Source organism: Thermobia domestica, chromosome 2 (genome assembly GCF_964235325.1).
Source record: "Thermobia domestica chromosome 2, izTheDome1.hap1.1, whole genome shotgun sequence".
In the NCBI taxonomy this organism is placed as follows: Eukaryota; Metazoa; Arthropoda; class Insecta; order Zygentoma; family Lepismatidae; genus Thermobia; species Thermobia domestica.
In genome coordinates this window covers 59,877,508-59,949,596 of record NC_137455.1, presented here as the reverse complement: position 1 = coordinate 59,949,596, position 72,089 = coordinate 59,877,508, and positions in this window count along the sequence as shown.

The window sequence follows — 72,089 nt, the reverse complement described above, 5'->3', positions numbered from 1 at the left end:
TATTATTATTATTATTCGTTTAGTTTAGAATTTCAAAGGCGAAATTAATTCATAATACGTTTTTATTTCTGTATTTTTCCTGGATTCCATGTTGTTTCCTTTACTAGTGGGTACTACTTTCTCTCTAGGTCATCGAATAAATGAATTTCGTTGTGCACTTTGGGGCAAATAACCTTATAGTAAGAAGCTTGATCGTTCCAAAGATCAACGCTAGAGTAAGTAATATTTCGGTTGCATTTTCAGGTGGCATCGTAATGTAGCAGTAACGTAATGGAGTTACGATTAATAAAGCTGTTCTGGTATAGGTTCGATTCCTGTTCATGTCAAGCTTGAATTTTTTACAAAGTGATAGTGAGGAATAGATTTCTCATATTAGACGTGGAATGCTTACACATGAGGAAGCAAACACCTTTATCATGATAGAGACGATTTACGAATGTTGGTTGGGAAAGGGCAATGGATTTACCAGGATATTAGAAACACTTCTTTGATCTTCAGTAAAAACTTCTCGTGTTATCGTTCTGAGAAAGAAATATTACAGCGTTTGTTGGAGAAAGTATGGGTAAAGCAATCAGTGGTGTAGTGGTAAAGTCCCAGGCTTCCAAGCGGAAAATCTAAGTTTGATTCCTCGTCAGGTAATGTAAATTTTGCGCATAAAATAATGGCTGCAAACAGAGATTTATCTTCTGTTGGAGAACTTACAAAGCATCACTGGCGAAAATTCGAATAAACAATGTGTGTGTTCCTCATCATACACTGTAATCATAAGTATGTTTCATATTTATATTCGTTTCTCTCCCTCTTTCTTGACTTTTCCCTATCCTGTCTCTGCATCTTTCACTTCTCTCCCATCTTTCTCTCGTACCCACGCACTTCATGTGCGTGTGCCTGTCCAAAGTTAAAACGGAGCAAGAGACCGATATACCTGGTATAGAAAATGTAATTAACTGCCAACTTCAGCGTCGAGTTTTTGTGCTCCGGGGATAACATCTCCAGTCCTGGTCATCTCTGAAAGAAATACTGTCTAAACGCAAAGGTATAAGCAAAATATCTTTTTTTATCATATGGATTACCGAGTCTCAGTCGAATTACCGGGTCACTATGGCTTTGAATCCTCGACCAAGTGGTGATCCATAAGCTAACCAACATCATTCGACTGACACTATGATCCGTTTGAGCTCTAGCGTGTTCATTCTATCTGTCCAAATTGCAACGTTATATCCGCAAGAGATGAAAATGATACGGGATGTTCGGAACAGATAAAACTTCGGAAAAGACTAGAAAATGGCAACCTCTTCGGTTATTTGAAAACAAAATTTTATTTATACTAGTTCGATACAAATTTGTTTCCATCCTATAATTCAATGTGATTTATTCACGTTGAAATTTGAAACATGCAAGGTTTGCTACATGTATAAGGAACATCCAATTTTCCATTTGAACATTTCTAATTTTTCATAATGATACGGTTTGGACTTTTAGTATAGGATATTTCTGATAAAAAATTACCAGTAAAATAGCACTCATTCAATTTTATCTTTCTATCTTTCTTCTTTTTTCTTTTCTTCTTTCTTTTTTGTTCATTTTGCATTAGTAGTCTGGAATGGAAGATATGACCTACTCTACCTACTGGGTTTATTAGAATGTGGTTTGCGTCAGTACGTCCAATGAACACTACCGAATTTACTACTGAACAACGCGGAAATTGAGTATGCTATTCTTTTTGAAAGAGACTTAATGAATGTTTTAAGCATTCTATATATATTCGAATAGTCCTGAAAAATATATAAACAAACGTTATTTCTATATTACTCTTGGATTTCTGGTAACGGAACTTTATAATGTTAGGTTTTTTTTTCATACTAAGTTTAAAATTGCAACATTTTTATCTGTTCTTCCTTTTCTTTCTCTTCTTCTCTCGCCTCTCTTTCTCTCTCTCTCTCTCTCTCTCTCTCTCTTTCTTTCTTGCTCATTTCTGAACCTCTGTGTAGTATACATCTATTGGTTTCATTTTTTCATTGTGTGTGTTTCAGTTTCCCCTAAATCTACTTATTAATCTTCTTTCGTCTCTTTTTTGTTCTTTCATTTCATCGGTACTAATGCATGTGTAGTTTGAAATTAGAATTGCGTTCATGTTGTTAGCTAATTTTAGTTATGGAGAGAAGATTTTAGTTATTATTATTATTATTATTTTGCAAATTCGTTTTTAGTCTTACCCCTTTATCATATATTACATTGCTTAGAGCGGAACAGATTAATAAATCGAGTATATCGTTTGAGAGAAATTTGAAACTTTGCTATTATATTACTATTACAGTCCAAGGACTAGAAGTTAATTTTTGGAACGGGGACGGTGCGGCAAAGGTAAAACAAAACACATTGTTTTAAATTGAACCTGGTGATACTAAGTCCTGAATCAAGATTCATAACTCCCATTCTTTATCAAAAACAAGTTTGTTTCTCGCAACAAAAGATCAAGTGGCCACTACGCTGATTGCCTACAGGTATATATATACACACACGCATATATATATATATATATATATATATATATATATATATATATATATATATATATATATATATATATATATATATATAGATACATACATACATACATACATACATATACACTCTCACACAGAGAACAGTTCTGCTTGCTTAGTGACGTTTAAAATAGGGTTACAGGTATTCTCTTATTTCCAAATGTAATGTTTATGCCTGAACAACAGAGAACACTATCAACGTTTTTGCTAATAATCCTAATTTCCCTCTGGTTGAGGAAAATTGATTGCTAAACTTGGCATAAATACGTTCTTCTATCAAAGGTAATTCGAGATAGGAAAACTGAATGGAAAAATGAAATTTGAAATTTTCCGCATAACTGTACCGTTATATTGGTTCCAATTTCAGATAAAATAAGGAGAGGAAAGTTAAAATTTATGTTTATTTGTATTTTGTGACGTTCAGCACTTATTAAGTCTATGCTTTACCCGCTCATTAAGTTTATGCTTTAATACTGCAGCACGCTTAGCTCGTAACACTGCATGACAAGTGTGGCAGAGTGTTTTCCTCTTACATGTGGATTTAAAATATGTAATAACTTAACGTAGAGCTATTTCAAGAAAATATAAATTTATGTTTGACTGGCAACACTGCTAGTATGCCAAATAATGTTCCTATGCCGATATTTGCATGGTACAAAATATTTGAATGTTTGTGTTTATGTTTGTATGTGTGTGTATGTGTGTTGATAATTTTAGTCGTAGAGTAGGAAAGCAGCCTTGTTCAACCTGTGTAATTTCGATGCTAAGGCAAACATGTTAGTTAGAGGATTTAGTGTGATGGTCAGTTTTGTCCTTATTAGTAACAGAACATGTCAGAATTCATTTTGGATCTCCTATCTTTGTCTGGTTGGTTGTTTATTTTCGCATTTAGTGGCAATTTTCAGAGACGTGGACTTAAAAGCTTAGTGTGCGAATCAAACCACATGAATTCCCAATCAAACAGAGATCTCCCGAACAAATGCGATGACGCTAACCACACAGTCACTAGTTACTCTGTCTGGTTTCATTGTGTTAACATGAATCAACACTGATGACGCTTGTTTCGAGGCACTACTATATCTGTTCAGACGGTTAGATTTAATGTGTGTGTTTCAAAGCTATACATTTTCATCATTTTACACTATATTACTTTGAAACTTACAGAGGAAAATTGTGTGTACACAGAAAAAACACTTTTCAATTAATATATTTTACGTACCGATAACGCTTTCTTATCATTTGTTTCAGAAATAGGAAAATGTTGAGAAACATCGCCCAAGTTGAATGTTTTATTCTGCCAAATTAAGATTGTGTTAAAAAGCGTCCGCACAGGAAAAGGAAGATAGATGCTGTGGCAGATATAGATAATTCTAGATAGCTTGTTTTCTAGTAGCTTTATCATCCTCCATTATCAGCGAAAAGAACTGTGAAAAGGAAGTTCAGATACAGGGATACTCCTCTAAGTAAGTGCGTTCGTTTCGCCCATAACAGAGGATGGTCAAACATTGATATTTAGATAGAGCCATACTACACAGTAAAAATGGTTGTGTTAATTCAACTGAATTTTAACACAGGGCATTGGTTCCAGCATGACTACCAATATACGGTGTTAGTTCAACACAGACTTCGCGGTGTTGGCGTTCAACACAGGGGGTGTGTTACCACTTTAACACCCAACGGATGTTGAGCGGTGTTAAATTTGGATCTGTGTTAGTATTTTCGGTGTTGATTCGACACCATGTCAGTGTCGGTAGTGAGGAGAAAAGTGTTGAGTGTTACTTGTGGCGGTGTTGAACCAACACGAAGAAACTAACACAGTGTGTAATCTGTTAATGATTTTATGTTAATATTATACCATGTCATGTATTAATATAACACAGTACCTGTGTTACTTCAACATCATTTTCTTATTATTTCAACACGTAATCTGTCTCATAATACAAGGTCAAAGCCGTAAAAGTAACACCGTTTTGGTGTTAATTCAACACTCCCTGTGTTAAAATTGAAGGTCAGACCACCAGATTAACACTGGTTTTGTGTTAGTTCGACTCCACTTCTGTGTTACTACGACACCTATTTCGATGTTGAAAACACTCCATGTGTGGTGTTAATGTAACTATTTTCCCGTGTTGGAAAAATATGTGGTGTGCATGCTTACTCTTACCGAAAATTCTAATTTTAAAATAAGAATAGTAAACTACAGCGCACTTCATATAAAAATATTCATAAACTTTTCGTCGTCCTCCTCAATATTTATAGTGAAGTATTTCTTGATGGTGCGAAACGCAACCTTCACCAACATCTTGTTCAAGAATCATAGGAAATTCTTTCCTATATCCTTATAATATGTTTGTCTCTTAATCGTGATTCTACTTGTTTTCCGCCATTTTTGAAACACAGTCCCCGCTGTTGACTGGTTAGCTCTAGTACAGTGTAGAAGTGACGTAGCAATACGATGTTGTTTCTCGCTAATGAACATTTATTCATAAACATTATGTAAAACAATTGAAAACAAATCGCGCGATTTGCATGTTGACATTTTTCGCATACCTGGATTTGTTTAAGTATTTCTTTCTACTGTGTTTTTCTGTAGATTCAATTCATAAGCCTTTACAATTAGATGCCCAACATGGTTGGCAATCACGCAGAAAACAACACCGAAGGTTCTACACTTGTGTTAATTTAATACCCAGGCTGTGTGTCATTTCAACTACCAGCATTTGACACACAACTCCAAATGGAGAGTGAGTTGTTCTAACCATCTGTTTGTGTTATATTATAATACAATCATATTAATACATAGGCATGTCGTTGAAATAACACAACGACTTTTTACAGTGTAGTTCCTGCGTAATTACTTAAACCGCTTGGGGCAGATCTTTTAGTTTCCAAGTTAGGGCGTATTGAAACGTGATTTTTCGAATTTTCGGTAGCTCATAACTCTGAAAGAAGACGTTTATCGACACATATTTATTAGAACTTTTTTTCTTTAATTTCGTATAAGGATTCGCCTCCCAAAGTTCTTCGGTGGTGTTAGCTACCACAAAAGGATACATTTCATTAGCTTTCAGAAGGGTGATAGATGATTACAAATACTGAAGCAATGTTCTCGAAAAAGTGTTTTTTTTTTATCAATTTAAAAATTAATGATGTATGACCACATCGCTACCAACCAGATGAAACTGATACCGAAGAATACCATCATGAAGCTTTCCATTTTGACACTAGCCAGATGACGATATTTACCAGTACTGTACTTAATGAGACACAGGCCATAAGTAACATTAAATACACACTTTAATTTGTATTTATATATATTACTGGAAAATATGTGTAAATCGATATACTACATCGAGCAGAACAAAGTCAGACGTTTTCAAATTGTCGTGTATAATTTTGATGAAAAATAAAAAAGGAACTTATTTTTGTAGTGTGCAATAGTATGTCGTCCGTTACCAATAAAAAGCTAATAGTATCAATTTTACTGGAACAAATTTAATATATATTTTCTAACTTTAAACTATGTAAAAAGAAGAAAAACACTCTTAAGTAGCAGACACGTCTAATGTTGTTTCTCTTGTTATAATGATTACACAGATACTTCTAAGAGTGATGCATAGTCTTTGTAATTCTACAAACATTATGGGAAACGAGCGGAAATATATATTCAAAGATTTTATATAAATTTATATCAATCGGTGAATTTCATTACGCTGAACAAGATGACGAGGTTAAGATAAAATCTATTGTTAGGACTTCGAGAAAAGTTAAGAAACAACAAATTGTTTGTAATCTTAAAACTTGATGTTGTACACTGAACGACAAAAGTTCTTTCTGTTAGATTAAATTTCTTTACCTAAATAACTTCAGAATGGAACGACAATTTGAATAGAGTTTTCAGTAAATAAGAAAGAATGAAACTTTCTGCAGGCTTCAGCCATACCGCCATGGTACGTTACACACCGACATATCGTTGTTAATTATTCCCAAAATAAATGTTACCACACAGGGATAATTTTTGTATAGTAATTACATCAGGTATTAAGATGATACTTACACTGAAGCTTTATAATACGGCCTTAGCATAAACATAGCAGATTGTGATCAGTGAGATATAGTGAAAAGTAATGATTAGCTATTTAATTTTAGCGTTTATTTAACTGAGACATTGTCGAAAGAAAAAAAAAACATTTGTTATCATCAAGTTAAATTGAGTTCGACAAAATGGCAAGATTGATTGTGAAATTTCGTCGGTAGTGTTCTACTTGTAATAATGATAATGGGTTCAAAATCCTGTTACTGAAACTGTCCTCTTCCAGTTGAACTTTAACGTACTGCTATGGTAGAGATTTGACCTTAATTTGTAGATCCTTGTCTCACAAACCAGATGTGATGGAAATGAATGCTAGGTTTCAATAAACAAACAAACAAAATGTTTCGGTGTACACAACATTCTTATATTTTGACAATTGTAATTAACCCTTTTAAATTATGATGGCACAACACCTGTGACAGTCTTTCAAACGATACCACTCGCATGTCTCTAGCATGGGGCCGCCCAGGGAGGCCCAAAATCGGGTAAAAAGGGATTTTTTGACAAAAAGTTCTCTTTTTGTCGACTTCTCTCCATTATGGTACAAGCTAGAGACAGGCGAATGTTACCGTTTAAAAGACTGATTTAGGACAAAAAAACGGCTTATCAATTATGTCTCTACGATAATTGTTGATGAGTCAGGAAATTATTATACGAAAATGGGTTATCCATTGCTCACATAGGGGAAAGGTGATACTGTTTGCACATGGGGCAATATTTTTTCCTCTCTTGTTTTTCAAGATATAACATTGAAACTCCGTACAGTTATTACACATAGGATGTAGTATGTTTGATTGTTTTGGGGCCTCTGTGGGTTGACACAGGGGCTGGCCAGAGGGGCCCAAAATCGGGGGAAAGGGATTTTTGACAAAGATTCCCCTGTTTTCCGAGTTTTCTCCACTATGGTACACGCTAGAGATATGTGAGTGATGCCGTTTGAAAGACTGGTCTATGGCAAAGGAACTGAAGTACAATTCATGTTCGCACAATGAAAAGTCTTGATGATCATAATGATAGTATAGAAATTCACTAAAAACGTATTATCAAGGGAAAATATGTAAATCACTGTAGGATCAAAACTATTCATTCCTGGGCTACTCTTTATATCTCATTCTCTTCACCATAAAGCAAAGTGTTTTTAGTAGCATTCGCATGATCGTATTCTATACCAAAGGGGAGATATTTGCGATAAAATGGACTTTATAAAAGAAAATAACTTTTTCCCACTTTAAGCGGACATTTCTATCATTTGCTACATTTTAGGGAAATTTTACGGACGCAGTTGGAAACACTGCTTTACTTGAAACACAACGGGGTGTGCCCATGATCCTACGATAAATAGTTTTGACGCAATAGATGATTGAGTGAAAGTCTACAAAATACCTCAAAAAAGCCATAAGTTTAAAGGTTTAAAGGTAGTTTATTCGAAAGCAATGACAATTTAATCTACCGACCACCAATATAATTCAAAATTAAAAGGGTAACTTAGAGAGTTTGTGGTCAAGTGACAGCTCACTTTTACTTTGTATTCGACCCGGAAATTAAGTGGAAAAGCGTATGATTAGTTTCTTTTCACTTTTTTCCAATCCATGCTAACAGAATGTAGTTGGTCATTGTAATACACTTTAATCAAGACTTCACATTAAACTGTGAACATATTGTTTACCCTTTTACTTGCAAAGCTCAGTACGCGGAATAAGTACGTTGGTACCGGGCAGCTCAGGTCAAAGTTGATCTAAATTCATGAAACATATATTACAGTGCTTATAAAAGAATAACGTTTCATAACATTTCGTACTTTCAGTGAACCATTTCCTTGGCGACGGAAGAAGAAAGGAAAATATCTCAACCAAGTATGTATAGTAAGTTAATGACTCTACCAAAGCATTACAATATTGTCCTACCCTACAATGTGTAATTAATTGGCCATTACTGGCTTAGATAATCATGTAGTTTTAGAAGAAGGACGTAATTGATATTTGTTTGTTTCGTGCTATTAGATCCCACGTTTAATTATGTTGCTGTACAAAATATTATTTATTCATTTCAAAAACAAAGAAGTGTACGAATGAGTGATAAGTGAGTACCATTGTTCAATCTTGTTAGATCTAGTCTTAATAGCCCATTTCATACAGTGGCACATCAAATAACATCAATATAGAAAAAATATGATAAAGTAAGAGAGTGATAGGGAAAGTATGGTAACTGAAAGGTGCAATATATGTAAATTTGTTTGAATTATCCGTAAGCCAACAGCAGTTAATCATCATTATAACATAGAACCGTAGGATGGGGTACATATCGTGTCAAACCTTCGTAATCTTAATGGGATTATTGCTGCTCTCACGGAAAAAAAAATATTATGAACTGTAGTATGATGTGGTTGCTGTGTCGAAATATCTTCTCAACATTTCCAACTTTTTGTTGAGTACGAATGCCATATTATTATTATTATTATTATTATTATTATTATTATTATTATTATTATTATTATTATTATTATTATTATTATTATTATTATTATTATTATTATGAAGTATTCTGCCTATTGACAGGTCTTGAGACTCATGAGGCTTTTTCTTCTTAATCTTCTTCTTCTTCTTCTTCTTCTTTCCTTCTTCTTAATTTTCAGTTTTGGTCTGCAAATGTTTCTTCCATGTTTCTCGATTTTCATCATCCTCTTTTAACTCTCAATACTTTATTCTAATTTTCAAGTCATCAATCAATTGTGTTCTTCGTCTCCCTACTCTTCGCTTTCCTTCTATCTTTCCTTCTATGGTGGTATGAAGAAGACAATTTCTTCGCAAGGTGTGTCTAATCCAATTGGCCTTTCTACGAAGGATGGTGGCTAAAAACGTCCTCTTGTTTCCTATCCATTTTAAAACGTCTTAGTTTGTTACTCTTTTTGTCCATTTTTTCTTCTCCATCTTCCTCCGACAACACATTTTGAAGCTCTCTAAATATTTCTTCTCTAGCTTCCGTTATGTTATTTATGTGATAACTTACATAACGTTAGCACATGCATATGCGCAATAAATATAAATCCTGATTACTTGGATGGGAAAGCATTATGATTATACTGAATGACACATATTGTGTATTAATGGCCTTCTATTGCGTTCATAGAACAAGTCTGACCAAAACATCATTCATACAATAATAATTTTTTGTAATAATTTTGGAGTGAATAGTCATTTAACCAAACGCTCGTTCAATTTCAAACGGGATCCAAGTGGAAGGAAAGCATTTTAAAATATTGGCAAGGAGAATAGAATGCCTCTTGAGACTACAGAAATTGTTACATAAGTTTTATTAATATATATTTGATGCGTTTGTCAATTTTATTTTATTCATAGTGTCAGTATTGCCAAAGCTATAATGAAACAGATACAAGAATTCTATTATGAAGAAATATAACTGTAAGTGAAATAAGTTGTTTTCATGAAAACTATTTGAACTTCCTGTATTACGCTCATGTTCCATCAACAGGAAACAGTGGGAACATCAATCAAATTCAGAAAATAATTTTAATTGCCTTTATGAAGGAGCATAATTGCTGTTTGTGAGAATTACCAGAGGGAGAAGGAGCTAATAGGAAATTGTTAATTAAACTGCTGTTTGCAACATACGTCCATATTGATTTTTCCTCATACTTTTTTTGCAACAGTGGAGATGAAAGAACGTATTCAGGTATCGCCAACCCATCCAATAAGATTAGAAAATTGCTTCTCCTTATTCTCAAATAGAAACTAATATAGTTTATAAATATTCATCTTAATACTACTTAATCCGTCGTTTTCGACACAAAAAATATATATTTTTCCAAGGTATGTGGAAAAAATGCTACGTTGAAACAAGTTTATACCTAGAGTTGCCAACCGCCTGGTATTTCACTGGAGAGGTTTTTTGATATCCTTGTCCGGTGACCGGTACGACATCAAAGTCGGACGTTAAATGCACGGTAATGTTTAGCCTTACTAGTTCTATTCCCTTTGCTATTTAGATGATTTTGGAGTGACGAAAGGAACCGTTTCTCGACGAACACTATTAAAGCAGAGCTTATATTTCGCTTTCATAACAAGTGTATACAAGCTTTTCATACATATTTATTCCGTCTATCAATACAAAACTTGGAACAGTGATTTCCTATCCCCTATAGTATTTAATGAAATACATTCCGACTGTGAGCTTTCACCCAGGGCCACTGCAGATGGGTCCAAATTTGATGGGAGGGGTTTCTGAACGGAATTTTTCAGACAGTCACTCAATTTCCCCTGTTCAATTACGTTATGGTCCACAATACATAGCACTTCTGGAAACCAAGTTTCATGCTGAAGACAATGAACTGTAAACCATGACTTTATAAGGAACAGTGTTGATACAATAGCTGTTTCACTGCATGTTTACGATTTTCTTTATACTAACAGGGTTTATGGCCCTCAATTAATTTCAGATGGCAGCTAATTTTTTGTGCATGAACATATCTTTGTTATGTTTACCGAATGGACAAGGTTTGCTTCGGGCGTTCTTATGACTGGAGTAGTTATGGTGCCATTTGACCTCATTTTGTGATGAGTTTTCCACTTTGCCCAGGTTCCTATTGATCCGAAGGACTCGATTTTCCAGTGTCGCACGATCTGCTGTGTCATGCGTATCGCTCAGCCATGGAAAATTGAACACCCCGAAAACTCGTTCTCTTTTATGAGGGTGTATTCGTTCCATTTTATGACCACTTTTTTCAAGCCTTATATAACATAGCAGTCATTGCACTTAGACTACGAACACAACTATGTAGCATAGCAGAGCTGATAAAATAGTATGGCATTTTTTAACCACTATTGAACACAGGCGCAGATTACATAAAACTGTGATCGTTCTCTTTTATGAGAGTGTATTCATTCTCCCGTATGACCACTTTTTCAAGACCCTATTTTAACATAGCAAAAGTACATAAGACTATGTAACATAGCAGAGCTAATGGAAGAGTATGGTTTATTTTTCCACCACTATTTTAACATAGCACAGAGACTACGAACGCATATTTTAGCAGCACTCCTATGTAACCTAGGAAAGACTACCACATAACAGAGAATAATGGGGAGAAGTACTCGTTCCCTGTTTTCAACATCTGTATAACATAACAAAAAGTGCACAGAGACTCAGAACACATATTATAAGGGCACTCCTATGTAACATAGCAGAGCTGATAAAAGAGTATGGCACTTTTTTTAACCCTTATGTAATATACTGAAGCTTACAAAAGAAAAACTATGACCCTATGTTACGTTTTGCGACATAGCAGATGTCCACTTTACAGCCCCTATTACTTAGGTCTTATGGTTTATGTGGGACACGCACTTTCTATGACAATTTTAGCCGAATTAGATGAAACTCGGTATAAAGAGGTTTTCGAACATGCTGATTACGTATGTAGTATACGACTACGAACACTTATTTTTGTAGCCCCGTATGTAACATAGCACAACTGATAAAAAGAATAACACGTTTTTAACCTCTACTTAACATTAGAGCAAAAATTAGATAAGAAAGACTACAAGCATAACATAGCCTATGAACTTATAACAGAGAATAATAGGGGCTGTACTCGTTCTATTTTTCAAATAGGTACGATAATAACTTGAGCGATTCCTATTTCGGCTGCAATCTCATTCAGTGATATTTTGGAAACCAAATTTAGCAACGATTTTTTCTCTTTCACGACCCTGAAGTGAGTAGCTCAATTAATACATTGATTAGAAAATAAACAAATCCTTTAGAGTACAATATACCATTAGCTTGGGAATACAATAAATAGACACATAAAGCAAAAGAAACGAATTGCAGCTTAATATCCTGCTTTGGATAAGTATAGCTTAAAAATTATTTTAGAATGCATACAATGAAACAATATGCCAATAAAGAGATTTTATAATTAAGTAAACATATGCTAATTTGGGCAGTGGAGAGATGCTGATTTGGGCATTCTTAAGAGAATTTCGACGGTATTACACTATACTTCGTTAACAATAATAGTGTATAGTAGTACAGTTAATTACCCGCTTGATAGTAGGTTTTACAAGAAGAGTAGCAGCGGTTTTAAATAGGTTAGATTGCGCAAGATTCTTCCAATTAATAGCAGGTTCTAACAGGATTTGTGCAGCATTACACTATACTTCGATAGAAATAACAGTCTATAGTAGTGCAATTAATTTTCCGATTAATAGTAGGTTTTATGAACACAATAGCAGCTGTTTTAAATAGGTTATATTAGGCAAGATTTTTCAATTAATAGCGAGTTTTACAATTCCAATAATATCACTTTTTAAAATAAAGTCCACTGCATAAGAGTCTCCAATTCTCTGTTTCTAAGGTTTTACATTGTTTATCATAGTGTACATTTTCTAGCCGCAAAATAAATGGCCGCTGAGATTTCTACATTTTATTCTCTTAGAGTTACTGGGCAAAGAAAAGACAATAGCAGATAGATGTAACCAATGGTTACTACTGGAAAACTTACACAATAACAATTTACTTACAAACATTGGAGATATTATATATGCTAGTACAGAACCAAGACTTCGATCTGTAGAACCAATTACGCCACCATTTTGTGATAATTTACTTATTTTTAAGGTAAGCTTCTGGGAACTATATTACGAGGGACAATAGAACTAATAATAAATTTCTAATTAAGAAGAATGCTTGTAGTTCTTTTAACACTTTCATGCGATCTAACTCCTCTGAGTTTTCTTTAGTTTTACATGGTGTTAAGGCTACGTTACCTTTCTTTCTAAATTATTGTACAGAAAGATCAAAAAGTGTACAGCAAATTGTAGAAAAATATTTGGCATATATAACTAAGAAATACAAGGATCCGATCATTATACCAGATAAGATGGAATTAGCAGATGTACACTCATGTCCAAAATTATTGTCACATGTCTGTAAATGTATTGTTCTAGAAATATAATTTGATAACCAATTCGCCTTGTATTTCTTATAATGTTAGTATGTGTATAATCGGCAAAGACATGGATGTGGCAAATATCATGTCAAAAGAGCAGCAAATAAGATCAATAAAACGAAAATAAAATTTTCTTGTTCATGTAGCAACAATGTATTTTACTCATTATAATTTTCGTGTTTATAATTCTTTTGCTATAAAATTTACCACAAATATACATTTACCTATTATACACATAGTATCAGTATTAAACGTACCCTGCAAAATCATTACCAAATTGTATTCTTACAAGAAGACAGTTATAGATATGCAACAATAATTTTGGACATGGGTGTACCTATAAAAAGGTTAATAGAGTGTTTACCAAAGATCCTAGAACGTTTACATACAGAATATTATTTTCTTCTAGATTTCGTTATTACAGAAGATTTTGCAGGTATTTTTACCAAGAGAGAGATGGAAGAGTATCTTATTAGTTTTAAGAGTATTTTAAGAGTGTCTTATATTAATTTTAGAATGGAAGCGTCTTCTATAAGTAAGTTCGAGAAGGATAAGCCTATTTTCACTATTTGTAATAACGATGATTCCGTAGGCTTAGATTGTCATAGATGGAATACAGGTAATTGTTCTACTAAAATTTACTACAAATTTGTTTGAAAGATTACTTCTCCAGGGGTATCTATAGTTTTGGGTAACCATCTAATTGATTTTATTCATTGTCAAGACAAGCGTTTAAAGATTACTTTCGAGAGTAACTTGTCACAACAAAATGGAATTACGAGATTAGAATCTACTATATTTAAGTTTTCTATTGATGAGTGGACAAATTTCAATAAGTGGGATCCGATACAAGACTAATTAGATCTAATTTTTCACATCAAAGAATATTTTACAGAAGCTCCATTTTATAAAGTTCCGATTTCTAAGATGTGGATAAAGCTAACCGATACTTTGTAGAATACTTGTTTAGTAGTTAATGAGACACAACATCTTTAAAGTTACGCTGATTGGGGTAATTTACATACTAACAAATTAACTTCCTTCCAAGCAAAGTTACCGGGCAAAAAGGAAGATCAGGAGAAGTTAATAGTATTTGTACTTTCTGGTTTTACTTTAAATGCATTCATAGTAATTATATTCTTCTAAGAGAGTGTAAGGTGAATAAAGTTTCTATAGAGCAGAAGTGTTATTTAAAAGAGGGAAATGCATATTTTACTAAGACAAATTCTCTTTTCTCTACTATTCCTAAAGACATTGATCAAGCAGCTCTTGGTTTAGTTGATACGAGTAGTGTTCTACCGGAAGTGTTTCGAAAAAGTTTTAATATTACCCATCGTTTGCATCCATTTATTGTTCGAGAAACAACTCCACCTATTAAGGTTAATTTCCAGTCTATTAAGAAGGGAACTACAGAATTGAAGGAGCTTAAAATACAAGAGATGCAACCACAGTATCGAAGTTTAAATAAGAAAGCCATAGAGGAAAGAAAGAGCAGATATCTAGAATTATTCGCCGTTATTAAAAAGAGGGAACAGCAAGAAGAAGAGCTTAAGTATTTGTCTTCTAATTTCTGTTGCGACCTCCATATTGAGTTCACTTATTTTATGTTTACTTTTACTGTTAGAGAGATTAAGTCTTTTAAATATGCAGGTGCATTGGTGGCTAAAAAGAGCCATCCAGAAAATAAGCTTGTTTGTTATTTAAAAGATGGTTACAAGAGTACGTTTCTAATTTATATTCCAATACAGATTACCTAAAGTAAGAAGGATTTTGTTTTTCTAAGCATAACGAGATAAAAATTGTTTATTTCCCAAAACATATTAGCTTTGCTACTTTGGTAATAGGTGATATAAGTTATTTTAATGCTTATTCTTTTACATGTATTAATAGTGTTACTGTAGACGATAAAGTTTTTAAATGCAGGAGTTTAATTGGAACCAGGATACTTTGGAGGAGATCAATATTCTATTAATGGAAATATACAAACTAATTTTAAAGCGCGGTCTTGCCAAAGATTAGAGGATTTGCAGGAAGGACAAGCATTGTTAATGGAGGCAATCCAGTTATTAGAATGTAGAGGTAAAACTCGATACCTTTTGAAGTTTGGAGGTATTTCCGAATTGTATGTTTCCAATTTGTTGGCTATAACGCGAGCTTAAAAATAAGCAACCATATTTAAATATTAAGTTTAAGATAAAGCTTGGTTCCCTTAAGACTGCCGCAAATAATCATAAGGAGGTAGTTGTATTTACTGTTATTTAATATATACATTTATCTGTGTATTTTATGGTACACTTTTGCCATAATGGTTTAATATGTATATATTTTAAACTGAGTTACTTAGTTTATACTTATCTAAAGAGAATATTATATTGCAATTTCTTTCTTTTGCTTAATGTGTCTTTTTAATGTATTCCCAAGCTAACGGTATATTTTACTATAAAGGATTTTTTAAATCAATGTAGGAGACAATTTACCTAAAAATAATTTTATAGGTGTATATGCTGCAAATGAGTTATCTCTGTTTCTTCACACATTTCCGGTAGCCATAATTATAAATACTCATTCCAGTAATAAGCCTGCTGAGCATTGGGTTGCAATTTACATATCTAATACGTGCGTGACAGAGTATTTAGATAGCTATGGTACCACCCTACATACAACACCATATAAGATTTTAAAACGACACTGTTTATATTATGCATGGAATAATAGACGTATTCAAGGTGACTTATCACAATTTTGTGTACATTACAGTTTTCTATATCTAGCATGTCGTGCATCTGGTTATTCACTACGTGATTTCTTAAGCAAATTCTCACTCACCGCTGTTGATGCTAATGATATGATTTATTCGTTTATGAGAATATGATAGTCAGTGGAGCGAGATTAAGTTCTCCGTAAAACTGTGTGTGTCGGTCACTGGAGCGAGATTAAGTTCTCCGTAATCCGTGTGTGTGCTCTTTTTTAATCTCTGGTCTACTATGTGATAGTCTATGTTTTTTGACTCTGACATTGCTGGTCCCAAGCAACAAATGGGAAAGGAGCAGGGTTGGGGGTATTTACCCCCGTAAAAGAAAACATGCTCTTCTATGTTCATAGTCTTACGTATTCTCTGCTATGTTCAGTAGGGATTGAAAAATGTACCATAAAAGAGAAGCAATACCCCCCACCTTATTCTCTGTTGTATCAAATAGGCTTGGGAAAATATGCCATACTTTTTTATCAGTTCTTCTACGTGTTCGTAGTCTTATGTAATTTCTGCTATGTTAAATAGGGTTTAAAATGGGCTCATAGTCTTATTCTTTTATCAGTTCTCCTATATGTTCGTAGTCTTAAGTAATTAAAATAGTGGTTCTGCTGTTAAAATAGTGGTTGAAAAAGGGAACGAGTACACCCCTAAAGTGGGGTCATAAAAGAGAACGAGTACACCCCTAAAGTGGGGTCATAAAAGAGAACGAGTACACCCCTAGAAAGGAGTCATAAAAGAGATCGAGTTTTCTGGGTGTTCCATTTTCCATAGTTGGGCGACACGAGTGGCATCACGTATCGTGCGACACTGGAAAATTGAGTCCTTGCTCTCAGCAGGCCCTGAAAAAGAGGGCGATTTTTCAGCTACCGGGTATCAGGTGCCACACATCTACTGACAGGTTCATGTCCATTCCTTGTTAGATTTTTCTGTCGATGCAAGCTTTAATATTTGAGCCCCCTTAAAAAAATTTGTTTGGGCCTTCTTGCAAAATTAGAATATAGGCCCCTTCTTTCCATCTTCCTCTACTGTTTTTGAGCCTCCGGTGCTGTGGCTCCTCCCGCAAGCCCCGTGTCCCGTTCCATACACGACATATTAATTAAGAGGACAATATTGACAAATCTCAAAGCCATACTAATAAATATTATTTCTAGAGTTCCTAATAGTAGACCTTTTCTTAATGAAATTGGCCCACGACTGATTCTTGTTTTATTTACCTTTTGTGTGATGTTTTTAAAGTATTGTTGTGAACCTGTTTGATGGTTCATTTATAAGTTCATGTTCGTTTCGTAAATGGAATAAGACAATTTTGTCTTAAAGTGACCCCCTCAAACGGCGAAAGTAGCTGTCCCCTTGTCCCCCACAAGCTACGGTTCTGATACCTAGATAACTGACAAAGGGCAATTTTAATAAAACTTAAAATGGTTTGATAATCAGTGTTTGGTGATGAATAATATCCACTTCGTGGCAGAAAGCGGGAAGGAAAATATTGAAATACTTAATTTGGCGTTTTGTTGTGGCTTTTAACACAAAGGAGCCTACTAATTATTAAAAAAAATTGTGGCATCAGATTGCGACAGGCAACAGGACAATCCCGAAAAAGACAGGGTTATAATGTCGTAGAAGAAAATACGTGTGGTATGTGGTCGAACCAAGAAACTCCAGCACGAAAAGTGAACCATCTAGCAATGATCCAACGTGCCTTCAAGATAACAAACGGCCTTCTTATTGTAAACTTATACTTCACTGTAAAATAAATAAATAAATAAATAAATAAAAAGAAAGAAAGAAAGCTTTTCACTTACTCATTACAATTTTTAATAATGAAGAAATTCAAATTCTTTGTAAACTATGATGTACTACCTCTTGATTATGTCAAATTCAAGACAAGCTTTGTAATTATTTTCTTTTTCATTGTGATGAGACGAGTTTTTATCTGCATGACGATTAGAATTCTCTTGTGAAAATGTGAGTGGAATTATTTTCTTTTGTGCTGGAGATTAGGGTTTGGTCATAGTTCGAAAATAAATCATTTAAATAGAAGTTTGAAGTGTAGGTCTATTGTGTTACATAATCATGGCAGTGAAACAAACGTTACACATTAAAACAACACAAGAGTCATTCTCTAACCAGTATGAATTAAACCCGAGCATATTTACACTATTTTCTACTATAAATAAGATAACCGGAAAAGGGAACTTTATTCTTACACACACAAATATGCTTACCAAACTGAGAGTTCTAAACTCAGAGTTTGATTTCGCATCGTGAGATAGTTCTTTTACTAAGTTAATTACTTTATACAGAACTTGAATTCAAGGTTACAATATCAGTTGTAAATTCTGTTTAGCATATTTGTAAGGAGTGTTCAAAAATGAAAAGGTACGTAGGAACCAAACCGGTTGAAATGGGAACACGCCACTTTAGCAGAATGTAGTGCGACATCCCGGGAAGAGAATGTTGTGTACGACGTGGTTATGTGCATTCCAGGAGCTGATCGTCTCTACTGACGGGAGCTGGTGCCATAACTTCGAGCCAAAGATAAAGTGACACGGCAATGCAATGGAAGCATTTGTCGTCATCTTCCCCTAAAATTAAGGCTGTGAACCCAGCAGGAGAGGTGATGCTCACCGTCTTTTTCGACGTTCGAGATCCGATATTAATTTAATTCCTCGAGCACGGAAAACCCATTAATACCGACATGTACTGTGAGATACTCCGTATCATACGCATGTCCATTAAGAGCAAACGGCCTTGGGCTCTTCACGGAGGGAGTAATTCTGCTGCACACACGTATCCAAGCACACAAAGTGTTATGGACAATTTGAAATAGGAGAAGCTTGAGCATCCACCTTCCAGCCCGGACAGCTAGCCTTGTGACTTTCATCTGTTTGGTCCGCTAGAAATACATCTGAAAAGGAATCACTTCAACTCGGACGACGAACTGAAGGACACAGTGAAGGACTGTCTGTTGTCACAGCCACAGGAATTCTGGGAACAAATAATCCTTCCGCTTGTGAAATAGTGGGATAGTTCTGCTCAGGCCTCTGGTGTGCACTTTTGAAGAAAGACTTCTATTAGTATCGTTTCGTACCTTTTCACTTGAACATCCCTTGTATAATTATCATTTAATTTTCATAATAAAATTGACATAATTTTCGGAAAAGACAGAAGATTTACCCTAATATATGCAAGTTTGTAACAAATGTGACTAACAGTTAGAAATTAAAGAAGGAAACAAGAAAACAAAAATGGACATTTTAGTATCAAATGTGCTGTCCTTTATTATGCTTACAATAGCTTCATTGTAACTCAAGATCATAAAGGACAGCCCCGCGGACCCCGCAACGCGGAGACACTAATTAATTACTGAACTTCCAAAAAGTTAATTCAGTTTAATAAATTTCTAGAAAATTATTTAGTAGAAAATACCAGCACCATCTGAAGCAGTTACTAAATATTTAAGATGAAATTAACTACACAAGGATGTTTTCTCTTAAATAGTTTGTTATTGGTTAGAGGTATAACTCGAAATTATGCAAACGTGTGCGTGCAACACTGTTTTAGAGGTATGTATATACCGTTTTAGACTGCACTCTTAGCATAGATACACTTTAGCCAGAATAATAATAGTTAAACAACAATATTACAGTGGAGCTTCACCTAAGATAAAGATTTCTATCTTTATCAATGAATCCGAAAATAAGATTATTAAAAAAAATGAATACTAAAAATTGGCAAATGAAGAGTACATATCATCGCATGAGAACCAGAGGAACATTAGTCCAAAAATGAGGTTTCCGTTTCCTTCATGTTTGGACATAATTTTGAAAGCCCCACTTGGTGTAAATGGAACGGAACGCCATCTCTTCTCTTTGTCGAGCATCTGTTGTATTATAGCTCAATTACCATTTTATTAAAAACACATCGTTCTAAGAAAATAATATTTTTGTCCTCTCGCCTGTAAACCTACGAAAATGGAGTTATATTCCTCTGGTTTTCATGCGAAGATGTAATTAAATTTAAAAGTAATTGCTTTGTCTATATAGATATTGGCTGCAATACTTTGCGTTCTTCTTTGTGAAAATGATGAATGTTTTTGGTCGTCAAACTGCATTTTCTTTTCTTTCCTTTCCTTTCTTGGTACAAACAAGTATGTCTTTATTCGTCACTCAATTTTCTCTATTTTACATTCTAGCCTCATTAGTACGTGATGTTTACCACTCACATTTCTTACTCCTCTGGTCGTTGTCTGAGCTACAAATAAAGTGGATCCTTTAACAGCAGGTCTCATTGAGCTTCGTAATTCTAAACATTCTTTACAGGAGATAAATTAATAAGGAAATATGATTTCCTTTATTGAATTGTACTATCTTTCCTTAAATTCACTTGTGGTAGAGATTTCTTCTCTTCATTTCCTTCTTATTATAAACGCTCATTATTCGCATTACAGCAGACTTCCCACTAATTGAGTCTCGAAGTGATGAATGAATAGTTCAATGAAAATCAGAAGATCACATTCTTCTGTTTTTTGTTCATTTTTGTTTGGAAAAAATTTGGAGACCGAAAAGATTTAATACCACTACAAAGATAAAGCCAATTCAATAAATTTGATTATATGATAGTGGCAGACTGCATTTAATAAGAACAACTCAGCACGTCAGTCATAGGCTAGGGTTAAGTCTAGTTGATTTAGAATTGATTTGAGTAATGATGATAAATGAGACGTGAAATGATACATGTGTTACCATTGGAGATTGAAAAGGCTGCCTTTAACTGGAGACTCAAATGTTGACCATATAATATCAGACTTCTTCTGCAGAGATGATTTAAAGAAACTATTGAATATAAATTGAACAAAATTGAATTTAGTAAAGAAAATTTCTTTACAAATAAAGTAAAAAAAAGCATTTCATCGCCATGGAAAATGAATCCTGCATTGGGATTCACCCAATTTGTAAAATCCATTTTGATGATCTATTTAATTAAATTCAATAAATAAATGTTATGGTAATTTGTCAATTGAAACGGTAAGAATGATTTATAATTACGGAAATGCATCTATACACATATTTAGTATTCTAAGTCGACAAATTATACTGTACTATATTAGGAAGGAAAAATGTGCGCAATATCATCTTATTATCTTTCCTTTTTTCTTTTTTTTTATTTTTTTAACATCCAGTACATATCCCAGGAACTTGTAGTGATGTCAGTGCAACCACGAAAGCTATGTTCTATTGATTTCATTTCAGTAGCAAGGATGAAGACTTAGCTAACCGTTTTATCAAGTACTCTTAACATAGTTATTAAAGTGGAGAATTGCTTCTAGTGCAAATAATAAAAATCTTACAACCTGCATGAATCGCTTTATTAATTTCTGATAAGATATTCAATCAACGAAAACTAGGCTAGCATATGAATTACGTTTTTCATTGATTGTTCATTTGCACATTGAATAATAGTGAAAGAAGTCACTCTCGCCCATATTGAGTTATATAAACATTATTATTTTATTATTATTATTATTATCATTATTATTATTATTATTATTATTATTATTATTATTATTATTATTATTATTATTATTATTATTATTATAACAATTTACTTGGAACTTTGTTTTGAGATTATATTCCAATGAATGAGTATTATGATATCATTTACTGTCTAATGATTTCAGTAATAAATATAAATTATTTTCCAATATAGGTTATTTTTTATATGTATACCTTGAGCATTGGGTTTTAGCTTGAATCACCGTGCTCCTTCAATTCATTTAATTTCTTTATATTTATACTCAATTAACTCTAATAATATGATCACACCACGTTTTATCCATGATGAGGCAGAAACAAATATCTTATTAAGTGGAAACAGTGATTTGAAAGAGAGTAAAATATATACTTTTTCAACTTCTGCAAGATGGTGAGGGTAGCCAATGTGATACAATGTTGTTGTCCGTAAGTAGATACTTCAACAAATCCAATATTTATTTTGTCCCTGAGACCATCTGTCTTGTCGTTAGCAACGATCTACACCAGATGGAATTGAGGGCATCATTTCATACCAGTCGTTGGAAAGTTAGGGGATTACAACCCAAGAAAAAACATACAAAAGCAACTGTAACTGGTATTCTGATTCTCAGAAATGAAAAAAAAATTACATTGTGCAGAAACAGATCGTTATGGAAGACCCTGAATCAATAGAGGATAAGACATCTCATATGTGATGTGTCATCCATACTCTTAAGCTCTCGTTGAAAGGCTAGTATCCAATGGGTCACAGCTGATACAAACCACAAACCACAATTTTACTTAATACCTGCATGAGAATTCACATATCTGTCAGGCACCACTTAATTCTTTATAATGTACGCTGTTTCAAGTTGCAAAATATAGAATTAAGGCGATCTAATTTTACTGTTGCTTCTTAACCATATTGGCACACTGCATGAGAACACTGCATTTACATCATATGTGCAAATAACAAAACACCATCGTGTGTTTATGTACAACACAGTTTCAGAACAATCTTGAAATCAGGTTTTAAATATTTATTGTACAATAACAATCTCTTTAATTATTATACATGTGATGCTAGAAACACGTTTCGTAAATTATAGTGCTAGTCACCTTATATAAATTTATTATAAAAACTATTGCACAACAAAATCGAGAATACAAGAAATATATCTTCTACGGCACATATAATGCAAAGTACTAAGTACGATTAACTCTTTTAAAAGCTTTTCGATATATAAAGGAATTAGCTGAAAACAAAATAGTATGTGGACAGTCACCTCATAAACGAATTGAATACTATTAGAATTTCAAACTTAAACTTAGAAATAAGATAATCTGTTTCGCAATTTATAAGAATAAATATATAAATAACAATAAAAGTTAATTGGAAAATACCAACATCTAGCACTTGAAAAGGATGTATATATAGCATTTGGAATATATATAGCATTCCAAATCATTCCGTGAGACAGGTATGTATGTCGGTTGATTTTTATATGGCAATAAAATACTATGACTTTTCGTAGTGAACTAGAAATTTTATTGTAAAATACTCGTCTGAAGAGCATAGAAGAAAAACTTCTGCGAGTTAAAAAGCATTCTTTAGCTCACTCCGCTTTTTCGTAGCTTCTTAAACGTGTTCTCAGAAGCTAACCTCACCTTAAATGACATAGAAATACAAAGGGAGTAGAACGTTACGACAAAAATTATTCATGAACACATAGGTGTAACTAGGGAAAATCAGGTAGTAAATTCTTGAACCTCATACAATACTATAAAACTGTATGTTATACCTGTGGTCGTTGTCACACAGTAATGAGTGAGCAATATTTCATCATTGCTATAGGCAAGAGATGAGGGTAGTGTACTGCTGAGTTGGTCTCCAATACCCTTAATATTTTTTAATCCTCTATGGTAGAATAAACCTTTTATTTTTCTTTCAACATGTATCAAGTTCAGTCCTCTTGTATGATATGACAAACAAGTATGTAGATAGCATACTCGAAGAATCAATCATACCTGCCCCCAAAACCAGTTACTGATGGTTGTGAATTTGTGAATATAAGGTTTACGCAATGGCAAAATTTGACATACATACCACAACTTGGAAAAGGCATAGGCATTCACAAAATATACACGAGATATCAACGAAAGTTGACGATATTGTTGCTTACGAAAAGCAGATCTGACCCTCAGAGATACCTCTTCATTTTTTTAGATATACTCTCGTGCAAGTTGCGGGAAAAATAAATGCCCAATACTTTGAGAACTGACACTACTGTCGAAAATTGTTCATATGAATTTGTAGAACCATGTCCTTAAGGCATGAGTTTACTTTTCACTCGATTAAGAACTTCGGCTAAATATTCCGAGTACTTGTGAACACAATCTTCAACCGCTTCCAAATCCTGTGGATCCCGAAGAAACACATTTACGTCATCAGGAAAACTACACACTTTGGTAGGAACAGTACAAATTTGAAAGCGTTGTATACGTTGATAGCTGCTGTACAATAAAGGACATATAGAAATTATAAATAGAGTCATACTTAATAGACAGCCTTGACTGACACTACGTTTTATAGCAATAGGAGTTGTCAGAAACCCACTGACTTTTAGTTTCGACTGTGCTGCATCATACAAAACCCGAATCCAACTCCAAAACACGTTAAATAAGTCTGTTATGCCCATATGTTGCAACAAAGACCATAAATAATCATGATTGACACGATCAAATGCCTGATTGAAATCTAAGGCAAGCAAAGCATGACTAGTATTTTGAGACTGGTAATTCGCAATAACATCAAGCACAGTTTGTAGCACATGGTAAATTTTCTTTTCACCTCCTCGTGCATAATGGAGTGGTCCAGCAAGAATATTAGTATATGGTAGGAATCTATTGTTCAAACAACAAGCAAACAGTTTGTAATCGGAAATGAGAAGAGTTATCGGTTGATAGCGATGAACATTTGTAGGGTGTGCTTGTTTAGTTATAAACACTGTAACACCAGGAGTACGATACAGTTTCTGTGGATTATCACTGAAATACTCGTTAACCAGAGAAGTTAGTAATTCACCAATGAGGGAAAAATTTAACATGCCATTCTCCAGGTATTCCATCTAGTTCTGAAGATTTTCCTTTAGGAGCTGCCATGACTGCTTGTTGTACATCTTCAATAGTAAATGGGCGCTGAAGAAATTGTCGTGCTGTATCATCAAGAACACAAGAAGGTGGTGTAAAGCCTTCCTCAGGCATTGTATGAACTTCAGAAACACCATATAAGTTGTTATAATACTATAGAAATACATTTTTAATGGAGGCAATATCTTTATGAAGTTGTCCTTCCTCATCACGGATGTGATGGATCCATTTGACTTGGCCTGTTTTTACCTCATGATGTACATGATATAATGACGGCTCTTTATCAGCATCTACTAAGGGGGACCTTGCTTCTAATCTTGATTCCAGCTACGCGTCGGCGAATTAAAGTTAGACGTAATGCTTAATAACGTTTAACCTGAGGTAACATGGACAAGTCAGAAAAGCAGAACATCGAGCTTCTCTTTGAGCATGTGTTGTAAAAGTAAAGCAAATTGCGAAAATCTCTGGACTTTTCACAAGAATATCAGCGGCAGAAACTCGCAAACCGTAGCTTAAAGTAAGTATTCCACCACTCGCTAATAGTGGGAAAATATTTCTTCTGCCTAATCCAGTAATGCCATTTCGATTGAAACTCAGCACAAAAGTTTTTGTCTTCTAATAAGGATGCATTTAATTGCCAGCAACCCCTGATTCGTTCAACATTAAGATGACTTAAAGAAAAACTTACACTATAAGCAGAGTGATCAGAAAAGGAGGTGTGAACAATTTAAACGTGTTTAATACATGGCACCAATGGTGGGGAGACATATATACGGTCAAGGCGTGATGCATTTAGATTTGAGATGTAAGTATAATCACATGCCTGTGGCCTCAGACATATCCATGTATCATGTAAATGAAGTCCGGTTAGTAATTCCTGGAGAACATGACTGAAATTAAAGCCCGGGATTTGATCTTCAGGCCTTAAAATACAATTATAATGCCCTGCCATAATTAATCTATTAACATTAGGTGCTAGTGTAAGAGCTACATCCTAAGAAAGAAGGAATTTTAATGTGTGCCTTTTGGAGCATAAAGGTTGGCTATATTGACATCCCCTAGTTTATCACTTAATTTGCGACCAGATGGATGGCACACAGCAGAAGAAAAACGAGTTGAAGGCTCGACAGCAATTGTTGTACCTGTGCCACTATTATTAAAATTATTTACGACTATGTATGATGGACTTAGATTCAGGTACGCAACACCAACTTCTTGTAATATATTACACGGCAAAACGTAGCGTTCAAGAAAATGCTATGAATAAGTGTTAAAAATCCTACAACAAAATTCATATTCGTGAATCGTATGTGTTTGTAGAAAATGCAAGGTTTAGTATGTAGGAGATTAGAAGACAGTGTCTGCTATTATTGTGGCAGCAATTAAATACTGTTGTTGTGTCTTATATGCATAGATTTGCGCAAAGCGTACATAATAAGATATTTACATGATTGTCAGTGTAAACGTAGGAATATAGTTCTTTTTGATAAATTGTGTATTTGGTGTTCAAAGTGAAATGCAGGAAATAATACCCGTTGAATTGACGTATCTCTTGGTGACAAGTGTCTGGACTTAAAGAGAAGTAAATTCCTCCAGAATAGTTTTCTGCAAGTTGAGAAAGTTCATGGCACAGCCATGACCGGAGGTCTGGGGGCGGAGCTCCCATCGAGTTTTACCGAGTTTTATTTCTAAAACCACAAAATTTACATAGGCAAGACAGTGAACCCTTCACTACGATGCAATCAAGAAACGGAAGTATTACGCACGCTATAACAACAACACTGCACCGAAGTTTTTAATGAATACCAGAAGGCTTCTCAACATGGAACGCCACTAGGTTCTTAACTACAGGAAAGGGTTATTATCTTAGGTAAATATATTTTCTAACGAAAATTAAACGTTGCTCTTGACAATATATTTTCTAGTTCGTTATTACGCAAAATTGGCTAAGATTTTAATCGTATCAGGATTATAAACATTACTTTTCGCATGCAACACTATTTGTCGAAAGAGATAATTTTGCTTCACTGGCATTACATAATGTGCGCAAACCACATTCAACAACCCCATATGAATCACCTCTCACGAAACCAAGATTTGCATTCAATATGGTGAACGCGACCATGATAACTCTTGAGATGGTAGTAATATTCCCTACAATCCACGCAAAACAAGTCCAAAAACTGCCAACAGATCTACTCCCACTGGCGTAACTAGGATATTTCCCTAGGGTACCATGGCTCCTTAGTTCTGAAAATTTCAAGGATAGATATACGGTTATTATAAATGATTGACCCATTTTTAGAAATTCGTAGTAATTAAAGTGCAAATCCAAAACGAGCGATCTTTATACCAGTGGAAAGAGGAAGGTTGAAAGTTTCGGTGGGTAATGATGGTTCCCGAAGTGGCAGGTAGAGTTCGCTCGGCATTAGGCCGCCATTTGTTTCCCTCTCAGTTGTGAGTGAGATGGCTATCGTGGAGCACAAGGTTTTCTGCGTTCTTGAGTTCGCAAGAAGTGAGTCACAAATTGTGTCACCGTATGTGACTACTTCTTATGGGGTTATGTTAAGGAAGCTGTTTACGTCCTACCTCTACCAATAACTCTGAATGATCTGCTGAACCGTGTCACAGCTGCCGTGCACTAAATAGCAGTAGATACACTTGCTTGTGTGTGGGACGAGTTCAAATACCACACAGATGTTTGCCGTGCAGCTGTTTGGTGGACACATTGAACATTTATAATGTATTGCAAAGAAAACTTTGAAACTGCCACTTTTCATTGGTATAAAGATTGTTCATTTTGGATTTGCACTTTAATACATCTTTAATAATGGGTACATCATTTATAATAACCCTATATATATATATATATATATATATATATATATATATATATATATATATATATATATATATATATATATATATACTTCTGAATAAGCTCTTCAAGTTATTTAGTTCTTCTAACACGAGACTGTCATGTAACAGTCAGTGAAAATATATTACATAAAATTTGCCTAAAATTGTAGGTTATGTCTCTAATATTCAGTTACTACTATGAAACTCAATTTTCTATTACTGTTTTAAGCGTGCATTTCTGAGCGAAAGTACATTATTCGTAAACGTCAACTATCATGTTCTCAGAAGGAAGCGACATGAACCTGTCATCCGGACTTAAGAATCAAACCTAGTCCATTCGATAATCATAACAAAGATATCTTCTTGCACAAAAAATTAGGTGCCATGGACAACGAAGGAAGTCCCTGGGCTCCATTAACCCTCTCAGTATAAAGAAAATTGTAGACACGTAGTGAACTAGCTATTGCATCAACACTGTTCATTGACAACTCATGGCTTATAGTTCATTCTCTTCACCATGAAAAAGCTTCCCCAGAGGTGCTATGTATTGCGATCCATAACGTACTTGAACAGAGAAAATTGGGAGAATGTGGGAAACATTCGCTCTAGAAATACCTTCCATCAACTTTGGACTCATCTGGAGTGGCCCTTGAATATACCTTGTGCATGAACATACCTTTGATATGTTTAACGAATGGGCTAGGTTTGATTCGAAAGTTCAGATAACTGGTTTATGTCCCTTTCTTGTCAATTTACTCTTACATCTAATGGAAACACAAATAAATATACAAGCAACGACATAATTTAAAATTATAACTTTTTAAAAATCAGTTATGGGCTAATATTTATTCATTTTTGTATTTAAAGTGTAAAATCTTCTCATTTTTACGTTTTACAATAAATTGTTGTTGTTTACTAGAATTGCAGCTTAATTACGCAAATAATGCGAACAAAGAAATACAATCACTTTTTATACGCAAGACATTCTACAATAATAATAATAATAATAATAATAATAATAATAATAATAATAATAATAATAATAATAATAATAATAATAATAATAATAATAATAATAATAATGGTATGTAAAAACTATCGAATCGGAGAATAGTTTGCTAACTCCCCATACAACTTAAATATTTTTAAAAATGCAACTAGAAGAGAAGCAGCTTAACAATACGGGAGGAGAAGACTTGTAGACGGACTTCAAGAACAGCAAAAGCAAACATATTAAGTTTGTACTGAAAACATCACGTTTATCGAATGCAACATTTCTAAGATTGGTAGTAAGTATAGTTAAGTTACAATGCACTAAAAATATACATGTCTGATATAAATAGTCAAAATTAATATTAATTTCCTTAGAGATTCTAAGTGGGTGTTGCTTACAAACTGAAAATATTAAAAAAAAAAACATAATTAACTACATAAAATCCAAGCTACACATTCATACACTGCAATATTTTAAAATATTAATATAGACCAATTGCTTAAATTGCAGCTAGATACACATTTTTGTGATTTTTTAAGCAACATATTCAACGTTTTTCAGCATATTTAAGACAAGTCTTATATATTCCTGAATTACATACATATGAGCACCATAGAGTAATGTTGAAGTTGCATCGTTAGTATCGTTAGCATCGTTAGTAGTTAGATAGTTATGAAGTAGGGTAAGAAGGAAAATATGGTTATAGCCAGGGGGACATCCACGGTGGGATCCATCGAATCCTCAAAAGAAATCCTATTTTCTAAATGATTATGTTTTGTCTGAACCAGAGCGCACTCGTGGAAAGCCCATCCGACCTGGACCGTATGCAATCTTACTTAGCTTCACAAATATTTGTGCACTTTCTTCAATAAAGAAATTATTACTGTGTCTTAAAGGTTTGAACTTACACTATATCTGTATTCTTTTCTTTCTTATAAAAAGAATCTAGTTTTTTAATGTTTTTCCTGTGAATATAAGTAAATTAGGGGAAGTGGTGCGTTCCAGGGACACAAGTATAATGGGATATGACACCTACAGCTCTCCTGAAGTGAGTTCCAAATTTGTCTTCCTATCACTGAATTTAGTTCTCTATACTTTATTTGGGCAACATAAAGTAATTGCGTATAGAGAGAAACAAGTGAACTGGGAGGCAATATATGTTTTTCGTGTATCAAAGTATTTGTTCTTTCTTGCTGACATTTGGAGAGTTTTTTTCTTGCTGGCTGTGCATAAGTGAAAGTAATGAGTAAATGCTCCTGTATATTTAAGATACCTGTGTATTGCTTCTACATTGTGATCACTTTAATATTATGCACTCCTTTCGTTAAATGTACTTTAATTTATAAATTGGACGATCCAAGTACCGAGGCACACGAATTTCCATGTACCAAGGGACAATACTTAGCATATGATGATAGCTATTTGATGTAGTCCTTAGGAATTTTTATTTAAAAAAAACAATATGCCTCGTTAAATATTCATTGCATGCTATGTCAGCAAAAGATGTGAATAAACTGCAATATTATTTGTTTTATATAATATTATATTCCTTGTATTTAGAAAGTTAGTTGACAATATAAAAATTCCCATTCTATTGAGAACGTAGACACAGTTCCTGTATTGTATTTATAATTGTTTAATTTAGCAAACAAATTCGTTGGCAATAATCGATTATCATCAGATTTATAGTTGTCCTTAAGTATAATAACTTAAGTCCCTTGGTAATGACCCCCCGTTCCAAGAGACGAGATGACTTCCTCGGTTAAAATTGCTCTGGCCCTTGTTATTGCTGCGATAAACATGTAATGTTTACAATATGAAGCTAAATTATCAGGTTATCAGAACACAAACATAATCCTATTTCAAAAGCAAAATAAAAACAGTGTTCCTGGGGTGCACAACTTCCGCTACTTGGACATTTTTATCGCTTACTCGGGTGCAGAAGAACATTGTCTCTTTCCTTGCAATATTGTACTCCTTCCAACTTTCGACATCCTGTACAAAAATTTCTGGGTGTGCGGATTACAATTTATACTTAACCCTTAACGGTTCACTATATTTTCTGTCTGTTTCCGGCACTGCTTGCAAAACAATATATCCACAGACTACCTTCAGCGTAAAATTTACCAGAGTTGTCACCAGGAGGTAATAGCTTCTCTGGATCGCGGAAAGCATGTACACAAATAACCACAAGGAACAATACCTAAAAATAATAGTCTTCAAACGCAATAGGCAAGATCAAAACATGTGTAACCAAATGGTTACGAAAACTCGTTAAGGGTTAAGAATGTTATGACAAACTTCAGTTCATACTTAGTTTAAATGTTGCGAAAATCCGCAAAGGTTCCATAAAGATTACGATAACACTTTGTTCTTCTTAATACTTCTACGTTGGCTCTGTTAATGTACAGATATACAGGGGTGTTACCTACTTTTGGGCCACAATGTAGATGTAACAGAAAGTAGAAAAATAAAGGGAACAAATCACATTGTCTTTAGACTCCTATTAGGGTTGTTTAAAATAATAATAATAAGAAGAAGAAGAAAAAGAAGAAGAAGGAAGAGGAGGAGGAGGAGGAAGAGGAGGAGCAGGAGCAAGAGGAAGAGAAAAAGAAGAAGAAGGAAAAGTAAGAAATGCTATTAAGTAGAGACTTTTGAATGGGTAACAATCGCTTGAGTTTAGCAGTTGAAGAATTCGCCTTCTTCTTTCTTTTCTTTCTGTTGTTGTTTTTCTTAGTGGACCTTAATAATTTGCTGTGAGAATTTTAACTATTCAAACATTACGATGATACAAATAAAATGATAACAATAATACTGATTTATCATACATATATAAACAAGAAAAAATTACTACGTCAATAAGTTAATTATTTGAAATAATACAAAAATAATTTATATTAACGAAGGGATCAAATTAAAAAGACGCATACAGCACAAGTCGTGAGGTCGCTATACTGCCCACTGTCACATTGGTCCAGGGATGTTATTTCATCCAGGTACCAGACCATATTTAGAAAAAAAATCGATGAGCGGACGAGTATAGACATTATCAAATATGTCAAATGCAAGCATCAATAAAATTGTTATGCGTAAAATGAGGTAAATAAATACCATTATTCTCCTCCAGTAGAAAAAATCTGGGAAGGGCTAATTTAGCTTCTAGAAGGGCCGGCCCTCCTTGGCCTCCGCTAGTTCCGCCTGTCTGCTTCTAGTCGGCAACAGTTACTGCGAAATACGGACAAAATCTCGCTGCCGAAACGTTGCCGCCCAAAACCTCGCCGGGCTAAAACCTCGCGTGGCCAAAACCTCGCCGCCCAAAACCTCGCCGGGCCAAAACCTCGCGTGGCCAAAACCTCGCCACCCAAAACCTCGCGGGACAAAATCTCGCCGGGTCAAAACCTTGCGTTGAAAAAACCTCGCCGTCCAAAATCTCGCCGGGCCAAAACCTCGTCACCCAACACATTGCCGCCAAAACCTCGTGGGTCCTGAGATCAAGTCAACGCTCAAGAATTATCCAAACTTCAACACTCCCTTACGAGGAGCGTTTTGCAACATATCTTCTTATGGTACAAGGAGAAGATTTGTACCAAAACGTAAAGGTTCTATGCTTAGTAATTTTTTAGATCTAGAGAGCGGCAAAATTCATTCAAGGCCTTCCATTCCATTCCTCCTTAGAGAATGCATTTCGCAAAATATTGTCTTATCTGGAGCTTGTGCCCTTGTTGTAACGATCTCGTTACGATGAGCATTGGAGAGAGGACAAAAAGGAAGAAAGGAAATAAAATAATCTTTTATTATTGTAAATTATGCTCTCTTCATCAAAGAGAATGCCTATAACTATGTATCTTTTTCCTTCTTGTGATTACTTATTTTTTTTTTTAAAAAAAAAGAAAGAAAAAGTAAAAATGCAAGCTGTTTCTATCAGCTGAGTTTGTAGTTAAGGAGAGAGAGGGGAGGAATTCTGTTGTATTGCCTCAAGGCCGATTACGTGTTACGCGTGTCTCACCTGACCAAGTGCTTTGGTGGGGCCAAGTGCTTTGGTGGGTTCGCTCGTTCCTTGTGACGGCGAACTGACCATGAAGTGCTAGGTGTGGGTAGATGTCTGGCATTTGTTGTCCGAAAGAGGAGAATGGCTATGTCCTGTTCGCGTTCTATATAGTTGAAAGAGGACTTTATTTAATGGGACGTTTGATTCAATTTTCGATTCATACCAAAGCCTTTGTTGAGTTTCATCACTGTGCGGAAGAATAATAGGAATGAGAATAGTAAGTTGTTGCTGTGCTTTAGTTTTGTGTAATTTTCTAAAAACAAGTGCTGTGAAAAGAACAGTGTTATCTCGTGATCGAAGTTTTGGTGTATTGCAAATTGTGCCCAATTGTGATTTCCAGTGAGTGGAGTTTCTTTCATTTGCCACTCTTTATGTTCATTTTTTTGCTTCTCGTTTTTCTGCCGTGTTTCTGACGCACGAAAAACATATAAGATACATTTGTCTAAGTCTGGCCAAATCGCCGAGTTTCCCTATTCAAGGAAAACCCTTGTTGAAATTGTTAAATTGCAGTTCTCTATTTGGTGGAATGGGAACGAAGGAAACTCGTGCTTGAACTGGCAGAAATATCCCACTTCTGACTGTGTTAGCATTCCGAAGAGTTGGAAGTTGAATGCAAATCACGTAGTACTTGTTTCTATGAGTTACTTTGGAAATTTGCTGAATGGTGGAATGGGAATGTAGAGAACGTAAGTGCGTATGGTGTCTAAACCTTTGGTTTGTTCAAATAAGGTTTGTTCCCACCATCTTGAGAAGATTCCTTATCTTCGTTTTCATGAACGGCTATTTAGTCAAATAGTGGAATGCTGATGTGGGAAGTCGCAAGGCAGAAATTTAGTCAACTGATTAGAGAGAGAAATATCAGTCCTTGTGATATCTTTGTTGGGCCTAATCACTGAATTGTTCAGAATTCAGATCTTTCAGAACTCAATTCCAATAGTTGCAAGGGAGTGTTGCAAAGTGCAGCAGTTTGCATGCTGACTGAAAAGGTGTGTTTTTCTATCTATTTGACTAAGGATAGCCAAAACGTTAATACAGTTTGATCAGATTACCCAGCAACGACCAATTTATTCTCTATTCCCTATATTTCTTAGTAAGTCAACATGCAGTCCCAGTACAAACATAGGAGGAGGTAATTATAGAATTGGAAGATACGTGAGGTGAGTGTTAAACTATTTAATAATTATTTGGTTGTCCATTGTGTGTGTTGTTTGTTTGTGCGTCGTGTATTCGCCTCCATTATAGCTCGTTATAGTCTAATACGTTTTCGATTCTTCTATAGTTATCAAGCCGCGTGATAATTCAGCATTTAATATTTGGCTGAGAGCCATTGTTATTATTCATTTATTATATTTATATATTTGTATGAGTATTTGGTGTTACTTTGACTTATTTCGTCTCCTGAATATTGCATACAGAGTATATTTAAAATTTTTGCATTAATATGAAAGATTGTGTAAAAAATTTAGATGCGCTAGACTCACGGGGTGAGATACTGCGTTGTCGTTTTCGATATTGAATTCTAGTTAAAGTTTTCACTTGCTAAAAACTTTAAATACTTAAAATTCTGATTATTTGAATTGAATTTAGAATTCAATCCCCCCCAGAATTTCGACTATATTGGAATTACTTGTTTATTAATTGCTTATCGTTAATAATTCTGAGGCATTATGAAGAATTAATCTCTCCTTAATAGAATATTAAATATAATTAAATACTTAAATCTTTGCATATTTTGAATATTTCGAGAATTGAACACAATGATGATTATTGACTTTTCTCTAAAAATTGGAAGTATTGAAATTGAGACTAAGATTAGAAACTACAACGTACTATATTTGTCGACGGAGAATGTATTGTTGCCATCGGATATCTGAAGGATCAGATATCGATTGTAAATATTTTGTTAATAAAATTTTGTTAAGTTGAATTGTGTTTGTTGTCATTTCTTAGATATAAGTATATCTGGTTATTTGTGTGGTATTATTTTTAATTATTGGATGAATGCTGAATTATCTTTCATTGCCCGAATCCTACTCTGGATACAAGTTGGTGACGTCCCCTCGCGTAGATCCCTCTGTAGTTGGTTGAGGGTGTTGCTGACTGATCAACATTTCTTGCGACCTTTTATCCATGTATGTTGGGTTCTTGGCAATTGCTCTGACTTTGACGGCGGATGGGAACGCTACATTGTGGAGCAAGAAGATTTATACAAAATGTCAAGTTTCAAAACCTAATAAGTTTTGTAAATCTGGCGATAGAACATTCTACATTGAAGAAATCGTCGTGAAGAGGTTTTATCCTGACGACATTTCTTTCCAGGCGACACTACGTCTTGCTTAATTTAGACCAGGCGAGATTCTGTATCGCGAGATCATTACAACGAGGTTTTGGTTAGGCGAGATTTTGGGTATGGCGATATTTTGGCGCGCGAGGTTTTGGCCCGCGAGGTTTTGGGCGGCGAGGTTTTGGCCAGGCGAGGTTTTGGCCCCGCGAGATTTTGGGCGGCGAGGTTTTGGCCAGGCGAGGTTTCGGCCCGGCGAGATTTTGGGCCGCGAGGTTTTGGGAGGCGAGGTTTTGGCCAGGCGAGGTTTTGGTCCACGAGTTTGTCGCTGCGAGGTTTTGTACCCAAACCAGTTACTGGATAGAGTAGTCGCTTGGTGATCTTCAATAAGGTAGGTAGTGTGCAGATATTACTGTATGTTACTTTTGCTTTGAAAAATCAGTTGAAGAAAGATCATGAGGTCATTGTGTAGGTGCTACCTGAAGGAAGATAATCATCAAATGCTTTCGTTCCATATTTTCCTTTTATAAAACCATTGAGGAAGAACAAATTAAACCCAAAGCATTGCATCACACATCTTTACTCACTGTTTCTCGTCTTTTCTCTTGTGTGGTATTGCATACTCGTGTTCTGCCTTACTGTCCTACATTCTTATTGTTACTGTTCTACGTTAGTTGTTCTAAAGTTTCAACTCTATTGTAAAAAAAAAGCTCTAAGATACCATCTTAGTTAAAATGTTTAAGTAAGCTCAAGTAAGTAATTCTATTTAATTAATACAATGTAAAAGGCATTCAATACTGTTTAGTTGAATTGCATGAGTTTACCGTATCACAGACTTTAGAAGACAATACCGTGTTGCCTTACCAATTACGAAATGCGTTGGTTATTGTAGGTTTGCTCGGGATATCTCCGTTTTCTCCCACAATCTCATTTTACCAATTTTTCCATCATCACTCACTCTCTTAATCGTCCGTAAAAGCCATACTCGTGGCAGTTATACTGAAAGATATAATTTAATTTTTTCCTGTCCCGCATTTTGAAACCATACACAGAATTGTTATCCTTTTCTTTATTTTATTTTAACGATTGTGTCCTAAACAAGAAATTTTGATTTAGTAATTTCTAATATCCGAATCACTGTAGTGTCAAATGGTCCTGCAAAAAGAAAGTAAAATATTGACTGAAAATTGTCTAGAACTAGTTTCATGTTCTCTGAGGTTTCACGAAGCTGGATTTTATTAACATTGTTTGTGTCTAGAGCATCTGTTATACACTTGTTAACGATTGTTTCCTAAACACGAAACTTTGATTTAGTAACTTCTAATATCAGAATCACTGTACTGTCCAATAGTCCTGCAAAAAGAAAGTAAAATATGGACTGAAAATTGTCTAGAACTAATTTCATGTTCTCTGAAGTTTCACAAAGCTGGATTTTCTTAACATTATTTGTGTCTAGAGCATCTGTTATCCACTTGTAAAGGAATCCAGTTTCAGTGAGTCTTTCAATAATCTTGTTCATTCTCGGCAAGTAAGGGGAATGTTTTTTAAGAATAAATGAACCAAAAGCTGATCCCACGTGAAGGTTAGAAAAGTGTAGTAAGTCTTTCCCATGCGATGTGATTAACTTTCTCTGTTGATACCTTTCTGGCATGTAAACACCAAAATATATAGCATCTCGAGACCTGTTGGGATCTGGAAAATATCATTTGAAAATCAGGAGAGTCATTTGCTTTTAATAAAGCTAAGAAATGAGGTATACTTATCACAGTTAAGCAAGAATTAATAATTTCTTCAGTAGTGTCAATATCTTTGTCGTATTGAGTGGCTACCAGGTAACCTAATAACAAACCCCATAAAGAGAACTAATTATAATGGTACCGAATACCGCAGTTATGAATATAATTCGCAATACAATGTGGTTTGGAGCTCGATGAAGAGATACTTGTAGAAAAATGGACAAATACAAACCGCTGCCAGTCTCACAATTTGAATGTTGTCGTAAAAAAAATCGCCAAAATAAATCACAACTTGTATTAAATATAAACGAGAAGAACACACAGAGCCATAATTTGAAAGTAAATGTTAAGAAAATACACTTCCAGGAAGATATTTGTTTCCCTTTTGGGGAGATGAATGCAAATGAACTGAAACTAAATATCGTTGTATAGTCCACGACTTTCCATCTTGCATGGAGAATCACAATTGACATGGGACAAATATCTGAAATCGACTCCTCCACTTCTCCCACAGGTCCCGTAGAGGTACCATTTGCTAACTTCCGGTTTCCAACTCGTGGCTGCAATTTTTGAACTAAAATTGGTGTGAAATTCATATTTGTGACAATCGTCTGAAAAAGTTTTCCGCCATAACCTAAGATTTGTATACCTTCTCGCGTTTTATTGATCCAAATATGTGGCATCTTATTAAATACACTAATATAGAGAGGATAACCATTCATATGTTTAGTTTTCTCTTCTATAGTTGTTCTCACATAGTTATCACTTTTCGGCTGGCCACAACTCTGTATGTTATTCGTATCTTCAAATTTGAAACTATCGGTGAAGGGATTATATGAGACTAAAATAACACTATGATTGCGATAATACTTGTCGTGATGTACGCATGTTCGTCCGTCTATTAAAATGGTAACATCCAGAACATTAGCAAACCAAAACAGTTTCAAAATCTTATAAATAACCAAAATATCCTCTGTTTCAGTAAATTTCACATAAAACGTACTTCTGCGATTCACATTAAGTTCTTTCATTAGAAGCCGATCAGAAATGAAATCAACCAAACTTGTTTCATTTTCCATAAATAGAAGGAAAAATGATTCACTGGTTATTTGTCCTAATGTTTTATGATGTACCACTGAGTTCAAGTATTCAATTGATACTGTAATGCATTTGTGTTTCTGTAATTTTCGGATGTAATTGTTTAAATTCGTCGTTTCTTCTAAGTTATGGATAATCATAATATCCTGAACGTTATAAAGGATGGAAATCCACATGTTCTCCTCACTTGGTAGCAAATCAATGTGAACATTTTCGTTTATTGCTTGCTAGGGAGTAGGGAATATTATTAAAGTATTGGATTCTTCAGTTGCTAGGGAGGTATACCTTTCTAGAACAACCAATATTAGAGGAACAACGTCTAATTTCTTCATTATTTTGATCCTGGTTATTGCTGAGTGAACCTAAAAAGATATTCAGATACGAATTAGTACTTGATGAGTAACAAATGGAACTACTTTTGTAATATCAACAAATGAATCTGATTCGAAACAGAGCATACCGTTAATTGAAATTGCCTCTTATATTCGGTGCAATTCTCTGCATAGTTCTTTACATGTTTCAAATATGTATTTTAAATCTCAAAAACATGTAAAAGTCCATATCAGGTGATGATATGAGTATTCTCTGCTGAATTTTCTACATATTGGATAGTTATAATACAGAGCGGGGCAAATAAAAGTGGCCTGGACATGTGGATACAATTGGACGTGAATGTATGCATGGAACCACACCACGTGACGCGCACACCTTCTGGTTGAGATCTTAGTGCGGGTTGTGTCAGTGTGAGTTGAGCAGTACACTAATGAAAATGGCACTCACAGTGCAGCAGAGGGTGTTTTTGTGGAAAGTTACGTGGAAAAAAAATCGTGGGAAATGTGTGGTCAGTTGCTCATGAATTTCATGGCGTCAAAGTACCAGCAAAGAGTGCAATCAACGATTAGCCAAAAAATGGCATTAGACAGGAGCTGTTTCAAAAAAGGCAAAGTACATTCCGAAATATGTCCGAATACCTGAAATTCTGATCACTTTCATTCAGGTGGTTATTGAAGAGATGAATGGCGGTTATTTTCAATATCTGCCAGAAGCAGGTTAGAGAACTATTCATTTCCTTTGCTGTATTTCTTTGTACCCTGAAACTCTGTTCTTCGGGCCACTTTTATTTGCCCCACTCCGTTTATTTTAATTATAATGAATATAAGTATTCGGGATTATATGACATTTATAGAAAACGGTTTTTGCCAATCCAGAACATGGGATATGTGTTATTAATATATTAAAGATCCATGATCCTATAGGAACTTTTTAACATCGTAGACTACAAACGACTTAAAACCTTTCAAGTAGAAATACTATTTTCGCATTGTACAGAGTAAAATAGAAAAATAAGGTTTTCTTTACACAGTCTAAATGTTATCGGTTTATATTTCTATCAATATCTCAATCCTATTAATAAAACCTAGATATCTTTTATAATAACATATTTTGCACTTTAATATTTCAAATTCTTGTACCTAGGTATATATAAAATGTAATAAGGAATTTAAACCAAAATTGATACACATTTTACAAGGAAATAGGAAAATATTACTGTAAAGCTAAGATTACCTAGGACGCCTAACTAAGCGTGGGAGGGAGATATATAAAAGTGATCGAAAACGACCTATATTAGTGCCTATTCTATAGGTTTAGAGGTCACTGAAATTAATAGTGACATTTCTTAAGCGTATTAACCTAAGCTCAGTCCCCATTATCCCCCTTTCAAGCAGTAATGGTGATATAGAAGAAGAATAAAAACAAATAATGTTAGTGTTTCAGAGCTACCAAGTTAATTGAAGACAGTTTCAATGAACTTTAAGTTCAAGTTGAAACCTCAGTGAGCGTAATACCCCAGGAGGCCTAGGAGAATGGGAGAGGATAACATATAAACATGATTAAAACAGACCGATATTAGTGTCGAATCCATAGTTTTTTCGGAGTTGCTAAGATGAATAGTCCCACTACCGATTCCGTATAAGTACAAGTTCATACACTATTAGCATTATTGACGGAGATTGGCAATGGTTGAAATGTAAAAATAATTGAACATGACCGACATTGTTGTCCACTCCTTAGATTTCGGGGTCCATAATTGTTTAATAACAGCTCCGATGTATTTTAACTTCAACTTTAATCTCACTAGTGAGAATATTTTATTATACCTAGGGGGAGAGTGAAGTGGTGGTATTATCAATGACCGATATCAGAGTGTCAAATCCACAGTTTTCGGTGTCTCTGGGTCCATTCATGACAGTTCCGATGCCATTTATGGCCAGTTTAGCCCCCAATGTGGATAAGGCCATAGCATATCTAAGGGAGAGTGGAAGGATTGACAAATACAAATGAAATAAAACGACCGACATTAATGTCGAATGCATAGCTTTTTGTGACACTAACTTGATTCATGACAGACCTAATCTGTCCAAACTCTAAATGCATCCCTAGTAGGGGCATGATCCCCTTGCTCCCCTTGAGGAGCATGGGAAGTAGGGGACGTGTAAAAGTAATAATACATTATATAAGCTAGTATCAAATCCATATATTTCAGAGTCCCTGAGATGAATAGTGACCCTCCGGATACCTTTTAAATCCACATTTAGCATCATTTGACACCCATAAGAGTGATAAAAAAGGATGACGTGTAAAGATAACCGAAATTGACAAATATTAGCGTTAAATCCATACTCTTGCTGTCAGTGAGATTAATAGTCAAACACCTGATAGCATTAAAGTTATCTTGGTGTGAAAACAGTAAAAGAAAATGCCTGAATAATTTAGGGCCGAATATTTAATTTTGGGGGCTGCAAAGCTGTTATGTGACAATTACGATTAAGGAATTTTGATGGTCTGATGTATTTCAAATTTACAGAGATAATGACAAAGTCGTTATTTATACCCCTATATATATATATATATATATATATATATATATATATATATATATATATATATATATATATATATATATATATATATATATATATATATATATATATGAACGCCTGGAGTTACTGAACCAACTAAGTTGATTTTTGACGTACAATCTGAAAAATTATTGTGAAAGTTAGGAGCGATTACATTTGGAAAGGATCCGTAGCTATCGTCACCGCTGAAATGAATTGTAACGTTTCCAATGTCCAATAAAGTTCAAGTTTAGCTCCATCAACAGAAGGAGGAAAGAGGTGAAAATCAAAATGCCAAACAAGATTTAGTATCGAAATTATAGTTTTCGGGGTTTGAAAACTGCTGTTCTTTTTGAAGTGACTATTCTAACATAGTACCTATCTGAAGCTATGTGAAGTTGTATCAATTTTAAATAAAGAATGTATTCTGCCATCATAAGTTTTATTAAAAAGTATTTCGAAAGTAGAATATATTATGTATTTTATCATTATACTTTTACTAAAATAATTATTTTTAGGGTGAAGCAAATTCAGATATTTGTCTAAACCTATTATGCCCATGTGAAGGAGGAGCATTTCACTTAGTATGTAAAGTAAAACACTTCAGTTCTTCATTGCAACTGGAAAAGAGAAAGGATGTTCTCATATAACTAACCAGATTTTTAGAATTTCTACGATTTAGAGTCTTTTTGAAAATATAAATAAATTTCGATTCGAATGTGCATCATGCATCCTCCACACTAGATATGAAACTGTTTGGAGATCCTAATCTCGGAAGCCCAATTCATTTAAGAGGATATCGAAATGGTCTGTAGTGCAGACAAAAAGATATCTATGTTCCATCTTATTTGATATTCTCGATAAATACCTAAAATTTGGAAAGAATATCTGAGAATATATTATAAGTATTTCATTACTTGGCCAAGATTCTCTGTCATCCGGACCTGTTCTCCTTCAAGATCTAATTTATTTGTTATCCTCAAATTCAGGTAGAATATCATATATTGATTTTTATTGGAGAGTTATATCTTCCCATCTAGTACAAATTTTAAGCTTCTTTCGTACCAAGAAGTGAAGTGATACAACATACAATTCAAAAGTATCAAACAGGTCTTGAGGGTAGCCTAAGTTTAATCAGTTTTAACATTTGCGGATTATTTCACGAATGGTCGCATACTGTTTCAAAATGGAAGAGAAGAAATGTACATGCAGGAATCTTAGAAATAGACACGAACCACAGAAATTGAGATTTATAGATATTAACATTCCCATTACTGTCAAGCAAAGGGCTAAAATATATTCTTGTAAGAAACTCTTATAGTTAAAGACACAGAAATGGAATAAACGTTATAAGGAAATTTTTACCTTGACGAATAAGATCATACCTATTAACTTAGGAAATATCATATACAGTATAAAAGAAAATAAAGGCATTATAAAATATACTTAGAAAAGGTAATTCGGGTAAAAGTACACCATGCAACTAGAAGAAATTTAAGCTGAAATAATGATTTTCAGACTCTAATAATGGCGTATATACTGTGGGCTGTGGAAATAATTCGTTTTTCTAGTACGAACGAACATTTCTCTAGAGAGAAATCAAATTCATAGTAAGGTTTTCATTCTATTAGAATCGTTTACTGAATCAAGTTGGACAAAGTTATTTACACACTTGTATATTATTACTTATGTAAGTCTAAACCAAGTAAAAGGCCACTAAAATAATTCCAAATATTGCACATAACTCACATTGATATTGAACGACAGCCTTTGGTTTGTAAATAACTCGGCGTAGGCTATTTTTAACATGATTTACTTATCTTTATTTATTATAATGCTAATGTTGCTCTTGGCTCTATAATGATAAATGGTGCTATTCTCAGTATTAGCTACACCAGAGATGAAATAAATCACGAACTTTGTAACATGAAAAATTTGAAAACAATCAAAACCATGCTCCACCCGACCTGGTGGCCTGGAGTGATCTGGAAAAACCTATGACTCAGAGTGTTTCGGGGAAGGCTGTGCTCTGGAATGACTCGGGGAGACTCGTCACTCTGATATACAGCCAGTGTCATACATAAGGAAGTACATCTAAAGATACTAAATATTACTAACAAAGGTATTATCTTCACTATTTCTCTGTTTTTAATGACTCTGTAATTTTGTTTTCCTCTTCGTATGTGGGTCTGTGCCCATCTCAAAGCTGTGAAGTAAACGATAACTAGACTGCAATTAGGACCAGAATTAGGACCATAGAAAATTGTTGAAAGCTGCATTTCATCCCGAGTTATTTCGAGTTCGTGGAACAATGGAGTTGTAGTCAATTTCAGCGTAAATGAAAATCACACTTACACCATTGCATACTTCAACAATGTATAATTTGTGTGCAAGGAATTCCCTAGAGAGAATAATTCCCAAATATACTCTCAACAGAATTCTGAGATGTACAAGATGCACGGAGGCTCAGTGGTAGAGCGCTCACATCTCGTTACTTGGATACCGGCTTCGATCTCAGGTCAAGTAAGTTTGTGGTAGACAGCATCGTCTCCGTGTTCGACCGTTTCCTCCCACTTTGTCATTTCATTACTTCTTCCATAACTACTCACTTGCTTTTATCATTGTCTCCCTTAGCCTAAAGGAGCATAAGCGTGGGACGTTAAACTGAATTATTTCCTTTTCATTTCTAAGATATACTCGGACTTCAAGTGGATGCAAAGCAGGCAAAAACAACTCTTGACAACAGTGAACACAGAACACTTCGATGGGGGAAGGGGGCGGAAGTGTTAGGGATCGTCAGTACCACGATTGCACGTGTTCAGAACAACGCCCATTTTTATATATTTTGTCACAGTATATTTAACAGTTTGTTTCATGTAAATATATATTCATTAAATGGAGCCATTACTTAATTTTTATAGCCTACTTATTTCCTTTACACATGAATATTAATTAACTAATATAAATAAGTTCCTTTCTTCTGCTAATACTTTGTTAGAGGCATTATACCTAAAATTTAGAATGTTTTAGCACAATTTAATAAATTTTGAAATATATTATAGATGAACGAATGTGCCATATCGAAATCGAAAGTGCTAAATCGAAAGTTAGATCATATAGTAAAATTCGGAAACTCCATTACTGAGCTTATTCTCGTTAAGTGTATAGTGCAATTAGAATTACTTTACGTTAGAAGTGCAGTCATGATCAAAAATAATTCTAAGAACACACATCGGTTCTTACGGTACGTAGTACACTTTAACTTTATATCAAACAAAAATATGAATTGTTATGATAGTTCTACATTATGAAAGTACAACCTTCATAGCAGAATTGCGTTGTAATTAAAAAAAAAAGAACATATTTCATGTTATTCTTTGCATATATCAGAACAATTGAAGACTTTGGGGAAAAAACGGGTTAAGTCCAAAAAAAATGAAAAGGAAAAGGACGTACTTCACAAGGGTTTCTCGCCGTCTGAATTTCTTCAAAATTGGCACATATACAGTAGACCGAAAATAAATCGACATGTATTTTTTTTGTTTCTTTCTGAAAACAGGTTAAGGGGGGGCAAAGGCCTCATTTTTGAAATGGGGCCCCCTTGATTAAAATGGCCAACTTAAAGAAACGAAACTCTGCCGATGCAAACGTAACTTCAAAGGAGGAAATACGGGTTTTGTGGTGGTTTTTTTTTTTTTTTTTTTTTTTTGCGAGAAAGCGGCTATGGCCCCCTTCGAAATGACAAAGGACCCTGCACAATCCTTATGGAAATTGGATTTCGGTGGAATAGGTTAAAACCATGTTATGTTGTAGATATGGTGTTCCAGAGAAATATTTTCAATGAGCAAAACCACAAATCACTGACCGTTTGGCCACTACAGGCCACTTTTTTAAAAAACAGCCGAAGATAAGGATATTCTGGATTTCGGAAAAAATGACTAAAACTGTTATATGTTGTAGGTATTGTGATCCTGAGAAAAAGTCTTCTTAATGGGGATAACCATCCGTCACTGATCGTTTGACCACTACAGAGCCACTTTTTTGAAAGCATCCGAAGATAACGATGTTTTGAAATTCGATGAAAATAACTAAAACTGTGATATGTTATAGATGTTCTGATCCTGAGAAAAAGTCTCAACAAGTACAACCACCAATCACTGACCGTTTGGCCACTACAGGGCCGCAGTTTTGAAAACAGCAGAAAGTAACGTTATTCAAGATATCGGTGGAATTGCTTAAAACCGTTATATGTTGTAGAAATTCTGATCCTCCGAAAAAGTCTGAAGAATCACGACCATCCATCACTGAGTGTTTGGCCACTCTTTCAAACCGAAGAAGAAGTAACGTTTTTCTGGACTTCGGTGAAATTGCTTGAAACTGTGATATTTTGTAGATGATGTGATCCTGAGAAAAAATCTCGATGTACACAACCACCAATTACTGACCATTTGGCAACTACGGGACCACATTTTTTTAAAACAGCAGAGGATAAGGATTTTCTGGAATTTTGATAAAATTGTATGAAACCCTGAAAAGTACGATCCCATAAACGGAAAAATGTATGGAAAGAGTAGCGGCCAACATCATTTAAGCACTGACAACATTCAGATGTTCATCTTGCAGGAAAGGAAAACCTTGGAATGCCCTAGACAATTTTTCTCAGGGTCACGACATCTACAATATATCACAGTTTCATTCATTTACACGGAAATCAAAAATACCGTTATAATCGGCTGTTTAAAAAAAATGGACCTGTAGTGACCAAAAAATCATAATTCGATGGTTGTGTCCATTAAGACTTTTTCTCATGATGAGAAGATCTTCAACATATCTTAGTTTTACTCAATCTTACCGAAATTCGGAACATCGTAATACTCGGCTGCTATCAATGAAATTGGAACTGTAGTGAAAAATCGATTAGTGATTTGTGGTTATGTCCAGTGAGTCTTTTTCTCAGGATGACAATATCTACAACATATCACTGTTTCAGTCATTTTCACCAAGATCCAGAACATCACTATTTTCTGTTATTTTCATTAAACTTGCCTCCTAATTGCCAAACGGTCAGTGATAGGTGGTTATTCCCATTAAGACCTTTTTCTCAGGAACAGATAATCTAAAAAAATATGACAGTTTCAGTCATTTTCCCCGAAATCCAGAACATCACTATCTTCTGTTACTTTTATTAAACTTGTCTCCTAATGGCCAAACGGTCAGTGATTATTCCCATTAAGACTTTTTCTCAGGAACAGATAATCTAAAAAATATCACACTTTCAGTCATTTCCATCGAAATCCAAAACATCGTTATCTTCGTCTGTTTTCAAAAAAGCGGCCCTGTAGTGACCAAACGGTCAATGATTTGTGGTTGAGAATGTTCAACCTTTTTCTCGGGATTATAACTTCTACAAATTATCACAGTCTTAGTCATTTTCATCGAAATGTAGAATATCACTATCTTCGGCTGCTTTCAAAAAAGAGGCCCTGTAGTGGTCAAACGATCAGTGACTGGTGGTTATCCCCATTAAGAAGACTTTCTCTCAGGATCACAATACCTACAACCTATAACAGTTTTAGTCATTTTTACCGAAATCCAGAATATCCTTATCTTCGGCTGTTTTAAAAAAAAAGTGGCCTGTAGTGGCCAAACGGTCAGTGATTTGTGGTTTTGCTCATTGAGACTATTACTCAGGAACAGCATATCTACAACATAACATGGTTTTAAGCATTTCCACCGAAATCCAATTTCCATAAGGATTGTGCAGGGTCCTTTCTCATTTCGAAGGGGGCCATAGTTGTTTTCTTGCAAAAAACACAAAACCCGTATTTCCTACTTTGAAGTCATCTTTCCATCGGCAGGGTTTCGTTTCGTTAAATTGGCCCTTTTAATCAAGGTGGCCCTTTTTTGAAAATAGGGCATTAGCCCCCTTAACTTCTTTCTCGAAAGAAACAAAAAATACATGTTGTTTTATTTTCGGTTTACTATATGTGTCCCAAGTTTGAAAAAAATCGGATGAGAGGAAACCATGTAAAGCTACCTCTTTAAATTTTCATTTTTTGGACTTAACCTATTTTTACCCGAAAGTCTTCAATTTGTGAATTCATAAGAACAATGCCCCATATAGTTGGTTGAACTATGTGCAAACCGCTCGTCTGTTCCAGATTGGTGCATCTCTAGTTGCCTTATATGTAATCAGTTGAGCTTTGTATTAAATTGTTTTAAATACAGGAAATCATTTATGTGACAAAGATACAACTTCAAATAATAATTATAAATTAATCATTTTCAGTCTGGCACAGATTAAAGCATCATACCACGTGTGAAATTCTTAACTGGAAGTTGTGCAAAATTTATTTCGTATGTCTCTTCTTGCAACAATTGTGCGACCTAAGGAATAATTTGTGTACAGTTCACAGATTGTTGATTTGAGGTCTCCACTAATAATTGCTATTTTAATAACTTGTAATCAGTTCCCCGATTGCTGGATAAATTTACCCTTACTTGATTTTAGAAAATCTATGTTATAAATGAATCAGTCGTTTAACAATCCCGACTTGTCCATAAACCTCTATTCCGGTAAAATAAAGAAAACATTTTATGTTCACTACTTGAGCCTTCGAATAGGAAATTATGGAAGTCTTTGCATAAAATTAAATACCTTCTTCTGTGTTTTCAATGCCCAATTTATTGTTTCAAAAAAGTAACAGTTAGGGTTCTGGTGATCATGATGAAACTAAAACTCAAAAAAATTATTATTATATTAGCAGATATATCACGGCAATGAAAGTTTAAAATAAAAATGAAGAATGTTTTGAATCAGGGCGTTATATGAAGACAAATTAGCACGAAAGAGAAACACACGCCATTTTAATATATATTTTTACAAGTATAGTATTAAAAAAATGAACGTCTTATATCGGTTTACATTCATGCTCCATGATTTTATTAAGATTGAAATAACAACACATGACTCAAAAAGTTAACAAAATTCTACCTCATCTATCAGCTGCAGGTAGACGAGGTAGCAGGAGTTATTGTCATTTTAGTTTTCTTCAAGTATGAGTTCTCGAATTTCATCAGAAGTCACAGGAGAAAGGAAAATATTTTTCAGAATCACTGCACAGGCTTTGACACTGTTAAGTCTGTTTCATCTTCTTTACCTCTTCGATCATGTTGGTTGGTATCTGACTGAATGCATAAAATGCTACAGACGTGTTCAAATTATTAGACTCACGCTTGTAAAATGCAAACTGGATGTAGAAGTCCTAATTTCAGAGTTGTAGAACATTTAATTTAATGGTTAAACCACCAATATAGTATATCTCATTTGTTTACTGTACACTTGAAGTGGTAATATTACCGTTGAACAGCAGATGGTATTAGTGAAGGGGAGATTCTGAAAGTGGTGTTTCAGTTGTAGATAGCTATTGTGGTTCCTATCAACAGGTTACAGTATGAAGTGTCGTGGTTGCTGTCGTAAAAGGTTAACAACATTCAAAGCATTCAACAGTAATGTTTTTTGTGCCGGGAGAATAAAACCACACGGTCAAGAAAGAAAACAAGAAAATAGAGTCTACTCTAATCATGGCAAACAAGCGCCTCGAATGGGCACGAGGCCTACAATATTGGACTACTGACAATAGAAGAACAGAGTGTTTCAGTGATGAATCATGTATCTTCTTGTCTGATGAATAATCACAACATGTACGATTTTGACCTGGGAGGATTTCAAGTTAGAATGTCTTTAATAAATCGTGAAGAATCCTACTTTAGTCATGGTCTGGGGTACGATCTCTGTCTCCTGGCCTGGAAGACTTTATATAGAAGAGAGGGCAATGAAGCACGACCAATACTTACAAGTTCTTCAGGAAGGACTGCTTTTCCAGACTGCACTCTGGTTTGCTGACGTACAATTCATCATTGTGCATGATGGCGACCCATGCTACCGGGCCATCAAAACTGACAAAATTCTTCGAGGACAACGAAATTAGTGTTCTTCCGTGGCCAGGCACTAGTACTGATATGAACCCAATTGAAAACTATTGGAGCTTCATGAAAGATAAGCTAGAGAAAAAACACATTACAACCAAACTTCATTGGTTCAAGGGGATCAACAATTTTAGGTATCACGATGCCGAATTCAAGACAAAATATGATTATTTCCTACATAGGATGCTACAAAGGATAACAGACTTAATAAAGGTTAAGGGATTTCATTAGACATATTGATCTTTGTGTGAAATATAGTTTTCTTGTATGTAATCCATTTCATTTTTGTTTCCAATTTGGATATACAAAATTTATAGTAATTATATTTGAATGTTACATACATATTTGTTTTATGAATTTCAAAAGTATATGCCACACTCACTAGAAATTAGGACAGTGTTAGAAACTAGTAATTTGGACTAAGTTCGAACGTATTTTCTCACGTAATATCGTAAGAACAGTAAAATATTCAGGAACTGAATGTTGAGCCTAATAATTTCAACATGTCTGTATTATCGGAAGGTACAAGTTTGCCAGATCATTTTATCATCTATACCAACTTTCAACGAGAATACTTTAACACATGAAGGTTACAAGAATGTTTGATGAATGTAACAGATGTACGTTAACGCATGCGTACCTACAATTATGAGGAATATTTAAAGAGAAGCATAACTAATCCTGAACTAGAGGGCTTTCTCTTTGTTTTTGTAGTTTCAGTCCCGTTACAGAAACTTTTTGAGCGCAGCCAAGTCAAGTATCAGTTGGCATTGCAAGATTTACTCTTAGTTTTAATTCTTTAGGTTTTATGTTTCACGATTATGCACCAAGATTACGGTGGTGTTAGATTATTCTTCCAGATACTACTTCAATCACGAAATGAAAACACAATTATTTAGAACAAGGCAAATTTCTCAGTTACTGGTTAAATTCCACTACATGTTTTATTTAACATGTAACCAGTCTGTTTCATGAATTTTACGCTAATTGTTGATAACAATGTCATTCGAGTAATTGTTGCCAACAATTACTAATATAAGTCCAAACTTCCAACTTGGTGATCAATAGCATGAATTCTATCAAATTCTTTCCCTACCAAACTAAGGATAAACTAGCAATGGAGATTAATGCAGAACAATTTGCATTCTTATTAAGCAAGCCAAGATTTACCTAGGTGTCAAGTTTGGTCCATATGGAAAGAGCTCTGTAGGCTATACGTTACATATGTTCCATACGTTAGGCTTTCTTAATCTATTTCCTACCACGCCCTTCTTTTTATTACATCATCCTCTTGTCTGTGACTTCCATGAGGAATCTGCGTTTTGATTACAGGTAATCATACCATATGGTAATACGCTCCTTTTTTGTATTGTTCCTGTATTTCAATGTACAGTTTTTCACAGGTTTCATTCCCCTATTGTTCCTAAAATAATGTTCTAATTATTTTTTTCTGTAAAATTGTATTTTATATTGTTTGCTGTATTTGACAAATATGGAAATGAATATATCATTCAAAATCAGAAATTCAAAGTAATATTTACAATTTTTTCTTCCTTACTGGATCCTAATTACAAGGGTGCAATAAAAAGTAAAGGCGTCATTGATATATTTCGTATCTGGCGTTATGCACGGAAGAATACATATTACATTGCTTCAATGTAACTGCCTCTCGTCTCTATCACTCTCTTCCACATGTGTCAAAAACCTTGTATACACTTATTGACGTCATGTTTGTCGGTGTCCCGCAGGTACCGCTTTACAAGTATGACACGGATGATTCTTCTTCTGTGTCGTAGTGCTTTCACTAACTGGTTCTTTCATTTTCGCAAAAGGAATCTTAACCAAAAAGGCCATGTGAATACTGTGTATGCTACAATACCTCCCACTGTCACAGACACAAGTTCTATAACTGTGTTATTCGTGCAACAAACACGTGCATTAACATGAAATATAAAAAATAAAAATCTGTGTCCTAATGTGACATCACTTATTCCAGAGTACAAGACGAATTTATTGTTGCAAAAAGTTGAAACAGTGAGTTACAACTCGTAACCAGTACACTATTGAGATATAGAATGGGACAGGAAGATCCCATGGATATCGTAAGCAGTAAAAAACATAATTTTCACAACAACACGATGCGCAAGGCACATATTCTTTTAGCGAGGAAAACCAAATATGTTCATCTATTTGATTGCCGATTCAACCGCGATTTTTACCACCAAACCTAGATTTCTTTATTCCATAGTGAAAATCTTTCCAATAAAGTCTTCATTCTTCTTCTTGTAGACGTTCAGAAATTTCTGTGCAAGTCTCGGTGATTTTATGCGAGTATATAAATATCTTTGGTTCCTTCGAATTCTGTGTGTACTCCAAATTTGAACAATGTACAATGATTTTTATTCGTTGTACATTGTACATTTATTTTTCTCTCTCAACTTTGGGAAACATTGCCCAGGTTTTGCTCCCGCTTTTCTCAGGATAACCTAGGCGACAACTCCGCATATTGTTATGAATGTTTCTACAGTTTTCCGACAAATTTTTAGTTGGTCGTAGTGCAAAAGGAAATATTTTTATACCTAAGTTGGTCTATATTTTCTGTCTTATCTTGTTTAACGCACATTAGAAAATAAAAAAATCTAAACAAAGTTCAGTTGCACAGAATAGAATATTAGCTTCAGGTCCTTTAATTCAGGATAATTGTTCAGAATGGGAATCTAGCTCTATTAAATCGGGGGAATTATTTTTAATGTTATTATTTCAAAAATGACGTGAATTCTATATCATATCGAAAAAGTAAATAATTTCTCATCTAAAATTAAAATGCCAAATACAAATGCGCTAACTAAGGTTTATATAGTAATTAATTATGTAATAAGAAAAGAAGGTAATTCTTGCTCTATGATTTATAAATGGTCAAATAGAGTTGAATACAAAATCTAAGCAAGTGAAATTTCGATACAACTGATAGAAATTGAATTACAACAAACTTCAAAATAGATACATAAATATTAACCTTAAATATATAAATAACTTAAAAATTTACTGTATAAATTGAATAATAGGAGATCTTTCAAAATTCAACAACGAAATACACCACCTTAAATGACCTATTATCACAAGTTGATCACAATCAAAATGGTCAAGAGTAATGAAACTTACGTCGAAATGCTTTTGTTACTCAAACACACTTCCCGATAAGAAGATATATATATATATTACTTTGATATAAGAATTTACTCTATATAACAATTCTGGTAATAACTTCACGATTAATTATACTTGGAAAAACTCAAACATCAAACATTGTAAAGACAATTCTCCTCCGACTTTGACTTCACTTTTTAGGGGATGTTGCATCAAACCCATTCCGAACTATTATATTTAGCCCAAACCCCAGCTTTCAAACGTAGAACGAGTAGTTCCAAAAAGGGAGGTAGTGACAACCAAGCGTACGGAGAACGATACTAAGCTTAATCTCGACAGTAGCTAAAAACTCTACAGGGTATGAAACTAAACAAAATTATCTGGACTCTCGAGAAACCTTTTTTTAACTATGGAATGGAGATTTCGATCTCTAACCGTTACACACATCCCTTCGTCCATTTAAAAATGCAATATTGTTATTATAATAATCTAGTTTTTTAAGTCTAATGTCATTAATGTATATCAACCTGTAAACTAAATGCTATTATGAAGTTATATTGTTGTCGAATAATTGCTAATTACTATTAACTACTATAAATTACCCCAAATAAGAAAACCAAAGAAAATTAAATAAAATTAAATCCAAAACTTAAACAGAATAGAACTAAAGAAAATTCCCAAAAACTATGTAAAATAATAATACTCTACTCTGTGACAACAATATACATTCATAAATTATAAATACATAACCAAACTACATATCCAAAGTTATACAAACTTTGCTCTATACATATATGCATATATATTTATTGATCTCCTATTTTACAATAAATAAGAAGTTGAATAATATGCAATGTAAATATATAGAATTTTATCATCATATAAATCTTCAAATATAAGCATATACATTTGTCTCATTAAAAGTTGACAAATTTAATTCTTTCCATTATTTCAAACCTATATATGTGGAGTATGAATAGTTATCTTTATGGTAGATTTCTTCAGATATTTCTAATTTTTTAATGACTAGATGGTAAATTATGATCGTGATGGACTCATTCATTCCATAACATCCATATAATGAGGCAAAATACATAAATATGGAATAGTCGAACCAGCGACTTTACATCTTCCAATTTACATTAAGATCTTTGTTATTCCTGAAAATAAAAGTAGTTTAGTATATATGTACACATTAATTTATATTTTTACAAGTTAGAACATACAAATGATAACAATCATACTACAATGCCTAATGATTGAGTTCCGGAACAATACAAATAAATAGCATTTATACAAGAATGATATCAATGATTTAACTATCTACATATGTAAAAATGAACTATGAAATTAGGATGTATTTCTATAGAAATATCTACCGATACCATCAATTTTACATTAATTTATCTCACAGTAACAATTACAAATTTATAAAAACATAACTCTATGATCGTGGTACCCTAAATTTCTTTGTTAAAGAGACGTGACATTTCCTAATATCACGCTCGTCCGAATCATTTTGTAAGTGGATGGTATTTTTCGTTAACAACTTGATAACTGTGTACGGCCCTAGCCACCGATGACATAAGCTTTTCGCAAACTTATCTGCAAGGGAAGATTAGAATTGGGACTTAATTAATAATTTATCTCCCACTTGATATGATGACACAACTCTGCTTTTGTCGTATAACTTTTTTCTACGCAGCCATGCTCGTTCCATATTCCGCAAGGCATTCAACCAGATATCTGGATCCCTGTGTCGAACATCAGATGAATCTACATTCCTCTTCACATCTACTGGATCAAACACTGGATATGTATATACTAATTCCATCGGACTGTGTTTATGTTCTGAGTGGACAGATGTATTCAGAGAAAATTCAATTTCATGAATGCCTTTGTCCCAATTATGTTGCTTCGTTGCAAAGTATGCTTTCAAAGAGTCCTTGATAAATCGTATGTAACGTTCACTTGCGTTACTTCCACTGTGGTACGGTGCTATTCTAATATCCCTGATACCGTTTGCATACAAGAAATTCTGGAATCTTGCTGATACAAACACAGAGTGATTGTCATGGCATAAGGCGTGGATAAATCCATGACGACACATCAACTTGTATAGCTTATTTATGATAACCTGGCTAGATAAGATTCTAAAAGGTTCTAAGAAAATTCTTTTCGTAAAAGAATCTACAACAATTAAACAAAATCGGCCCGAACTGAACTGTACGAGTGGCCCAATGACGTCACAAGACCATCTTCCGTTTGGAAACGTCTCATAGATTGATACCAACTGTCCCATAGGTTTAGTGTTCTTACTTTTGGACTTCTGGCACTCAATACAATAAGTCACATAATCTCGAATTTCTGATATCATTTCTGGCCACGTATATCTTGCACAGATCTTAGAAGCATATTTGATGTTTCTTGATAAACTCCTGGGCAAACAAATCTTGTAAGGGTTCTTCAAAGCTTTAGTACGCTTGCATAGAGTACCCTTCACAAGTTTATATCCCTGCTCTCTATTTTTCAACCTAGCAATTATAGGCCTCATTCGGGATCCTTTTCCTGATGATCCTTAATCGAAATTTGTGCATAAGACATTCCATATATTCACCATAAATAAGTTAATGACCTCTTCATCTAATGAGGGGTCTTCATTAAAATTTTCGAAATCTCCAAAATTGTGTAAACGTGATAAGAAATCTGCAGGTACATTTAAGGACGAAGGCACACTCTTAACTGTAATGTTAAATTCAATAAGCCTATACAATAAATTACCATATCTCTTAACTCTTTTCAAGTTCCTAACAGCATAAGCTAGACCCAAATTATCGATTCTTAACTCAAAGGGTTGATGTAAAAATGTACTAAAACCGGTTTCTAAAGCTCCAATGAGTTCAAGAACAAAGATTGGCTTGTTTACATCATACTTTTTAAGCTTTCGAGAATAAAAACTTACAGGAACTAATCTATTTTAAGCATTTAATTGTGAGATAGCGCCTCCTATTGAATGACTTGAGGCAGGCACGTAGCCAAGGGGGTGTCCGGGGGGTCCGGACCCCCCACTTCGAGACCAGAAATAAAAAAATAAGGAAGGATGAAAAAATTAAATGAGAAAAAGAAGGATCGCGTTAAAAAATTTAAAAGATCAGGAAGTTTTTGGTTACTCTTTCTTATGAGGAGATTTGTATTACTTGAAATACACGGTGGCAAGTTGAGCGAGATATCCTGGAAGAGTCAGGGAATTTGAAATTTCTGGAAAAGTTACGGAATTCTCAAAATTGGGGATTTCAAAGGAGATTTCAAGCTTCCGAAAGCATAGTGCCATTGTGTAACAGCGTGGGCATTTTTTATCATAATTTTTTTGTCATCGCATCCTTGCAGTATCAAACATGTTATTTCAAAAAGAATTTTCTACTGCTCCTTTAACCTATCATTGCAACAGACAGTAGTTGACAGAATAATAAAAAAGATGTATATGGAAAGAAAGTTCTGTTAACATTTGATTCAACAGAGAAAAGAACGTAGATATTGTAAAATATTTTACAAGACATTATTTAGTATGTACTTTTTATAATAGTTGAGGTCATAATGAAAAGAAAATTGTTATATTTGAATGAACACAAGAAGGATGTGAATATTATAAAATCTTTTCAGCAGGTTTTATTATTATTATTATTATTATTATTATTATTATTATTATTATTATTATTATTATTATTTTACTCGATATTTCTCATAGTTTGTTATTAAAATACTTACCAACATATCCTCATTTTATTGTCGTAACAAACAAATATATGGTGATAGTAAAGTAGTTTAGATTGATCGAGCTCCTGGGCATACAGAATTTCATGGCACCTCTTCCCCCCCCCGTCACGAAATCCTGGCTGAACGAACCGATATATGTTCCAGTAAAATAGTTTAGAATGATCGAGCCCCTGTTGTGATGACCACAGTATTCCATGTCGCGGACCCCCCCTTCACGAAATCCTGGCTACGTGCCTTCTTGAGACATCACTCGAAATAACAAAAGGCTTATTTAGATCTGGTAATTTCAATATAACATGACTTTCAAAACATTCTTTCAATCTCTTAAGAGCTACATCTTGTTCTTCTTTCCATTCAAAGGGAACCTTAGGAGAACGTAGACGACTACTTGGCTCTAAAATTTCTTGAAAATCTGGTATATACCTACTATAGTATTCAGCAAAACTACACAAGGCATTCACAGCGCGCCTATTTTTAGGTTTTGGTAGTTTCCTTATTACTTCTAATCGAGCTGGATCTAAATACATTTTACCATTTTCTATTATTTGACCTAAATAGGAAATTCGTCGTTGAAAGAAACAACACTTATCTACTGACAACATTAATCCACTCTGAGCAAGTTTACTCAGGACTAAATCTAATGTTTTCATATGTGAAGGAATATCGGAACTGGCAATTACTACATCATCTGCATACCAACTTACTCCTAGATCTTTCAGAGGATACAAAATATCTGTTATCAATTTACTAAGTAGAAAAGATCCAGAGGCAATGCCAAATGGAACATACTTAAACTCAAATAATCCTCTATGCGAGAGGAATGCAGTATATTTATATGAGTCTGGAGCTAATCTTATAGAGTGATAAGCTTTCTTTATATCTATTCTAGATAGCACAACACCTTCTGATAATTCTGCTAAGACATCTTCAATACGTGGTGTATATTGTGTATTGACTATTAGTTCTTTATTCAGATCAGTATAGTTGACAACTAACCTCTTAGAACCATCCCTATTTCCTACTAAAGAGCATGGGAAAGCAAAATCACTTGAACTAGGTTGAGTGGTATTTTGTTCCAATAGTGAATCTACTATTTTGTCTAACTCTCTTTGTGTCACCCTGGACATCGGATATGCCTTATGTCTAATTGGTTTATAATCTTTAAGTTGAATATTATATTTAAAATTAGGAACTTCTCTTACTCTATTACAAAATACACTAGGATACTTCATACTTAACATTTTTATATATTCCTCCAAACTAGGATCTTGTTCTAGGAGAATTGGATCCACTGTAATAGCTGGTGTTCGGTCATCGTTCTCCAGGATCTGGAACATTTGGGGTGAACACTCAGAATCATCTGTACTGCCAGTAGTACCTAAGTTCAGCTTGGCTGGGCTACCGGGAACACTGCTTGGCTTAGCCTCCATTCATGTTTCCTGACTTCCAAATAGCTGATTGGAACCTTCTACTGGACTGGCACCATTTTGGAAAACCGCTTCACCATTTTCACCACTAGTCTTGCTATCATATGCAGGATCAAGATATCTATTACCATTGGACCTAAATTGGAATCTCGGATGATGAAGATTTGAATTAAATGGATCATTATCATTGTCAATACACGATACAAAGTTCGAAAAAGACGTATGTTTAATAAGAGGTTGAAGTTCCAAATCATCATCATTATCTAATAAAGAATTCTTCAAATATTTAGAGTTGGCAACACTACACTTCAGAGTAGCAGAAGGTTGATTAAAGTCTATCAGATTTTTATTACATAAAGAAGTTTTATGTTTTTCGCTTGAATCATTATCGCTGGCGTTTTCTTGCACGAAGATGGCAACACTGTTACTCTTTGAACATGATGGGAGAACATCATTTTCGGATGTTAACTTATGTTTATTCACATCTCTGGATTGTTTAAGTTCCAAGTGTAGACGTAGATTTCTATTGCCACTAAGAAAATGATTAAGTCTGGCAACACTGTGTACCGAACCTAAGGTATGGTCTAAGTCCCCAACCTTCGAAGAAGTTCGATGAATAAAAGAAAGTTCGAAAATTGTTTGTACCATTCTCGACTAATGTTGTATTCACTATAGAACTGGCAACACTGCTGTCACTCTGGACTGTAACTCCAGATGTAGCATCTCTTCTCTCCCATAAACCTGTGCATCCCATTGATTGATGATCACTATGTCCACTTGGAGAAGGTAACACCCAACTACTAGAAGATGTTCTCGGTTTATCTAATGAAGAATGCTGTCCTCTCATCTGTTGATGGTTGGATGCTGGATGGGCCACTGATGAAGTTAGATCACTATTGATTTGGAGATGTGATGGACCACTGATCCCATCATGAGTACGCAAGATCTTCTTCCTTATATGAGACACTCATGATTCTCTATCTGATGTGGCAACCCTGTGCTCCATAGACCTATCAACGCGACCATAATAAAGATTAGAGGGATGAGAATATCTTTTTAAAAAGGAATTGAGGATTGAAGATCTCTGGATGCAAGATGTATCTCCTGTCCATTCGGCTCCATCTCCCTCGTAGGGGTGCACTTCGAGGAACCTACCTTAACGGTACCCCTTACATCATCTTCCTTCCCTAAACACACATATTTATCTTCAATATTCATTAACTCAGAATTCAGAAATATATTTGAAATGTTTACATTGTCACTGAATGTTACTTGTTCCACACTTTGAGAAACACTATCAATGTCATGTGAATTGCCCGAAGACGAGTTTTCCTTACACTCATACCGTAAAGGTATATTCACTTTTTCCAGTCCTAGATATAACTGATTGTTTTCAATATCTACTCGCGCCTTTAACATTTTCAATTCGTTTATGCCTATCAAAAATATAGGTTTAAGTTCAGGAACTAAATAAAATTTGAGTGTATATACTTTCTGATACAATCTCACTGGTAACCACACAACACTGTCTAACTTGATTTTTGTGTTTCCTACACCAACACCAATAATTTTTTTCTGTGAATATCTCGACCGGTCTTTTCAAAGATCTATTCCAATATAAAAAGCTATCTTTACTTACTAGCGAAGCGGAAGCACAACTATCGATGGCGCCACAATTCTGCGCACCTAAAATGTAACCTGTTATAAAAGCCGCCACTAGTTTTCTTGAGTGCGATGTCAGGATACAATTTGCATTATGTTTTTGACTTATATTGTTCTCTGCCCTAACTTCTGGCTCTATTCTCAAGGATTGAGATCGAACTGAGGTCCTGACAGTTTTGAAGCTAGAACCTTGTCCACTCGCATATTTCTGTCTATCATTACTATTAGTTGTAGCTCTATTTACACTAATGAATCTACGTCGTAGATAACACTGAGCTACTAGATGCGGACCTAAACATTCAAAACACCGAGGTGTTGTTTTCTTCCCTCGAATTGTAGTTCGACCTTTCACGACTGGTACCTACCAATTAATTATACATGTCAACATTACGCTGGTAAGCGCTGTATTTCTTTAATTCCTGCATAAATACTGGTAGAGATGTGGGGATAAATTATTGGAAAAAACTCATGTCTGACTACTGGGTTCAAACCCCGTAACAATATGTCTCTCAATTTATCGTCCTGCATACCGCCATAACAAATCGTAAAACTATCTATCACTTTGTTAACGTATTCCAACACACTTTCTCTAGTCTGTTGTAAACAGTAAATATATTTATCATAAATATGTCTCTGGCCTATGGGTGTGACCAAATTTTTAAAAATAACATTTGCTATATATATCCAATCATGTGATAACCCTATTTCTCTTAACAATTCAGTATGAAAACCACCACGAGTTTTCCCAATAGATGCCAAGAGTATTGCCTCTATCGGATATATGCCTTGCTTGACAATCCGATAAACCGATAACAAAAATTCAAAAATGAATATGTCGTTACTCCCTTCACATACTAGTATGGATCTACATATATCTATGAAGTTGTTACTAGTTATATCTACTGTTAACTTGTCAATATTGGTAGGAAAAGGTACTCCAATATTTATAAGTCTACTATTTTCCAATCCTGTTGGCTAATTTGCTGTAAGAGAAATGAAACGATTTATGTTTTTATTTCCTTCTTTTTCTACAAACTTATGAAAACCTGGTTCAATCAGAACAGCAACTGGTTCTTGTCTTATCAATAAATTATGTTCCATGATGAAAGGATTATGTGCACTTACAAACGATACGGTGATCGAGTCGTATCGTCATTGTTTACATTTTGCATCACGTTAGTTCCTCCTTGTCTGTCCCCAAGCGATGAAGAATAGCTACCAGACGTAACTAACCAACAATCGCTATTGGTATGCAAGAAAGGATCGGGAGTTGACAATTCATTCGAACTGTTACTTTATGTTCGTGGTCTATGACTTCTAATAAAGAGGCCATGGTCACCATTGGAAAACCCGTTTAACTAAAGGCCTTCAGGACGACTATTACTGGAAGAACTCCTGTACAGCTTTTGAGATTTTTTTTTATACTCCTGCTATCAGAAGGATTACAATTAATAAGGCACAACTTTAGATTCGATGCGTATTTGACAACAACAAAACTAAGATGTAGAACGCAACTTTTTGTATTCTTCACTTGCTTAGACACTAAATTCTTAACTTGAAGTTTACGTAATTTATAATACATCTCTTGTATATACATATACAAATAGAAACACCTGCTAAATGACCTTCTGACTGCTCTATGTTAACAAGGACACTGATTGCTAATAGTATTTATCCTTACGATTATTCTCTTAAATACATTTGAGAAAAGCTACTCTTATAGCACTTATACAAGGTCTATCCAAAACTTTCGTGCTTGTATGGAAAGATAATAGTTCGGAATTTAACTGTTTAACGCACATTAGAAAATAAAAAAATCTAAACAAAGTTCAGTTGCACAGAATAGAATATTAGCTTCAGGTCCTTTAATTCAGGATAATTGTTCAGAATGGGAATCTAGCTCTACTAAATCGGGGGAATTATTTTTAATGTTATTATTTCAAAAATGACGTAAATTCTATATCATATCGAAAAAGTAAATAATTTCTCATCTAAAGTTAAAATGCCCAATATAAATGCGTTAACTAAGGTTTATATAGTAATTAATTATGTAATAAGAAAAGAAGGGAATTCTTACTCTATGATTTATAAATGGTCAAATAGAGTTGAATACAAAATCTAAGCAAGTGGAATTTCGATACAACTGATAGAAATTGAATTAAAACAAATTTCAAAATAGATACAAAAATATTAACCTTAAATATATAAAGAACTTTACTGTATATAAAAATTTACTGTATAAATTGAATAATAGGAGATCTTCCAAAATTCAACAACGAAATACACCACCTTAAATGACCGATTATCACAGGTTGATCGCAATCAAAATGGTCAAGAGTAATGAAACTTACGTCGAAATCCTTTTTCTTACTCAAACACACTTCACGATAAGAAGATATATATATTAACTTTAATATAAGAATTTACTCTATATAACAATTCTGGTAATAACTTCACGATTAATTATACTTGGAAAAACTCAAACATCAAACATTGTAAAGACAATTCTCCTCCGATTTTGACTTCACTTTTTAGGCGATGTTGCACCAAACCCATTCCGAACTATTATATTTAGCAAAACCCCGAGCTTTCAAACATAGAACGTGTAGTTCCAAAAATTACCGTTGGCGCTGACAACCAAGCGTACGAAGAACGATACTAAGCTTAATCTCGACAGTATCTAGAAACACTACAGGGTAGGAAACTAAAACAAATGATCCCGACACTCGAGAGACTTTTTTTTAACTACAGAATAGAGATTTAGATCTCTAACCGTTACACTTGATGTCAGGAATCAACGTTGTCAGTATTGTTTTTAAAGACCCTGCATGCTTTCGTTAGTGATGTAAATATGGATGCACATGAGATGCAGTTAAAAAGTTAACACACTATGTCACCTTCAAAGAATGTTTCTACGTGGTCAACATGTACCAAGCAATTTTTAAGTTTTCACTTGACAGGGTGTAACATTCTCAGGTTTCTGAACAAATATGATATAGAGTAAAGCGAAGAGGGCATTTATCTTACAGTGGACAACTAAGCCATCAAGTGGCCTAGCTCTAAAATTCAAATTTTCCAGGAGTAAAATTTGAAGTTAAGTATCTCATGAACAATCCATATTTCTACTAAGTAGACAACCAAAACCATAACTATGGAATTCATAATTTTATAATTTACTGTTTATGTTTAAAAGAAGATTCTTATTTATATAAGTGAGTGTACATATTAGTCCATATTTTCACATTTTCGGAGTTAGGTCTGTTAGCACCCAAATGGCACATTTATTGTAATACACTATGTAAAATAATATTCTGCTGTATATCACATAATGTTCATATCATGTGATATACAACAAATGCTATATTATACATTTTACATAACTCATGATATTCTACAACACATTAACGCTTCAAAATAGTTAGGGAAACAAGTAGTCCAGAAGTGAATATGTAAGAATACTTCGTTCATAGTAATGAAAATATGAAAATACCACTATCTTAAGTTACTATAAACTGCCAATTCCTAACTCACATAATTTATGAAGTTCACTTTATTGCAATAACGCTATCTCTATGCACAATTTACAGTCGGATTGAAGCAAGTACCGCTTGTGCACACAATATTGACGTTTGTATACAAAAAAATTTAAGATATTGAAAAATAACTCGTTAGATATGTCTAAACCGCAGTCCCTCCTCTCTTGACAATTAAGCCATAATTGTCTCGTTCGTCAGTACTTCGAATTTTTACGTTTGTGTATACACATGTATCGTTTGTGCAAAATAGGAAATGTAAAATATTGAAATATCTAATTTAGGCGGGATCCTCCTTCCCCACCAATGTTAAAATGATCCCAATCGTTAGTGCATAATTGTGCAAAGAATGACTCAATCCTTTAGTGTATGGCATACTAAATTTTCGCTTGTGCTCTAAAGGAGTAGTGAGATTGGCTGACATATATAAATACTTTTATAAGTTATACAAGTTTTTATAAAATTAACACTAAACTCCATTTATATGAAAGTATATATGTTAATACTGATTCCGCCCCAAAGTTATCATAGATTAAGTGATAGATCTGGGTTTAGTCTATACTGCTCATGCGATTAAATTACTATTTTTTCTTATTCAAGGAAGGATACTCTGTTAATATACCTGAATAGATCTTCTACTTCTTTTAATGTAGTTGAGTGTTGTTCAAACTATGGTAAATCAGAATAAAGTAAAAAGAAAAAAAAGAAAAAAAAGAAACAGAACATCATAAAATATTACTTGAATCTGATGGAACGGAAGATAGTAAGTTATTTTGATGCAAAAAGAGCATTCCCGAAAGTTTACTTAGTGAAGAATGCTATCCTGTTATATCAAGATATGATCTTAATATAATTTATTCAAGTATTCGGGAAAAACATATTAGCTCAGCGGAATAAATTGAATAATAGGTGACATTGTTAAATTTAGAGTGTGATCATTTCATTCAATGTTTAATGAAAAACCCGTGTTAAGATGCAAATGCTATATGTACTTAAGCCAGTTGGGAGGGAACCTAAATAGCATATAGACTATACATATACAATAGTTTTATTTGTTTTGTTCCTCACATAACATGCATAGTTAACATTCAAATACCATAAAAGTAGGTTATTGTGAAGAGGCAACTTAATTATAGTTTAAGAACCTGTGTTTCAAAAATTCAATGATACGAAAAGAAGCAAGTAAAAAAAGATTACAAAACTTCTTTCTAAAAAATTGTATCCATAAGCTGACATGTACATAAAAGTTATGAAAAAACAACAATATTTGTAGAGTATTATCAACGGTCTCTATCGTCTTTCTATGATTGTAAACACCATCTTCATGTATTGCACTGCGTCATTTCTGTCTCCTGCAAAACAAAAACGTCTATGTAGACATTAACAACATATTCATGTTATTCATCTGTTTTTCACCAATTATTTACACAGTAACACCTTCTTCCGTTTCTTAGCCTATAGCGCAATATATTGCAGTAAACATAGTGGAATGTATCCTCGTCGCCATAAGTGCCTTTACATCGCAGTGACGGGTATGTGACCGCGCAGTACTCCAAGGAAGGGATGGTTGTATAAGAATTTGTGATTAATTTTGAAGAGTTTTTATTTTGACTAGGGAATTAACATAGGTGAAGGGAGTAAAGACACAGATTTGAAGCATCAGTTCACTGTTATTGAAGCATCAGTGCACGAAAAGATTCGTATTCTCAGTTTTTCTATTTATTGTTTTATATGTTATGTTAAACACCACAATATGAATCACTGATATCGCAGATCGTATTATTTTTTAAAATCGTGTTTGTAACCTATTCATCTCCAAACATGATGTAGAGAGAAGAGAAAGAGATACGACATCTGTAATATATGTATATGTGATTCACTAAGTAACTGTAGAAATTAATTAAAGGACACATAAGAGAGCGAAAAGGAGCTCTAGAAGTCTGAACTTTTTAGAAACGTCCTAGATAGGTGAAAATATAGTTAAAAATTGCAAAAGGAATCATGTAAATTACCTCTCTTTTCTTATATTCTAGTATACTTTTTCTTTCACATCCAAACATCTCTATTCAGAATTACGAGATAAAGGTGGAGAGAGAAACATTTCCATTTCAAGAATTATATCAGGAAAAAAATCTTTTGACTTAGACTAGATTCGAACTCGCAACCCTTGAATCCATGGCTCAGCGCTCTACCGATTGAGCTAACAACTACTGTTGGAAAAGCCAGATTTCTACAACTACCGGTTGCTGAATGGTCTGTATTAACTAAGTTTGCCGAGACAATTGCTTCATATAGCTATAATAATAATAATAATAATAATAATAATAATAATAATAATAATAATAATAATAATAATAAGAATAATAATAATAATAATAATAAAGTAGAAGAAGAACAGAATCTAAAAAGTCACATATGTTAAAAGTTTGACGTGCAGAGTAAGTCCTAATATGAGATTTTATTAATTATATATAATAAATGTAAGCGTGGTTTATTCGTGTGTGCTACTCAAACTGCGCAACTCACTACCTAGTCCCATAAGGGTTGTACGCGTATGGTACAGTAGCCTTGCGTCCTCCAACCGTGAAGAATGTTTCTGTTTGAACCTATGCGTGTCCTAAGAGGAAGGAGGAGATTTAAAGAAAGAAAAGTGGTTTAGAAATTATGCAAACGTAGAATATCTTACGAGGCGAGGTGATATAGAGTTCAGCGTGTCTTTCAGCTACTACTCTATACAAGACGTGCATCTACGACTTAACGTGGAACCCGAACCACACGACTCCTGACGGGAATCGAAACCCGTATCACCTCTAGTTCTATCATGGGAGACACAGGAACATGTAAAAATAATCGAAAATGAACGATATTAATGTTAAATCCATAGCTTTTGAGTGCATGAATTATGTATGATACCCTCTATATCGTTCACATCAAATTTTAGCATTATCTGCATGGAGGTTTAATAGGAGGGGTGATAATTAAAAATTCCTAATTGAAATATATGAGTGTCTATTCAATAGCTTTCGGGGTCGCTGAAATGCATAATTACACTCCCGATACTATTAAAGCCCAAAGCTTTACTCTTTCGTTAACAGGAAGTTTATTCATTTACTTAACTCAGGACACCTTAAAGTTAAGGATATGAAACTCGATGCATATATTTCTAATTCAAAATTATTAGATACGTATTGTAGCTTAGACTTCTAAGGAGGGGAAGGGACAATTTACGCAATGATTTCCTTCACATTCGAATAAAATACTGCCTCATTATATTGCAAAAACTCATTTCGAGTGGTGTCATTGCTAATAGTTTTCCGTATTTGTTTATATCCCTACTCATTTATAACAGTATCTCACTTTTCCTGTGACGGGAGCAACACCTAAGCGAGCATTCAGTAAAGTAAATGCCATTAAAATCTATATTCATAGCACAGTGGTGAAATAAAGTTGAGCTCTTTGGCAATCTTTAGCATGGGAAGCGAATAAAGCCACCACATTGGAAAAGCAGCTAATGAATTCCTCTCCGAAAAAGATCACCCGCACATTTATTTTACAGGTGGTGTTTTATAGTTATACTTAAGTTTGTTGCAATTGCTCCAGTGAGGCGAGACACTGAAGTCATTCGTAATAAGGGGAAAGGGACATGTAAAAGTAGTCAAATATGAACAATATTAGTATCGAAATCATAGTTTTCGTGGTCGAAGATGAATAGTGACGCTGTCTATGTTGCTTAGGTATAAGTTAAGCCTTGGTTGGCATGGAGGTCAGAGTGGGAGGGTGACAGGCAAAAAATAAATAAAATAAAATCGAAACATCCTATATTTGTGTCGAATATATATTTTTCGGTATCTCTGACATAAATAGTAATATTCCAGATGTGGTATATGACCAAGGTCGGCCCCACTCGCATGTGGTTTCAGAAGAGAGAATCGGTGAAGATTTCAGAACAGTTCCTTTGACTTAAGTTTCAGTACACTGAGAGGGAAGAGTGGTAACACACAAACACTGGTGTCACATCCGGACCTACCAGAGGTATGATTTCTGGGGAACTGTCGTTGCTCCAGGGAGGCATTACCCCCTGATCAGTCCCTAACATTCTTACTGCTTTACAGGGGCGTAGGCAGGAATTTGTTTCAGTGATCGAAAGAATTTTTAGGGGTAAATTGTGCACCCTCCAGGAGCCATGTAGCATCGTACGTTCAACAGTACTTTTTCTGAGTCAAAACTTTGTCTCTCTCTCTCTCTCTCTCTCTCTCTCTATATATATATATATATATATATATATATATATATATATATATATATATATATATATATAGATAGATAGATAGATAGATAACAGTAACAGGGGAGGTTGTAGACATTTCGTAACTGTAAGCAAATAATATTTAGGCGCCCCGCCTATATGATAATAAAAGAATTGAATGCTGTAATGGACAAAAATTCTTCAGATAATTGTTACAATTACAAATTTCTTCAATATATAATAATTCAGTCTTCCAGTGAGTATTAAAGGAAAATGCAAAATTAAACCTAATTAACTGTGAATGAATCATGACCAAAGTTCCAGTTTTAATAATTTATATCTTTTTATTATTATTATTATTATTATTAAATAAGCACAGGAAACAACTAAAATGTATACCTAAGATGTATTTTGACAAATACAGTTGAAACATAAAAGTCGAAATAGAATAAAACTAATGAGCTTCAAGTCTAACATTATCACAGGTTTGATTTTGACAAAGAGATATGCTCTTACACTTCATTAAAAGCATATTTAAATAGTGTTTTCTAGTGATACAAATATGGTAATTAGCTTAATTTCTCGTTTTCTTTGTTACTGTAATGTTCTTGTTATAAAGACACTTTTCTGGCTTTCAATTTAGCAATATCTCTTATTATTGCATCCATATCAATTTCATTCAGAATGTCATCTTCAATGGCCATCAAAGCTAGTCCATTTAATCGTTCTTGAGATATACTTGATTTCAAATAATTCTTTATTAATTTTAGTTAAACTAGTTCAATACACAACAAATGACAAAAGTGTGTCTTAATTTATATGTAATTTGTCCCCGATCAGTGGCAGAACTTTAAAATCATGTTTCTCCGCAAAAATTCTTTTCAGGGCCCCTTATGCCTATAGAACAATTCAATTCTTTCATGGGGCCGCGGTGGCTCAGTGGTAGAGCGTTCACCTCTGGTGCTTGGGGTCCCGGGTTCGATCCCAGCCCCCGCCAATTGAACTTTGTGGTGGACAAACACCGTGTGCGTGGGTTTTCTCGGGGTTCTCCCGTTTCCTCCCACTTTCTTCATTCCACCATTTCATCATCACCGTCTCCTTTAGCCTAACCGGCATAACCGTGGGACGTAAAACTTAAAGATTTCATTTCATTTCAATTCAATTCTTTCATGTTTCTTTCCAACATAGACGTTCGAAATCAGGCAGTAACACAATGTAAACACAAGTAATGATGCACCCATTGAGGTCCGAAGATTTTTTCGGAAGAGCCTACAAAATGCAAATAATTTTGTGTATTTGCCCCCTGAAATTATGCTAATTGGGGGATCCACACTCTCAGACTGCCTGTTCAGTGTTTCGTCCACACATATTTTAGGGTGCCACTCCCCCCGGGAGAAGTTCAAAATAGTACGTCTATAATATAATAATAAATAAAAGAGTACCAGCAGTGGCCCTACTAAGTGTACCCCCCGGAAGATGTTTTCTGAATAGAAAACTGCACCTATTAGGGATGCGCACGATACAAGATTTGTGGCTGTCTCGTCTCGAAAATGTGCTGTAAAAGTGATGGCTCGACTCGAAAAATGTATATTTCTCTATTGGAAGAGCCGTGTCTCGACTCGAATTTTGTCTGGAAAATTCTGTCTCGACCTGGCCCCTTGCGCATCCGTAGCACCTATGTCGTTACATCCCTGAACACAAGTAACTAATAATCAAAATTCTACTTTGCATTAGAATTATTACTAATTTAAAATATCGCTCCATCTAAATTTATTAGCAGAGAATGGATTAATAATTATTGTTATCTGTCATAATAAAACGAGCATCTGTATACGCTGCTGTGATTGAAAGTGAGAGTACTGAAAAAATACTTGTTATCCAAATGACCTTTCGTCGCTTTCGATTATATCCTTTCAAGTTCTATACTTATATGCCACGTGAAAACTAATTGTATTCAAACAAATTTTGAAATACATGAAATTTAATTCAGACCCGTAACCGAAATGACCGTATCGTTCCATTTTAATTCAACAATTAAATTACTGCAATCAGGTTAAAATAAATTTGTCAGCTTCAAAAGAATGTCGACCTGCAAATGCTTCGTTAACAGTGACTGATATTGACAACTCTCCACCTCAATATTTGTCTAATTTTGTCCAGCACTCCAAAGAAACTTGTTTAGAGCCTTCGGTTGCCTCTTATCTTCTTTCACGTTTTGTAGCTTTCTTTTCCGATAAAATTCTCACTTGGTTTTATATCGTTGGTCATTATTATTACATGAAAAACAAAGTACTATTAAAAAGTAAAAGCACACATCATTATAAATTAAAAATATAAACAAAAACGAAATGACTTAGGATAGAAATGAAAATGTTGACGAATGAGAAATAACTAATAGATATTAACAAAGTGAGCATTAAGCACTGGACAGCGATTGTGAGTCATTAGGAACTTAAGCGTTGCGTGTTACTTGCCACGGTGTTACTTGTCACTATTGGAATTTCGTGTTACTTGCCACGGTTACCTTATCGCATATTTATCTATCTATGACAGCGTGTTGGTTGCCACGCATCTGCATCTAGATTTGACCTTGAGGCGGTGGGAGTAATTTAACTATGTTGTTTTATCTTGGCTGGAAAGCTCATTCTAGTTTCTTATAACAGCGAAACACACTTCCTTCCACAATTTCTTCTTTATATATATATTTCTTTTTTAATGCTGGGCGTTTCTCTATTTCCTCAATTAATTTTTCATAGTCTTTATCACTAATTAAAGACATACTAGTCACTAATCAAAGAATGTAATAGTTTCCATTGCGAACACTTCTTTTCACGCGCTACACACGGAACGAACAGTTACTTGAAAAAATTTGTAGAAAACATTTATTTTTTACCTTTCTACTTGGAGGTATCTCGGCAACTTTTCTGTTGTCGTCGCCTCAGTGAGCGGACTCCTATAAGATTCAATGCATTTTTAGATGTTGCGCAACTGTTCCGTAGTTGAGCTGTTGCCCTGCTGTCACCCTGCTTAGCAACACCTCGGAAACTTTTCTGTCGCCATCGTCTCAGTGAGCGGACTCCCATAAGACTCAATGCATTTAGCCAGAGCAACAAGATAGTCACCCGACAAAATGTTGCCAGTGAGCGGTAGGCCTAAGGCAACAACTTGGCGACGAAACAGTTGGGCAACATCTAAAAATGCATTAAGTCTTATGGGAGTCCGCTCACTGCGGCGACGGCGACAGAAAAGTTGCCGAGATACATCCAAGCAGAGAGATAAAAAAAAAAATTAGATGTTTTTTCACATAACAGTTTCCTCCCTGTGTAGAGTATGAAAAGAAGTGTTCGCAAAGGAAGCTAATACATGTATGTCTTTAATAAGTGGTAAAGACAATGAAAAATTGAGGAAATAGAGAAACACCCAGCGTTATATAAAAAGAAAAGTTTGCAAGAATATTCAGATATAAATTGAGAGAAGAAAGTGTGGGAGAAAGTGTGTTTCGCTATTGTAAGAAACTGGAATGAGCTTCCCAGCCAAGAAAAAAAATAACACAGGTATTTATACAGGAGTCTATTACATTTTGAAATGAAAATGAAATGAAACCTTGGAGTTTTGTTCCACGGTTATGCCGGGTAGGCTAAAGGAGACGGCGATGATGAGAATGAATGAAATGGCAAGATGAAGAAAGTGGGAGGAAATGGGAAAACCCATCTACATGGTGTTCGTCCACCACAAACCCCACTTATAATCATTATAACGTGCGACGCGCAAGTGACAAGGTTCCTATTGGAACCACCTAGGAGTATGGATCGAATGTTATGTAATATATAAATCATTGCGTTTGTTCCATGCTTTCTGGCGGCAAAATGAGTGTTCGAATTACTGAAGAACTTCAATTATTTGTGTAGATTTGCAAGAATACTCCTTTCATCAGAATCTTGTTTTGTTTCTTGTATTTCGTGCAAGTTTTGTGACACGCATAAATGTAACAAGGCAGGGGCGTCATTTAGGGGGAAGGGAGACCATTTGTCCCCCCCTGAGTTTGAGATTTATATAGATTTTATCAACAGAATAGTAGCAAATCAGTGAAAAACGCGAAATTTTACTTATTTCAAGGAATTTTACCCCCCCAAGCAAAATTTGAAATGACGCTTCTGTAACAAGGTTCCTATTTCTTAAATCAGAAATTTGCTTTGTTTCTTGCGTTTCAGGTGATTGTCTTGCTTTGAAAATTGTTTGGGAAATTACCTCCACCCCCTCAAGGTCAAATCTAGATGCAGGTGCGTGGCAACGGACACGCTGTCATAGACAGATAAATATGCGATAATGTAACCGTGGCAAGTAACACGAAATTCCAATAGTGGCAAGTAACACCGTGGCAAGTAACACGCAAACAACTTAAGTTAAAATTTCCCTCAGAAATGATTTTTAAAGAACCCATTTGTACCGCCCGTCTTTTCTTAGTATTCGCTCCACTTCCTGGACGAATGGACAAGATAGCCTACTTGCTTGCATGGGGGCCCGAAGAATGTTTTTAGGGTGGTCATCTCCCTCGTTACTATATTACGTTTGGTATTTTTATTTGTATTAAGAAAATCTTAAGAAATTATACATATACATTATACTTGTCGTAAACCAGGTGGGGCCTGGCCCTTTCGTACCCTTTTGGGTGCCCATGCTTGCTTCAACTTTGATAATGTGCATTTCATTTACGGTGATCTTTCTCAACCCTTAACTGTTGAGAAAGGAATGAAGAGTCTGTTATATTTATATTTTGTGCATATGGTGGGATTGTGGAAAGAATACCAGTCTTTAGCTCTACGGTCATAGTACTTAATACAACATCTATTGGAAAACTAAATTTACATTGATTTTATCTCATATTCGTAAAATATCCCTTTTCCCTCTTTAAAAGATCTATCCTGTGCCATGGAAATTTTCCTCAAACTAGCATCTCTTGTGAGTGTGGCATTGGCATCAATTTCTAGAGGATATCAGGCTTAGCGCCTATTTTGAGTTCTCCCTGTATGTTGTTATTGTTCTTCAAACAAGAAATTGTAATTATTAAATAATAAAGAAGAGACTTCCCTATGTTGTCATCTCATCCCAATACAAATTCATGCTTACCATTCTCTTCCTAGTTTCCGTAACTTCATCAAAACAAGCTCAGCCACGCCGTTTCAGCAATTAACAAACTTCCCTATTGACCAATATAATTGTGATGAGCTAGTCATCCACGTGCAGAGCACCAGGAAGAAGCGAAAGCAAAGAAGTAGAACAAAACCAGGGGACATGGGACCCTCGAGGTGAGAAGTGTGACAGAAGCCGCCAGAAACACACTTTGGACCCCTATTCAGAAGAGTCGTCGTAGCAGCAA